Genomic DNA, 72,089 nt, shown 5'->3' with positions numbered 1-72,089 from the left:
TCTGTTCTTGGAGCCGAGCCAAAATGCAAAACAACGCACATGTTCGAAAGCACCTTGGAGACTTGAGTCCCAACGGGGATCCAGATTTCTCCCTCCATCATCGCTGAATATTGTTATAGTGGCTCCGGTGGCGGGCTATAAATAGTCTTTCCACGCTGCAGCAGACCACAGCTGTCGTTCTCAGCGTCTGAAAGATAGCAGGCCGTCTGAGCTGGGACAGGTGCGACTCGCTTGGGATTTCACTCGGATGGGGAGGATAGCAACGGATGCATACAAACCAAGATTTTTAGCTTGGCTATCCATCTTCGTCACTCTCAGTCGCTCCCTAAATCCCACATTGCAATCTTAAAATTATTGCATTGAAGCGTTTAACACAGTGGGACGTTTAAGGGCAAGTTTATTGAAAAATAAAAAAGATATATCATTCTATTTCCTTCTCGGGTTTAGGAGTGTTCGCACACAAAAGACTGCGAGCACGTGCCGGCTCTGAGAAGCAGACCAGGTTCAGGTTTCACAAGGCTGTTTAGGCCAGACCTGTCGCTGACAGACAAGCGGTGGAGTGGAATGAAAGACGGAGGGAACTCTTGGCACCGTGGTGGAAGGTTAACACAGGGCTGGTTTGGTCACATGGCTCGCCACTAAAAGTTTTTATTGGGCTGAGTCCCATCTTGTAAAAGTGTCGAGTTTCCTGCTTTCATCCCAGTTCACAAACACTGCTTTCTCTGTTAATCCCTGCTTTGATTGTAGAGATGCTTTTCACCAACACATATGTCCAGCAAGAATTGTTAAAGGGGTTGAAAATTATCCTATGATTTACTCACTCTCAAGCCATTCTAGGTGTATATCAGTAATATTAAAAAAAGTCCTGGCTTTTTCAAGTGTTATAATGGCAGTGAATGGGTGTTGAGATTTTTAAGTCCAATAAAGTGCATCCACCAATCATAAAAAGTAGTCTAAATGGCTTCAGGGGGTTAATAAAGGCATTCTGAAGTGAATCAATGTGTTTATGTAAGAAAAAGCACTTTTTATGATGAATGGATGCACTTTATTGGACTTAATCTCAACAGCCATTCACTGGCATTATAAAACATGGAAGAGCCAGGACATTTTTTAATGTAACTCCAAATGTATTCGCCTGAAAGAAGAAAGTCATATACAACTGGGATGGCTTAAGGTTGAGTAAATCATGGGGTCATTTTAATTTTGGGGTGAACTATCCCTTTAAGATGTTTTGTTTAAATTCATTTTACATTACATTTTAAGCATTAAAAGATTCAATTTTTTTTTTTCCAGAAAATAAATAAAAGCATATTTGACCCAGAATTCAGAACCTTTCATTTTGGTGCACCACAAATTCTTAAGATTTTTTAGCTTCAGAGGTATTCAGAAAAAAAAAAAAACACAAATTCAAAACAAGCAAATTCAATTAAAGTGGCATTCTTTTGTAAGCATTCGCTGTAAGAATTTTAAGAGTTCTCAAATCAAACCCCGTCAGCAAGCTGACCTTCAACAAAAGTTCAATTCAAATGACATTTTAAAGACTTCAATTCACAGCACTTGTTTATGAAGACTAATAAACTTTTGCACAATAAAAAAAGGTTTTTTTAGTGGACTTGACCATGAACTTGCATAACTGTATAGGTCTGTATTACAGAAATCTCTTAATTTCTTAAAAATAAAAAAAACTTAATTCTTGACTAGATTTTAAAACATTCCCAAGTTTCCAAATTCCATGGTTTTTAGGAAGATAGGATAGGATTCTGAGGCCTTCTGTTCACACTGAGACTAAGACGCTTTCCAACAAAGACTGTATGATTTTGAGATCCATCTTTTCACACTGTGGACAACTGAGGGACTCATATGCAACTATTACAGATCAATGATGCTTCAGAAGGAAACACGATGCATTAAGATCTGGGGGTGAATACTTTTGAACAGAATGAAGATGTGTACTTTTTCTTATTTTGCCTAAATATCATAATTCTTTCATTTAGTACTGCCCTTCAGAAGCTACATGTTTCCCAGAAGACAAAAGTTTACCCTGATCTTCAACTTAATGCATGGTTTTTCCTTCTGGAGCATCAGTGAGTGTTTGAGTTTTGTAACTTAGCCCCTGAAAAGCAACTTGCCAACTAGTACTTCAGACAACCAACCCAAAATATGAAAGTTTTTCATGTAACAAATACAGAAATATTAGATGATCACTAAAGAATCCATGCTGTGCTCTTCACATCTGGCTTGGTTTGTTTCTGAGTGTGTTTTCTCAAAAGACGGTGGATTTAATTTGGTCTGACTGTCCTGTGAAGTGTTATCACTACTGAGATGATCCAGCAGGTCTGCGCTCTCAGACGAAAACACCACTAAATGACCGCACACAATGGGCCGACTGGTGTGCCGAGTCAAAATCACTTTAGCAGAATATCTCCAGCCTTCTTGATTCTGCTAGACTTTTGCAACACATCAGTCTGGTTGGGTGATGGGTTTTAAAGGGCTTTTATTTAAAAAAAGGAAACATAGGTACTCCATCTGTCACCCAGGAACGGACTGTTGCACCTCAGTCATCGAAAACAAGGAAAAAGCTCTTAACAGATCCGGAATGGCATGTTGAGCTACAAACGACAGTCATTTGAGAAACGCTTTTCAGCCATTTCATTTTAACAAGGTCCAAATACAATTGTAACACTCTTTCCACATTTCCTGAAATGATTGTAGGGAAAAATCTGTAAAACCTACGACATTGTGTTGGTAGGCAAAAAGTCACCAGAAAATCCATAGATGAAGACGCAAAGATGGCGAACACGTCAAAGTTTCTACAGGTTCAGTGTGCCAAGTTACAGTTGAAGTCAAAAGTTTACATACACCTAGCAGAATCAGCAAAATGTTAAATTATTTTACCAAAATAAGTGGGACCATACAAGATGCATGTTATTGGTTATTTAGTACTGACCTGAAGAAGATATCTCACATAAAAGACACTTACATATAGTCCACAAGAGAAAATAATAGTCGAATTTATAAAAATGACCCCGTTCAAAAGTTTACATACACTTGATTATTAATACTGTGTTGTTGCTGTGTTTTTTTGTTCAGTGATAGTTGTTCATGAGTGGCTTGTTTGTCCTGAACAGTTAAACTGCCCGCTGTTCTTCAGAAAAAGCCTTCAGGTCCCACAAATTCTTTGGTTTGTCAGCATTTTTGTGTATGTAAACCTTTTCCAACAATGACTGTGTGATTTTAAGATCCATCTTTTCGCACTGAGGAAAAACGATTCACTAAGAACTGGGGGGTGAAAACTTTTTGAATTTGAAGATCAGGGTAAATGTAACTTATTTTGTCTTCTGGGAAACATGCAAGTATCTTCTGTAGCTTCTGAAAGACAGTACTAAATTTAAAATATGATCTTTATGAAAAATAAGAAAGCTACATTCTGTTCAAAAGTTTTCAACCCAGGCTTTTAATGCATCATCTTTCCTTCTGAAGCATCAGTGAGTGTTTGAACCTTCTGTAATAGTTGCATATGAGTCCCTCAGTTGTCCTCAGTGTGAAAAGATGGATCTCAAAATCATACAGTCATTGTTGGAAAGGGTTCAAATACACAAAAATGCTGAAAAACCAAAGCATTTGTGGGACCTGAAGGATTTTTCTGAAGAACAGCAGTCAGTTTAACTGTTCAGGACAAACAAGGGACTCATGAACAACTATCACTAAAAAAAACAAAACTTATTTTGGTAAAATAATTAACATTTCGCAGATTCTGCAAGTTGTATGTAAACTTTTGACTTCTATCCTTGCAACTACAGGCATGTTCCAATTCACATACACACTATTCTCAGTTTTCTTTGTAGAATAAAGAGTTTGAATAGTGTGTTCACACTGAAAAGTATTACCAAAAAGAAAAAGCAGACTTCAAATACCTAGATGACACAAAAAAAAGAAAAAAAAGAAGAAGAAGTGTGGAATGGAATGTACATTCAACTGTCGAAATATTACCTTACATAGGGGCATCAGACTCTGGTGTTGGATGACCAAAAAAAAAATCTTTTCACACAGTGCATAGTGAGTCACTTTTGACTAGGATTGCAAAGGGGCGGGAAATTTCCAAAAACTTCCAAAAAGTTGAACGCTTACAAAAATTCTAGAATGTTTCCAGAAATTCACCAGAAATTTTCCACCTCTTTGCAAAAATATTTTCAAAAACAACAACTTAATATTAGAACAACTGACAAATGCTTATATAACTGATGAATATTCAATACATACGCTAAATAACTGTGGACTTCTATGGCACAAAACTGTACGACTGAGTAAAGAAAGACATGATTGGATGACATGGGGGTGAGTACATTACCTGTACATTTTTTGTTCTGAAAGTGATCTACTCCTTTAAAGGCATAGTACACCCAAAAATTTAAATGTTGTCATTTATTACTCACCCTCATGTCGTTCCAGACCCGTAAGACCTTTGTTCGCCTTCAGAACACAAATTAAGATATTTCTGATGAAATCTGAAAGCTTTCTGAGCCTACATAGACAACAACACAACTACCACGTTCAAGATCCAGAAAGGTAGTAAGGAGGATATCATTAAAATAGTCCATGTGATATCACTGCTTCAACTGTAACGTTATGAAGCTACAAGAATACTTTGTGCGCAAAGAAAACAAAAATAACTTAATTCAACAATTTCTAAGATGAACGACGGTCTTACAAGTTTGGAATGTCATGAAGGTGAGTAACTATCAACAGAATTTTTAATTTTGGCTACTGCACAGGTGCTGAATTTTTGACGGAATACAAAAGGTAAAGGTAAAACTGACCAAATTTATTGACGAAATGTTAACTGCAAAGTACGATGATGAGTTTTCAAGAGTTAGTGTGTGGAAAAACGCTTGACTGTTCTACAAAACCATGATCACGTCACTAAGCGTCGAACCCGCACGGCTCACGTCCAAATGCAACTGGAACCGCTCAGCCCAATGGTGGAAAAACACTTCCTGAAACAAACTACACACTTCACCTGTCAAAATAATCATATCATGAAGGAATACGGCTTGATCGCATGCAGGCAAGATGGATGCTGAAGCGTGCGCTGGTCCAACAACCACTTCTTTGTGAATGAACAACACAGAAGCCAGAGGAACAGGTCTCTACAGGTGTAACAAGACTTCTCGACTATTAAACCGAGAGCTCAAGTTTACATACAAACACACGAGCTGCCTGCGGACACAGATAATCAGACACATTACATGCTGATTAGTAGAAACGAGGGGATGTTGAACTTTATGCAACCTCTATGTGTTGAGCTTTTAACACATTTGAGCACTAGTCATTGCGTGCACACTGCAATCGCCACTACAGCCATTTCTGTGGTTAATGACAGCTGAGCTGAGACTTCAAACAGGGCTAAAAGTAACAGGTTTGCAAGCTAATACAACAAAGTACTATTACAACTGAGCAATAGTGTGTTTTCAAATGTCATCAGTCAGCCATATTGGCCACACTAAACGTAAACGATGCATATCTTGCTGATTATTGCTGCTGAAAACGGTCAATTATTGACAATTATATGGGCTGTTCTAATTGGTCGGATCGGGAAAAACATTGAGTACTATACTGCCCTCCAAAGGCAAAGCGCAGTAACTACACATTTGGTCAAAATTGAGTTAAGGCTTAAAATGGACTTTGTGACAACTGTTTTGTCTTGTGGCAAAGTCTTCTGGTTCAATTTTGTCCCGTTTCAGAGAAACGTTCAGAGAAATGAGAGCCAACATGTTTGACTAGCTGTTGTAAAGACTTTAAAGGCTTTTTTCTCAGTTTCAGTGTTCGCGTAGATACCACACTTTGCCTTTGGAGGGCAGTATAGCCTCCAAATGTTCAAGAGAATCAAGGAGAAGAGTGCACAAAACTGTCTAAGAAACAAACAGCATTTGTGGTCACACTAAACCAGGATTTCCAGGGCAAGAATCTTGACAACATTCATGTTTGTTCTTATCATTTTTAGTCAAGTAGGTGAAATATTATGCTAATATCTTCATTAATGCTGCTCGTATGTATCTTTACCATCTATTAACTTTAGTTTCTCAAAATATTGTGCCCTTTCCTGATTACTAAGTCCTTCTCTATATGATTTAGCAGCTTCCACGCATTTTACCCGTAATTTAGACAGCATAAATTAGCAGAACAACGTATTCAGCTGAACATTAACCGTGCAATGCTGTTGTTTATGTCAGAGTATCGACAGTTAACTAGTTGAAGCACACAATTATCAACTATCTGGACTAGCAGGCTAACAAACATCTCGAGCGCATGTCTCCGAACTCGGTCTGCATTGTGTTTAGCTTCATAACTTGAGCAAAATTCATCTCACTGAAACGTATTCAAGTTTGAGACCAATTGAGACTTTCGCGCACTCACTAAGTGCTAGTTTTAATAGTTTAAAGCCTCCAAAGCACACGCAATATGCTTTTGTTTTATGATTAGACATACATTTACGCTTTGTAAAGCACAGTTGGTCATGTGACCTCAAAAGCAGCGCCCATGAGAGGCGACCTGCTCCATGTAAAACAAAACACTTTTGGCCATCTTGGCAGAAGTAAACGTAAATAATGCAAGTGAAGGATTTCCAGGGCAAGAATCTTGACAACATTCATCTTTGTTCTCATTTCCAGTCAGGTAGGTGAAATATTAGGCTAATATCTTAAAGGTCCCATATTGTACACATTTCTGGAGGTTTATTTTAGTTGTTGATGTCCTTAAGAATATATATTTGCGGTATAAGTGCCAAAATCCATCTCAATATATTTTTACAGCTCCTTTTTTAGGAGCTCTGTCAAAAACAGGTCGATTTTGGCCCATCTAATTAATATTCATGAGCCTCTCTTCTGATTGGCCTGTTGTTTTCTGAGTGACGCACAGCCAGGCCAATCACAGGTAACTACGGTCATGTATGCTTTAGCCGAGCCCAGAGCAATAGAGAGAGCCTAGCCTGCTGATACTCAACAAGATATTTCAGAATGATCATTAATGTTTTTTCTTTTTCAAACACCGAATGCAGTAAGCTACATAACTGTTGCTTTAGTAAAGCCCCTTTCACAATGCGCGCTGATTCTGGAAAATTACGGGAACGAGCGCTGTGTGAACAAAAGCCAGAACCATAAAGGCAGTGTTATAGTGATGATGCACGTTATCATGCAACTCTTCACGACGAAAAAATACGTGCAAAGTGGAATGAAGCGGCGATCGGGCAGAGCCAGCTCCTCACTATCAGCGCTGAAGCACAGTTTGTTCAGGTTAGTTTCAGTTTAGTGAAACGTACGCGTCGCATTACATCTCACATCCAAACGTCACATGTCTTTATGGGTTGTGTGTAAAGCACGCACAGATTCCGGAAAACAACTGTGAATGAACCAAATCAAACAACTCCCGAACAAATCATGGGACACATTATCCGTGTATTTACCGGAATCGCTGTGTGAAAGAGGCTGAAGTTGACGTGCCTCTGGTCTCTTATATTCACGTTGTTCTGAAGCCTGTGCAATGATGTAGTTTCGACATCTATAGACTGAACAGGGTTTTCTAGATTAGTTTCCGTGTTGTTGTTGCTTAGCAATGTTATGGACACGATGTTGTCTGGGTTTGACAAAAGGAGGGTGGGACGGTGGTTGGTGCTGGGGTGGTGACTGAGTAGATCGGACGTCACATCGTTACGGAAGTCACAGCGGCTCGTGAAAATGAACAGCTACTTTAAGCAGGCTGTGTGCAGTTTACTGTGGATTGACTGTTTTGAAACTCATATGGTAGTTACATAGCCCCTAGACCTCAGTTATCATGAAAAAAGCCAGGAAATTTCGATTTTGACAATATGGGACCTTTAATACTGCTTGTACATATCTTCACCACCTATTATCTTTAGTTTGTCAAAACACTGCAACCTTTCCTGCTCACTAAGTTCTTCTCTATATGACTTAGCATTTTTATCCATAGTTTAGACAGCATAAATTAGCAGAACAATGTATTCAATAGCACATTTACCGTGCAATCCATGCTGTTGTTTACATCTTCAAGTATCTTCAATATGGCCATACAAATCGTGATGTAAGTGCAAACCCTCTATAGAGGTTAACTAGTCGAAGCACACAATTGTTAACTATTTTAACAAACAAGCTAACAAACAGCACAATTACATGTCTCCGAACTGGGTCTGGATTGTGTTAAAGGGATGGTTCACCCAAAAAAGTTGATGTTTATCTGCTTACCCCCAGGGCATCCAAGATATAGGTGATTTTGTTTCTTCAGCAGAACACAAACGAAGATTTTTAACGAAAACCGGTGCAGTCTGCCAGCCAAATAATGTGAGTGGATGGGCACCAGACCTTTAAAAGTAAACAAAAACACGCACAGACAAATCCAAATTACACCCTGCGGCTCGTGACGATACATTGATGTCTTAAGACACGAAACGATCGGTTTTTGCGAGAAACTGAACAGTATTTATATCATTTTTTACTTTTGATACACAGCCACGTCCATCTGTCCTGAGCACGATTTTAGCATCAGGCTCGTTACATGTGCACATGCTCTGGCGTAGTATACGCAAACACCGGAAGGGGAAATCGGTGAAAAGTCCCGGATGAGTTTGCGCAAGCAAACGTAATCTTTTAGCTTTAAATCGGTTTGAACAATCAGGATAAGCGCAAGTAATTACTATTTTGAATAGCCTCTATACCCACAATCTCTGTGCACTGTGTAAACAATAAGTGTCGTATACATGCGACTGATCACTTCCGGTGTTTGCATATTCTACGGCAGAGTGCGTACACGTGTAACGAGCCGGATGCTAAACTCGTGCTCATGACAGATGGACGTGGCTGTGTATCAAAGGTAAAAATTATATAAATACTGTTCAGTTTCTCGCAAAAAACGATTGTTTCATGTCTTAGGACATCAGTGCATCATCACGAGTTGCAGGGTGTAATTTGGATTTGTCTGTGCATGTTTTTGTTTACTTTTAAAGGTCTGGTGCCCATCCACTTCCATTATATGACTGGCAGACTGCACCGCTTTGAGTTAAAAATCTTTGTTTGTGTTCTGCTGAGGAAACAAAGTCACCTACATCTTGGATGGCCTGGGGGTAAGCAGATGAACATCAAACATTTCATTTTTGGGTGAACTACCCCTTTAAGGTTCATAATTTGAGAAAAATTAATCTCAGCGAAACGCATCTGTGTTTAAGACAAACTAAGAGACTTTTCTAGAAAACTAATAGAGTGTTTTCACAACGCATCATCAATCGGCCATATTGGCGGCACTGAGCGTAAACAATGCAAGGGAGCCGAATCAAACTCACATATTTTGCTGATTATTGCTGCTGAAAATTATCAATTATTTTCACGTTTCGGGCTGTACTAGTTAGTCAGACCGGGAAAAACATTTGGAGTACTATATACTGCCATAAATGATAACAAACAGAGAAGAGTGTTTGGTGCATTTGTGTTAGGCCAAACTGAACTAGGACTTTCAGAGCAAGAATTTTGACAACATTTGTGTTTGTTCTTATCATTTCCAGTTAGGAAAGGTGACCAAATATTATGCTAATATCTTAACACTGCTTGTACGAATCTTTACCAACTATTAACTTTAGTTTGTCAACATATTGCACCCTTTCTTGTTAACTAGATCATTCTCTATGATTTAGCAGCTTCCACACGTTTTTATCCATAGTTTAGACATAAATTAGCAGAACAACGTATTCAGTAGTACATTAACTGCACACTCAATACTGTTGTTTACATCTGAGTATCGCCAGTATATGGCCACGCATCAGCGTAACTGACCAAATCGTTGCGTAACTAGTTAACTAGTTGAAGCACACTATTATTAACTATACAGACTAGCAAGTCTCTGGATTGTGCTTAGGTTCATAACTTGAGCAAAATTCATCTCACTGAACGCTTGAGACAAACTGAGAGACTTTTGCGCACTCACAAAGAGCTAGTTTGGTTTGTTCAAGTCGTTTTAATATGTTAAAGTCTCCAAAGCACACCAAGTTAGTTTGTCACGTTAAGTTTAAATATACATTTACGCTTTGTAAGGCGACAAGGTTGGTCATGTGACCTCAATAGCGGCGCCCATGAAAGGCGACCCGCTCTGTGTAAAACAAAATGCTTTTTCTAGAAAACTAACATGAATATTTGCTTTATTAGACATTGATAATTTTTGATTTTTTTTTGAAAAGCTATCCATGTCAAACGCACGGTTGCAAATAAAACATGTTATGTTTTGTCTTAATAAAAGCGTCTAAACATAAACAGTGAAGGTTTCTACACTAATGACTGCGTTTACAGTATCATAGCGACCATATAGTAAAACTTTCACTTTCAGAAACCGTCCCGGGACATTCGCATGGACCTGAACCTTTCGTTCACGCACGTCTCTCAGCTGGAGCTCTTTCCACGTGCTGATCTGAAACCATCCTCACGAATGAATGTTGACTGATGCAATACGTTATTAAAATGTCATCTGTGCCTATTAAGATGGACAGCACTTGGATTTCGATATGCACAACAGTTTACTAAACTTTATTTCACAATGCTAGTTTAATTTTTCGCCTAAGTAAACTCGAAACAGTCCAAGTGAAGACTTTTACAAGTAAAAACTCTAATACCTGATTTATTTCTGTATGTCAGTCACAACTTTCAGTATATGTAACGTAAAAGCACGCAACTAAAACTAGTTTCTCCTTTACTGTCATATGAGTTTTGCACAGCATGAGGGTGACTGCATTTCATTTTGAGGTGAGGTGAAGCTGACTAGACTGTTTCTGGACTCATTTGACAGCTTGTTCGTGAATACATGTGTTGTAGTGCTTGATAAGAGTATTTTGCAGGTTTGGGATCAGGCCTGCTGGACTTTTACCTGGAGCGTCTGGAGCAGGTGCTGTCAGCTTCGCTCGCTTCGCGCTTGGAGGGCCACCTTCGAGCACATTTTCAGCCATTGCGGTTCAAAGGAGCTTGTGGCCGAATGTTGTGGGGGAAAAAAATTGAAAGCTTAGGATCCTTTCGTCAGAAAAACAGATGTTACCTTACTTTTTGAAAGACGTGGGGAGTGTGGAGCGGCTCGGCGGAGGATTTTCTCAAAAAAGCAGCAACAGCGCCCCGCGTCGCCACCACCATTCACCCCATGATAATCCAACACCCAACACCCACATTATCATCGTTATATTGCCGAGAGAAAACGCCTCCTTTCCGCGAATTCAACGTTAAATCCCAAATAAAATATCCACAGGAGTCCTCGCGCCCGAGCGTCGTTAATTTTGCAACGGCACGCGATCCATTTTCTGGCGTCAATTTTTTTTCCTGCAAAAACCGTCTGGCTCCGTGTAAAAATGCACGGTTGCATAAAAATGGGCGATTTCTGCAAAAGAGTCTCCTCGGCGCTGTCTGTCCTCCAAAAGCGTCCGGTAAACAATAACCGCTCGGAGCGAAATACGGACGCAAGCGCCGCTCTGAAGGGGAAATCAGATATAGGAGCGTTTTGTGGCCGACGAACGCAGATTAAATCCAGGATTTTTCGCCAAAAATTCTTTCGCGGCGATATAAAGGTGTCATTTTCCGCTGAACGGTGTCGTCAAACCTCGATTCGGATGCTCCGCGTCCAAAAATAAAAAATAGTGCTCTATCGAAATCCTGATTCCGAGCCGAGACAAGATGGCGGCTGTTGATTCCTTCGATACAAAAAGTTTTTTTTTTCTTTTTCCAGATAGACGGAGCCGAGGGGGAGGGGGAGCGCGCAGCGCAATCACGCCCTACGTCAAACCTGTTGTGAACGCGCGAAGCGGCCGCTGGAGGCAGTCGACGATCACAAATACAGCACTCGACTGTCATTTACGCATCAATACTTGTTATTTACCTCAGTTTTCGTACTGGCACGAGGATTTGAAATCGTTTTCATAACCAATATCATAATGTGAGTAAAACGAGTTGTTGAGAAGCAGTGCAAATGATCATTTTAAACAAAAAATGCATTATTTTGATATTTTATGCCTATTATCCGTCATGAAACGCACATTTCTTCTAATATTAATACAAATATCAATTTAAAACATCCCTTACGATTGTTTTACTACAGTTACCATAGTTTAACCATGGTATTTGTGACCCTGGACCATAAAACCAGCCATAAGGGTAATTTTTTTTTTTAATTGAGATTTATACTGTAACATCGTTTGAAAGCTGCATAAATAAGGACAATATTTGAAAAGCTGTAATCTGAGGGTGCAAAAAAATCTAAATATCGAAGAAAATCCTCTTTAAAACTGTGACCCTGGAGCACAAAACCAGTCTTAAGTAGCACAGGTATATTTGTAGCAATAACCAAAGATACATCTATTTTTCTTTTATGCCAAAAATCATCAGGATATCAAGTGAAGATCATGTTCCATGAAGATATTTTGTACATTTTCTACTGTAAAAATGTCAAAACTAAATGTTTTATTAGTAATATAAATAGTGAAGAACTTCATTTGGACAAGTTTAAAGGCGATTTTTTCAATATTTAGATTTTTTTTGCACCCTCAGATTCCAGATTTTCAAAGTGGTTACAAACAATACATAAATGGAAAGCTTATATTCAGCTTTCAGATGTTCTCATTTAAAAAAAAAAAAAGACCCATATGACTGGTTTTGTGGTCCAGGGTCACAAATACCCATTTAAAACATGAGTATTCCCCTACAAAAATTAACCATGGTTTTACTACATTAACGTTGCTATTTGTGACCCTGGACCACAAAACCAGTCAAAAGGGTCAATTAAAAAAAAAAAAAAATAGATTTATACATCATCTGAAAGCTGAATAAATAAGCTTTCTATTGATGTATGGTTAGGACAGGACAATATTTGGCTGAAAAGTTTGAAAATCTGGAATCTGAGGGTGCATAAAAATCTAAATGTTGAGAAACTCGCCTTTAAAGTTGTCCAAATGAAGTTCTTAGCAATGCATATTACTAATCAAAAATTAAGTTTCAATATATTTACAGTAGGAACCTTACAAAATATTTTAATGGAACATGATCTTATATCCTAATGATTTTTGGCATAAAAGAAAAATAGATAATTTTGCTACTTATGACTGGTTTTGTGGTCCAAGATCATTTGTAGTAAAACTCTTGATTATACAAAGCTAATCAATATTCTAAAAAAAATCATGGTTACTACAGTTTCACTACAATAAAACCGTTAAGAACACATTTCTTTCACACATAAAACAGACACACGCCACTTCTGGTATCTTTTCATTGTTTCTCTACTCTCGAAATCTGGCACATGCACATGTATTATCCATTTTGAAACATAGAAATCAAATAAAACAATACATGATATGTACATACAAAGTGAGTGCACTGTGCAAATGTATACAGATTATGCTTTTTTTTTTTTGCCTGAATATATAACGGCTAATAAATCAATACCCGCTGTGTCTCATGTGCATAAGAACAAGTTATTGAAGAACATGTGCTGCTGGGAAAAAAAAAAAGAAAACAGAAACTTCTGCCCACACTTTTTAAAAATTCTTTGGTATACACATTCCCATATAAGGCACGAAAATAATTAATACACAGTTAATAAAAGCATGTGAAATCATATTCAAGGGCATGTTTTTTAACACTCTTGAGCACTGAAAACAGGTTTTAGATTTGCACTGAAATATGTCTGTTAACCGATTAAGATTTGTTCAGTTTTACATAAAACAAAACTGCGAAGCTAAAACGCGGAAAACCTACAAGGATGCAGGCAGTGGTGAGAAAGTGGGAACGATCACACATACTATTAAATTCACACTTTTTCATTTTAAAATATAAAACTTAGTAGAATTTAATCCGAGGCACTTTTTTTTCTCAAAGAGTTAGGCCTTAGGTGCTTGTTACGTGAGGTGAAAGTGGGTTTAAAACCCATTTTGTCCTTGCTTTAAGTGGCTCCCTTTCATAAATATGCCCTTTTGATATTAGGCTCCGTGGCTGTGCACCGATTCATGCACAGCCCCAATAAATACAAATGCATTTAATACAAAACCACATACATTATGCACAATTCATGATAATTCAATACTGTCAGCACTAGGCTTCTTTAGCCAATGGAGTGATACAATAACTCGACGGTGAATGTGTTGGCTGGAAAGCAGTGCACCATAAATCAATTAACAGCAAAATCAAATCCCTTTTCCATCCCGAAAAGTTCCATTTTAAAGATACACAGTGTACATTTTGATAAAAAAAGGCTGGAATTATAATTCACATCAAAGAGGAAATAATAATATGATACATAATATTGCAGGTGTTCTGAAAGCTATTTCGACTCCTGGTGTTACAACTGAGGGAGGAAAATAAAAATAAGTGAACCGAAAAGGCACTGGATGTTTTCCATTTTTTGAGAACAAACGAGTGATTGCTCTGTAAACAGAAATAAAGAAAGAAATCTGTCCTCGCACACCTCAGAGCCAAGCTTATTCATTAATAAAGGACTTGCTTTACGAAACTAAAATTGCTTTGCTCGACTGATGACTGAAATGTAAGACACATCGCGTAGATTATTCTCTAGTGTTCTGAACGCATTAGAGACAAAAAAAAATCAGGTAAAGAAAAGCAAAGAAAATCAGATCTCTGCACATATGTCAAAAAATAAATGAGAAGAGCTGTCAAAATCGGCACAAGAAAGCTATCAGATACAAATTAAAAAGTAGGCAGAAATAAATGTATTACACCAAAATTGCAAGTTGATCGGAAACTGTGGCAGCAGAAGAACCTTCTTCACTCAAGGTTCAAGGCCACGGGGTGAACGGGTATCACAAGTGCGCGGTGATCAGTTAAAAACGATAATCACAGTGAAAACCAACTGATTCGGATACGAAAAAGTTTGAGGCACTGAATGAAATTAATCAAGATGCACTGATAAACAATTCAGCAACGAAATCTGTCATTGAAGGCTTCGTTGGCTGGAGTTTACTCAAGATTTAAAGGAGTAGTTCACTTTCAAAACAAGAATGTACAGATAATGTGCTCACCCCCTTGTCATCCAAGATGTTCGTGTCTTTCTTTCTTCAGTCGTAAAGAAATGGTGTTTTTTGAGGAAAACATTTCAGGATTTCTCTCCATATAAAGGACTTCTATGGTGCCCCCGAGTTTGAACTTCCAAAATGCAGTTTAAATGCAGATTCAAAGTGCTCTAAATGATCCCAGCTGAGGAAAGAAGGGTCTTATCTAGCGAAACGATGGGTTATTTTCTAAAAACATTTAAACTTATATACTTCTTAATCTCAAACGCTTGTCTTGCCGAGCTAGACAAGACGAGAATGAGGTTAAAAAGTATATAAATTGTAATTTTTTTTTTTAGAAAATAACCCATCGTTTTAATAGATAAGACCCTTCTTTCCTCGGCTGGGATCGTTTAGAGCTCTTTGAATCTGCGTTTTCGAAGATCAAACTGGGGCACCATAGAAGTCCATTATATGGAAAGAAACCTTGAAATGTTTTCCTCAAAAAACATAATTTCCTTACGACTGAAGAAAGAAAGACATGAACATCTTGGATGACAAGGGGGTGAGTACATTCTGCTGTTTTAGGATTCGTTAAATGGATAGTTCACTCAAAAATGTTAATTCTGTCATTAATTGCTCACCCTCATGTTGTTCCAAACCCATAAGACCTTCGTTCATCTTTGAAACCCAAATTAAAGTATTTTAGATGAGATCCAAAAGCTTTCTGACCCTACACTGTAAAAAGATTTCACCAGTTTCAACTTAAAAACCTAAGTTCAGCAGCTGCCTTAATTTTAGTTAAATCAACTTAAAACTACAAGTTATTTCAACTCACAACAATAAAATGAGTTAAAACGACTTGTACTTTTAAGTTGATTTAACTTAAAAACTTACAAGGCAGCTGATGAACTTAAGTTTTTAAGTTGAAACAGTGTAGACAAAATTGCGTCAAAAATTGCGGTTGAACCACTGATGCCACGTGGACTATTTATCGTTTTTACTATGCTTGAACGTGTCAGTTGTGTTGCTGTCTATGCAGGGTCAGAAAGCTCTCGGATTATCAAAAATCTCTTTATTTGTGTTCTGAAGATGAACTAAGGTCTAACGGGTTTGGAACGACATGATGGTGAGTAATTAATGACAGAAAGTGAGTAAGGACTTCGTTAAGTTAGTCCATGTGACATCAGTGGTTCAACCGTAACTTTGAGACGCTATGAGACGCTATACTTTTTGTGTGCAAAGACAATGTGTTGCAGACTGACACAGAAGAGAAGAAATTGTTGAATAAAATCGTTATTTTTGTCGTCTTTGTGCGCAAAATTGCGTCATAAAATTAGGGTTGAACCACTGATGTCACATGGACTATTTATCAATGTTCTTACTATGTTTCTTGGCCTTGAACGTGTCACAAAGCTCTCGGATTTCATCAGAAATATCTTAATTTGTCTTATGAAGATGAACTAAGGTCTTACAGATTTAGAAAGACATGAGTGTGAGTAATTAATGACAGAATGTTCATTTTTGGTTGAACTATCCCTTTAAATACGTTAAGTGCCATGGTGAAAAATTTTATTTATTAATAAAAAAAAAAACTCTAAACACAGCATGTTTACAACAAATATTATATTCTGAATTCCCGAATGCATTACAATCACCCGGCCCTTGTGTCCTCTAATGAAGGGGAGAGCACCCCACAGCGTGGTTTCTGCCATCTTGATTGCGATTCCAACAAATAAGGCTGATTGTGCTGTTTTTCCTCATTTTGTGAATTTAGGGTGCAATTGTGCATGTGCCGCTTTTACCTCCCATTGATAAAAGCTACATTGTTTGCTGCCAAAAATAGTGGATATTGATATGGGCATTGTGGACAGAAGAGCCAAAAGCCCATCTACATCTATCCTCCCTTGTCTTCCTTGGTTTTATGTTATGTTAATGTGATTTAGGTGACCGTCCATGTAGTAGAGCAGCGAAACTAATACACTGACTGTATATTCATTATAAGAATTTAAGGGATAGTTCACCCAAAAATGAAAATTCTGTCATTAAGTACGCACCCTTGTTCTGTTCCAAACCCGTAAGACCTTCGTTCATCTTCAGAATAGAAATTAAGATATTTTTGATGTAATCCGAGAGCAACACAACTACTATGTTCAAGGCACAGAAAGATAGCAAAATAGTTAATCGTTAAAATCGTCCAATGGTTCAACCACAAACAATGCGTTGTGGTACTGTCGTGAACATGTCAAAGACACACATAAGACAAGAAATTGTTGAATAAAGACGCTGTTTTTGTTTCGTGTGCAGAAAAAGTATTCTCATGTTTTCAAAACATTACGGTTGCACCATTGGACATTGCACCCAACAATAAGATATTTCTGATGATATCCTTGAACTTTCTGACTTTGCACAGACAGCAACGGTACTATCACGTTCAAGGCCCAGAAAGGTAGTAAGGACATCGATAAAATAGTCCATGTGACATCAGTGGTTGCACCGTTATGTTATGAAGTTACGAGAATACTTTTTGTGCACAAAGAAAACTAAAATAATGACTTCAACAATGCTTGTTACAGTTGTGAACACGCATTGAGTACAGACAGAAGACAAGAAATTGTTGAATTGTTTGGTTTGCGCACAAAAAGTATTCTCATACCTTCATAACATTACAGTTGCACCATTAGACTACTTTAACGATATTTTACTACCTTTCTGTGCCTTGAACGTACTAGTTGCGTAGCTGTCTATACAGAGTCAGAAAGCTTGGATTTCATCAAAAATATCTTAAATTGTGCTCTGAAGATGTACGAAGGTCTTACAGGTTTGGAACAACATGAGGGTGAGTAATTCATTTTTAGGAAAACTCTCTTTAAAGCATTAGCCTGTAATCCCGTTTCAAATTAGCAACTGGCTCGCTTTTGAGAGAAAAAGAAATACTGAAATAAATGAAAAAAATTGATATGGCATTAGAGGTGTAATACATTACCAAAAACAGCTTTTCACTGTCCACATCTTTTCATAAAGCCATGCGGATATATTTGTTCAAACATCTCTTTCATTTGTTCATCTGACTGATCTTACACAACGTGAAGGCACTTTATAAACAAACCCAAAAAAATTAGAGAACATCAGAAATATAAACTCCAACTAAATCCATTTCCCCCTCCCGTGCTACACTGTGATCCACACAGCAGATCTATTTTTTTTCTATTTAGGTCACGTTATCAACACATACGCCCTTATACAGGCTAATGCTACTCATTGGAACTCCAACAGTTGTGGTCGGAAAAGCCCCGTGAAGGAAGTAGACTGCTGATTGGCTCCTGAAGAAGGTCAGCCGAGGTGAGGAGGAAATCTGACATCGGAATCACTCCACTGCCCTGAGCTTAGTACGCTCATCTACGTCTTCATCTTCCTCTGCTTGCAAAGGCGTCTCTGGTCTGGCTAACGGCGCGTACAGTTGTGCTATCGAGGGAGGTTGTGTACCACTTAGCAATGGTGCTTGATAAGGACTCTCGTAATCCTTTCCTTTGAGCTCGGGGACAGGAGAATTGTCCTTAGTGTCTTGGCGCAACTCCTCTGTAATCGGAGACGGGCCTAATACAAAGCCCTGAGGCACACCGTGACCACTGATAGAGGTGGATTGAGGGTTTAGTGGTGCAGCAGATGTTGTAGTTGTTGCATTGGCAAGTGCGTTGGGCTCTAAATGCCCGGCGGCACCGTCCACCTGGCCTTGTTCCAGGCCTTCGTTCATTTGGGGAAACAGGTAAGTCCTCATCTGCCCTTTCCCTTTTACGTTAACGGTGCCACGATAATCGAAGGCATAGTTCATTCTGCTAAGCACGCAGTAGCTCTCTTCGCTAACCTGTATGCGGCACTCCACTCCCGTGCTGTCCATGCGGCTAGCGATGTTGACCGTGTCGCCCCAGATATCGTAAAGCAGCTTGGTTGTGCCGATGACGCCGGCAGTCAGGGGCCCGTGGTTGAAGCCAATTCTCAGCTTGAATTTAAAACCCAACATGTTTTTGTTAAAATCGTCCACCACGCGCATCATTTCAAGAGCGAAGTCAAAGAGGGCACGTAGGTGGGCATGGGGATGTGGCTGTTCTTGGCACTGCTGCCCGTTTAATCCGGACGCCGCCATATAGGTGGCGCCAATGGTTTTAATCTTCTCTACATTGGAGAACGCAGGCTTGCGCAAGAGTTCGTCAAAGTCTCCGATGAGCTCGTTGAGCACTCGGTAGCACTCTTTCCCGCCCTCGTAGCTCTCCTCGTAGAACTCGCTGAAGTTGACGATGCTCGCGAAGATGACCCCGACGTTGTCGTGGTTTTTGGAGTAGCTCTGGTTCACCTTCAGCTGCTCGGCAACGTGGATGGGGATGATGTTACGCAGCAGCCAGTCCGCTTGATCTCGCATGGTCTGGATCTTGATGCGATGCTTGTCCGCTTCCACGTTCCCGTGGTAATGGAGGCGGTAGCTGACCTCGAATTCCCGGTTGAGGAACCAGACCAGCATCAGCAGGAGGAAGAAGGAGAGCACGGTCTCTAGGACGAGGAGGTCGAGCGCTGTGGGTGAGGAGACCAACTCACCTGACAGATCTACTGTGGCACTCTGGTTACTCATGTTCCTGGGGGCAAGAGAAGAGATTTTACAGAATTCTGTTCTACAGAATAATAACAGAATTTTGTCTCAATTTGCAGTCTGGATGAGATAGCACTAGTTACTGAAATTGACATTTTGAGCCTTTGAGAAATTGAAGGTTTTTGAGGAAAACATTCCAGGATTTTTCTCCATATAATTGACCTGACATTGAATTGACCAATGAGTTGAAGGTCCAAAAGGTAGTTTCAATGCAGCTTCAAAGGGCTCTACACCACTGGTCTCAAACTCAATTCCTGGAGGGCCGCAGCACTGCTAAGTTTAGCTCCAACCCTAATCAAACACACCTGATCCAGCTAATCAAGTTCTTCAGGATTACTAGAAACTTCCAAGCAGGTGTGAATTGGAGCTAAACTCTGCAGAGCTGCGGCCCTCCAGGAATTGAGCGTACAGTTGTGCTATCGAGGGAGGTTGTGTACCACTTAGCAATGGTGCTTGATAAGGACTCTCGTAATCCTTTCATTTGAGCTCGGGGACAGGAGAATTGTCCTTGGTGTCTTGGCGCAACTCCTCTGTAATCGGAGACGGGCCTAATTCAAAGCCCTAAGGCACACCGTGGCCACTGATAAAGGTGGATGGAGGGTTTAGTGGTGCAGCGGATGTTGTAGTTGTTGCATTGGCAAGTGCGTTGGGCTCTAAATGCCCGGCGGCACCGTCCACCTGGCCTTGTTCCAGGCCTTCGTCTTCAGGATTACTAGAAACTTCCAAGTAGGTGTGAGTTGGAGCAGGTTGAAGCTAAACTCTACAGAGCTACGGCCCTCCAGGAATTGAGATTGAGACCTCTGCTCTACACGATCCCAGCTGTGGAATAAGGGGCTTATCTAGTGAAACGATTGGTCATTTTCATGAAAAAAAACATTTATATACTTTTTAACCTCAAATGCTCGTCTTGCATTAGCTTGACTTCACACATTACATAATCAGGTTGGAAAGTTGACCCGAGTGTTTACAAAGCGAAAGTGCAAAGAAAGTCAAACGCCCTTTACAATAAAAGGTAAAACAACAATGTCAGATGATTTTATAGTTGGAGGAGAAAATCAGATGGAGTTTTTCCACCCTAGACTACCTTTTTGAACTAGAGTACACAGACAAAGAACTAACCATGCGTGACTTTTCCAAAGTGATTACGTAATGTGTGCAGTCGAGCTAGTGCAAAACGAGCATTTGTGGTTAAAAAGTATATAAATTGTCCTTTATAAAAAAAAAAAAAAAATTGCCTGATCGTTTCGCTAGATCAGACCCTTATTGCTCAGCTGGGATCGTGTAAAACCCTTTGAAGCTGTGTTGAAACTGCAATTTGGACCTTTAACTCGGTGATCCCCATTGAAGTCCACTATATGGAGAAATATCCTGGAATGTTTTCTTTAAAAACCTTAATTTCTTTTCGACTGAAGAAATAAAGACATGAGCACCTTGTATGACATGGGGGTGAGTAAATTATCGGGACATTCATTCTAGAACTACTCCTTTATTGGGCCCCTTTTAGTTTTAGTTTGAACAATATGAATAATGTCATGATTCATTAAGTGCATTTTATTTTAATAATATATAATATATTCTTGACATAAGTATAAAAAAAAAAACACTCACCCAGATGCTGGAAAAATGTCAGTAGCACTGGAAAAAAAAGAAAATAGTTATCATCATAAATAAAGAGTCTCTACAGCAACCATACGTGTCCAACACAGATGAGTAGGCATTTTCAATTTACTCTACAGAAAATGAGTGGTTAAAAAAGGAGAGTTCACCCAAAAAGAAAAATGACCCCATGATTTACTCACCATCAAGCCATCCTAGGTGTATATGACGTTCTTCTTTCAGACGAATACAATCAGAGTTATTTTTAAAAATGTCCTGGCTCTTCCAATATTCTAAATATAGATATTTTTTCTTACACAAATGCATCGCTTGACTTTAGAAGGCCTTTGTTAACCCCTAGGCGCCGTGTGGAGTACTTTTTATAATGGATGGATGCACTATAATGGACTTCAAAATCTCAACAGCCATTCACTGCCATTATAAAAGCCAGGGCATTTTTTTTTTACTATAACTCTGATTGTATTCGTCTGAAATAAAGAAGAAAGATTTATACACCTAGGATGCCTTGAGGGTGAGTAAATCATAGAGTAATTTTCATTTTTGTGATGAACTATCCATTTAAATTATTTTTACAGACACAATTCTGTTGTTTTGGGTGATATTGGATGGATTTCTTCAGCACCAGTGGACATGTACAGTCATGAATAATCATGAAAGTCAACAAATCACAAACACTGCAAAAAAAAAAAAAAAAAAAAAGGCTCGTCTTAGTATTTTTGTCTTGTTTCTAGTCAAAATATTGAAAAATTCTTAAATTAAATGACATAAGATATTAAGTCTTGTTTCCAGAGGTGAAAATTTACATTTTGAACTAAGTAAATTACTTTTACTTACCCCACAGGCAGATAATTTTACTTGCTTAAAGAAAAACGCACTTGATTTAGTTTATTTCCCCCTGGAAACAAGACTAAATATCTAACATTATTTTGCTTATCTAGTAAATGCATCTCAATTTAAGAAATTCTAGATATTTAGACTAGAAACAAGGCAAAAATACTAAGAAATGCAAGCCTTTTTTTGCAGTGAACCTATACAATGGTCTAAAACTATAATGCATACAGTTTTTATCTTAAGGAATAGTTCACACAAAAATTGCTAAAAATGTACTTACTCTCAGGTCATACAAGATGCAGATGAGTTTGTTTCCATTTACAATCACTCTAACCAGCAGATCCTCTGCAGTGAATGGGTGCCATCAGAATGAGTTCAAACGGCTGATAAAAACGTCTGTTTTCGATTATAAATGGTGCTTGATCTATGCATATTTCTCTCCTGATTCAGACAAGACTACTTTTTTACTGGAGAAGAAATATTACGGATGCACATTTTAGCCGAAAACACAGATTTAATTGATGGACTGGAGTGGTGTAGATTACTTGTGGATTATTGCGACGTTTTTATCAGCTGTTTGGGACTCTCATTCTGACAACACCCATTCACTCTAGAGGATCCATTGGTGAGCAAGTGATGTAATGCTACATTTCTTCAAATCTGTACAAACTCATCTACATGTTGGCCTGAGGATAAGTGAATTTTCAGCAATAATGGTAAATTTGGTCAATACTTATGCTAGCTTAAAGGAGTAGTTCACTTTCAGAACAAAAATGTACAGATAATGTACTCACCCCCTTGTCATCCAAGATGTTCATGTCTTTCTTTCTTCAGTCGTGAAGAAATTGTTTTTTGAAGAAAACATTTCAGGATTTCTCTCCATATAATGGACTTCTATGGTGCCCATAGAAGCACCATAGAAGGGCTCTTCATTTAGAGCCTTTTGAAGCTGTTCAAAGGGCTCTAAATGATCCCGGCCGAGGAAGAAGGGTCTTATCTAGCGAAACGATTGGTTATTCTCTAAAAACACTTACAATCTATATACAGGGTTTCTGCAGATATGAACAAGTGAAATTTAAGACTTTTTAAGACCTTTTTAATACCATCTTATATGAAATTTAAGACCGAAACCTGTAATGGAAATAAATATTATATTACATGCATACATGTAATATTTAATGTGTTTAATGTAAAAAGTAAACACAATTTCATGGCTGTCATAAATTAAATTTATTACTACGATATACTGTGAACTTTTCATATCAGCAGATACTATTCCACACAAAATATCCCCATAAAAGTACCACTAGAAATATCTGACGTAAAAAAAAAAAAAATTCTGAAGCAATATTTTCATCAGTGCTCTATTAGCTTTTACATCTTAAATCTGCATATTTGATTTACCTTTATAAAGGCCTTTTTTTTACTTTTGAAATGTATGCATTACCTTTGAAATTTATTTTATGAATTTATCAATAAATTCTAAATGGCTGTTAGCAGTGAGATTACATAATTTACACTGCAAAATTAAAAGTGAGATTAATGTTTTAAATACATTTATTGATTTATAATTATGTACATTAGAAATGTTGGGTGTGGAGGCATACTTTTAAACACACTAAATTACCAGCAGGTGGCGGTAAGTCACTTCATGAGCGAGTTATTTCAACTGATTCAATCAAAACGCTGAATTATAGCAAAACGTTGCTAGGAGAATGCTTCTGCTAATGTTGCATATTGTCTAATATGTAAGTAACTACTTGACTAACTAATTTTTAATTGAGCTAAAATTAATGTAACATTTGTAATTGTGAGAATTTTCAGCAAAAAGCTCACTTGGTATATTACTGAACTATATCATGTTATAAATAAACTATACATTTGAAATTTTTACCTCAGTGTGTTTCTTTAGAGTGCTGTTACATTCATTTGTTTTAAAGTATGTCACAAATAGACCAGAAATACACTATCCATTATCAATTTCTGTTTACGTTGAATGTATTAAAATAGGAATCTTTCTTGCCTTTCGATGCTTCGCTAGTTGTTTTTGTCACTTCAGTTTTAATCAGGCGGTTTGTTCGGTCGGGCAAGTAAAAAAAAAACATTTTAAAAGTATCTCGAATGCTGGCAGTCAGCTAGCTCGACCTATATTTCTAATTATTATTGATAACATTATATACAGAAAAAGGTCGTTTGACCTGTATTCTGCTACTGCGATTCTGAAGACACAGTAACTTCCACAGAGGGAGAAAAAAATCTAGTTGTTAGCAACTGGCCTTAGCCAAGCCCCTATATTCAGTTTTTTCAAGCTAAGTATCGCTAAACTTGCACTTCCCCATAGCTAAAAAGTTAAATCCATTATACTTCTGCGGTACAATCCGAGAGAGACTCACGCAGATAACAGAAAGCTGATTGGCTATTGCATGCTGGTCTCATTTGTAGTTTAAATACAGCAAATTATATTTGGAATAGTGAAATAAAGAACTACAACACCACGGAAACAACAAAAAGAGAATTTAAATGAGCATTAGAGGTAGTGTTACATGGACATCGGAAAAATAAGACCTGTGTAAAATTATTTAAGACCTAGAACAGCGAATTTAAGACTTTTTAAGGCCTAAAATTTTGATTTTTAAATTTTAGACTTAAGACTTTTTAAGACCACGCGGAAACCCTGTATATACTTTTTAATCTCAACACAGAGTACACACAGAGCTAGACAAGACGAGCATTTGAGGTTAAAAAGTATATAAATTGTAATTTTTTTTTTTTTTTAGAAAATAACCCATCGTTTTGCTAGATAAGACCCTTCTTTCCTCGGCTGTGATCGCTTTCTAGCCACTTGAAGCTGCATTTTGAAAGTTCAAACTCGGGGGCACCATAGAAGTCCATTATATGGAGAGAAATCCTGAAATGTTTTCCTCAAAAAACATAATTTCTTCACGACTGAAGAAAGAAAGACATGTTCTGAAAGTGAACTACTCCTTTAAGAGGTAACAAAAGTTGAGGATGTCTGACCTGGGCCCAGTGGTGGCGCTGTAGAGCAGGATGAGTAAAGACAAGCCAGCCACAGTAGCCAGAGCAGAGCGCATCCAGAAACTAAGCTGGCAGAAGTTACAGTACTGGATAATAGCAATAATGAGAGCACAGCACAGGAACATGGTCACCTACAGAACCAGAAGAAGAAAGAGCACACAATTGAACAGTCAACCAATCACAGATACACATAGTTACAAACTAGGGCTGCAGGAGTGTGTGGACATAGACCTGATTTGAGAATTGAGATTGAGAATTGTTGTATGGTTTGTTAGGATAGGACAATATCCGGCTGAGATACAACTTTTTGAAAATTTGGAATCTCAGGGTGCAAAAACATCTAAATATTGAGAAAATCGCCTTTAAAAGTTCCTAGCCATGCATATTACAAATCAAAAATGAAGTTTTGATATATTTATGGTAGGCAATTCACAAAAAATGTTCACGCAACATGATCTTTACTTGATATCCTAATGATTTTTGGCAAAAAAGAAAAATCGTTAATTTTGACCCATGCAATGTATTTTTGACTACTGCTACAAATATACTCATGCTACTTAAGACTACTTAAGGTTTTGTGGTCCAAGGTTACATATAAAAGCCTCAAAGCATACTAAACACAGTTCTGCTTGTCATATCAAGACTTGATCAAGGAGAGTAACATCTTCGAAGCATTAAACTCTTCCTCCAATTACAAAGCCTTCAAAAGATACACTTTGATCTAACAGCCTTCAAGAAACTGATGAAGATCTCTTGTCCTCCACTTTTGATGTAAGACAGTGTGCATTTGGGTTCAGAAGACTGTTTACTTTGATTGACATACAGCTTTTTGAAGGCTGTGATCCATTTTTTTGATGAGTAACGTTATAAATGTCTGTACAGTGACTTTTGAGCAGCAGTGTAAGGAGGATGAAGGAAGCTGCTCACCTGGATGGGCAGCTGCAGACTGTAAGCCAGGTGGGAGAAGACGGACACAGCAGGAAGTGAAACGAGCACGGCCCCGATCACATGACGTGGGATCCAGCCAGACACCAGCTTTAACAGAGACCGGGTGCAATTCTGTACATCATCCAAACAAAACACCATACTGCAGGAGAAAGATGGAGAGATTATTAAAGTTAAGCATGTACTGATAAATGAGTAAGTTATACTCCACTATAAAATTACTTACTACATACTTAAGATTACTGCTTTTCAGGACTACTAATTGCTTTACTTTTAGATTACTTTCAAGTTTACCTTTATTTTAAAGTTATCAAAAAAAACAAACACTCAAAGTCAGTAATTTAATACTAACAGCAACTTGAACGATCACTTGCATTTTTTCTTGATAACAGAGAAGGACTTAAAATGTTCTGTCATTTTTGATCTTACAGATAAGATTAATACATCATTTGAAACTGTGAAAGGTCTAATTTTATTTGTACACACTCGAAATATCAAGAAAACATTGTGCTTTTGTAAAATAAAGAAAACCAATATGGTATACCCAACTCTGGCACTGATATGAAAAACCCAACTGATAAACTGAAAAACAAAAATTGATTTTATGGCTAATAACAGACCAACCACCAATATTACAGTGCAACATTATTTTGTTCAAAAGTTTGGGATGATTTTAAGATTGTTAATGTGTTTGAAAGATGTCTCTTATGCTCATCAAGGCTGATTAAAAATACAGAAAAAACTGTAATATTGTAAAATATTATTGCAATTTAAAATAGTGCTGTTCTATTTTAATATACTTTAAAATATAATTTATTCCTGAGATGCAAAGCTGAATTTTCAGCATCATTACTCCAGTCTTCAGTGTCACATGATTTTAATATACTGATTTATTCTCAGTGTTGGAAATCGTTTCTTTGGAACCTGAGATACTTTTTAGAATTCTTTGATGAATAAAAAGTTAAATTCAAAATGCACATCTTTTCTAACAATGTACGTCTCTACCATACCTTATAATCAATTTAACACATCCTTGCTGAATAAAAGTATTGATTTCTTTCAAAGACAAATCAACTGCTGACTCTAAACTTTGAACGGTAGTGTATATTGTTACAAAAGATATCTATTTTAAATAAATGCCGTTCTTTATTATTGTTTTATTCATCAAAGAATCTTGTAAAAAGTATCACAGGTTGCAAAAAATATTAAGCAGCACAACTGTTTCCAACATTGAAAATAAACCAGGATATTAGAATGATTTCTGAAGGATCATGTGACACTGAAGACTGGGGTAATGATGCTGAAAATTCAGCTTTGGATCAAAAGAATAAATTCTATTTAAAAGGAAATTAAAACAGATAACCACTATTTTAAATTGCATTAGTATTTCACAATATTACAGTTTTTTTTCTGTATTTTTTATCAAATAAACAGCCTTGATGAGCAGAAAAGACTTTTTAAAAAAAAACATTAAAAGCTTACTAATCCCAAACTTTTGAACAGTAGTATAAATTATCAGTGTTTTTGAAGAATCAAGTTAATTTAGCGCAAGATGACTGCAAAAATAAATGTTAAATTACTGCATATGGTACTAACAACATATTATAATAATAATATAATACAGACAGACATGCTGTCATTTGTTACAAATTATATCTCTTTTAATGTTTCCTTCAACTAACAATAATATCTGTTTATTGTTTTACGACCTTAGCTGTTTCTACAGTATATTACAGTTCTACACTATTTGTCCTACATAAATTAAAAATAAAACACTAAAAAAAAAAAAATGTATTAAATGCTGTAAGTGGATTTAGGTATTTTTCAGTTTGAGATTTGCTAAATATTACTTTTCCCTGTTAAATTACTATAAATAATTACAATTATTATAAATATATACATATACACAATGATCATAAATTACACTATTATAATACGTATTGTAACAAAATTATTATAAATGTATAACAAATTATTATAAATAAATTATTATATACAAACTTATTTATATAATTTAAATATTTAAAATATTTATTTAATTTAAAATTAATTTAGCACAGAATGACTGCAAAAGTAATTCGAAAAGTAAAATTAGGCAAGTAAAACTAGGGAGAATGAGTATGAATAACTAAAAATCAACCATTAATGAATACGCTACATACTAAAATGAACATGTTATAATATAATAAACACTTGCTGTCATTTAAAAATTTGTATTTCGTTAATGTTTCTTTCAACTAACGAAAATGTTTATTGTTTTTACGTTTAGTTAAATAACCAATACATCACCAGTATTTTACAGTTTTACACTATTTTTCTACATAGATTAAAAAGAATTCATTTGAATAATGTAAATAGTATTTAAATTATTAGTTTAAATAACTCATGATCAAAATTACATATACATTTTTTTTTTTAACATGAGTGTTTTTAAAGATTAACTTTAAATGAATGCTAGATGACCACAAAAGTAATTACTTACATGTTTGTTTATGGTTTATTTATAGTTAATGGCTGATAAACAGTATCCCACCAATATTACACTATTTTGTCTTCCAAAAAAAAAAAAAGAAAAAAAAAAAACTAAAAAGAAAAAGGTTTTTAAATGTTATAAGTAAATTTAGGGATTTTGAGATTTGCTAAAAATCACATTTAACTGTTAAATGATTATATATAAATTATATATAAATTACTTAAATTATTAATTACAAATAATATGATCATAATTATATTTACATTATCAGAGTTGAATATTAACTGGTAACACTTTACAATAAGATTTATGTGTTAACATTAGTTAACAAGAACTAAAAATGAACAATACTTCTGCAGCATTTATTAATCTTAGTTCATGTTCATTTCAGCATTTACTAATGCATTATTAAAATGAAAGATTCTGAAAAAAATTCAATTGTGCTTGTTAACATTAGTTAACGCACTGTGAACTAACATCAATAAACAATGAACAACTGTATTTTTATTAACTAAAAATAACAAAGATGAATAAATGTGACCCTGGACAACAAAACCAATCATAAGGGTCAATTTTAAAATCTACGTATCTAAATAAGCTTTCTATTGATGTATGGTTTGTTAGGATAGGACAATATTTGACTGAGATGCAACTATTTGAAAATCTGCAACCTGAGGGTGCAAAAAATCTAAATATTGAGAAAATCTAACCTAAAGATTTTTGGCATAAAAGAAAAATGTATCATTTTGACCCATACAGCGTATTTTTGGCTATTGCTACAAATATACCACTACTTAAGACTGGTTTTGTGGTCCAGGGTCACAAATAGTGTAATAAATGTATTGTTCATCGTTCGTTCATGTTAGTTAATACATTAACTAATGGAACCTCACTGTTAATTACCGATTAACTCTAATTGAGCTCTAGATGATGGCAAAACTAATCTAGATATAAGAAAACAGAAGAAATGCCAACGTTTCAACTCACCGAATGGACAAAACGAGAGAAACCAGTTCCAAGAGAGCGGCTGTGATCGCCAGACCGAGTGTGGTTGCCAGGGCCGTCCCCATGGTAACAGGGGGATACAGGAAGCAGGCAACGGTCAAGGCGACAAAAACAACACAAGACAGAAAAACATCGAGCAGCGAGCTGAAGACTGGACTCGCAAACGTCTGCATCGCCACCTGATTCACCACCTGTGGAAACACAAAGATGATGATGCTCAGATTTACACACTGATGTGGTGAGGCTGCAGTTCAGTGAATAACCAGAAGAGGTCCATACATGATTGTTTTAGAGAGTTACATACAGAGCTTTCTTTGGCAGGAGTGTGTTTGTGTGTACCAGTGTTTTTTTATTTATTGTAGTATCATTGAGATACTATTATAGTTATATAATATTGCTATACATTATAGTTCATTCATATTTAGAATGTTTTATTTTTATATTTTGGTTAACCTTGTAGTATTTTTGTTGCGAGTTTTGCAGTTTTTAATTTTTTAATTTTTTTTTTTATTTTAGTACATCAAGAAATGAGAAATGTTGAAAAGAGTTTTCTTTATTTTCTGTTTTTTTATTTTATTTTAGTTAACATTTTAGTATTGTTCTCTTATTGTCTCTTTTGTCTTTTTTAATACATCTATATCATTTTTGTAGTTTTTTTGTCTATATAGTTTTTATTCATTTTTATTTTATTTTACGTTAAAAAAAATTAATAATATTTTGAAGCAATAATTTCTATATTTTAATTTTTAAACTTTAAAATTTTTAGTTAATGTTTTAGTAATTTTGTTGCATTTTGTAATTTAAAAAAAATGTCTATCTATATAGTTTATTGGTTTTTATTTTATTTTATTTTTATTTTATGTTAAACCAAATAAATGAGAAAATTAAAAGGAAAAATAACTATATTTTGTTTTATTTCAAGTAGTTTTTATTCATGTTTTGAATTACCATTTACTTTTATATTTTCACTTTTAGCCAAATGTGTTTGTGTCATTTCATAGTTTTTATTCATTTATTTATTTTTAATATGTCTATATAGTTTTTAATCATTTTTATTTCAGTTTTGGTTTTAGTACACCAAACACCAAACAAAAATGAGAAATCTTCAAATCTAATCTTTTAATAATATGTTGAAGCAGCCATTTCTATAATTTCAATTAATGATTTAGTCATTTTTTTGTGTTTTGTCATTTTTTTGTCTATAGAGTTTATTCATTTTTATTTTATTTTAATTTTAATGTTAAACAAAATAAAAACAAGGGGAAATATATTTAGTTGTATTTCATAGTTTTTATTTTTATTTTTTAAATTGTCTATATAGTTTTTATTAATTTGCATTTTCCCCCCCGTATAGTACATCAAACGAAAATGAGAAATTTTTACTTAATGTTTTAGTAATTTATTTGTGTTTCTAGTCAATTTTTGTATTTTTTTTTTAAATATACGTACATAGTTTTTATTCTCACATGTACATACATACACATATATGTATATATACACACTTTATTTGAATTAACATTTTTTATTCTTATTTTAGATTGTTTTTTATCTTTATATTTTCAGTTTCATAGTTTTCATAGTTTTTTTAATTAGTCTATATAGTTTTTAATTATTTTTATTTCAGTTTTTTACTTCGTACATCATGTTAACCCAAACAAAAATAAGAAATGTTGAAATAATTTTATATTTTGAAGCTTTAATTTTTTAGTTAAAATTTTTGTAATTTTGTTTCACATTTCATCATTTTTTGTAGGCTTTTTTATACGTCTATTTAGTTTTTATTTAGTTTTAGTTTTATTTTATGTTAAACCAAATAAATGAGAAAAGTCAAATTATATTTAGTTTTATTTCAAGTAGTTTTTATTCATGTTTTGAATTACCATTTATTTTTATATTTTCACTTTTAGCTAAATGTTTTTGTTATTGTAGTACATTACATTAAACCAAATAAAAAGGAGAAACGTGGCCCTGTCAATCAGCCAAAATCTTCCTGTCTTTTTATGTTTCATTTTATTTAAGTAACTTTTTTTTGTATTCATTTCAATTAACTATAATAACTCAGGTGTGTACCTGCTCATGGTAGCTGGTACGGTAAGCTGACTCCAGAGATTTTTCCAGGAAGTTCAGACTCAGCTTGTTAATGGGCGGCTTGAAGAAGTAATCCTTCATCAGACTAAAACAAAGACAACATGAAGAAGTCAAAATGAATCACTACATTACAAAACTACTATTCAAACCAATCTTCTCCAACTCACCTATCTTCCTTTATCACCTCCACAAAGTGCACGTCGCTTTTCTCCCGAAAGTTCTTGGAGCGCAGCGGGAGGATGGCGGAGTGGTCCATGCCGCTGGCGCTGCCTCCTTCGGCGGCCAGGCTTCCAACCCAGCTTCTGTCCTTCTCCTGGAGTTTGTCACACAGAGACGACTGACTGACTCTCACCCGCTCCTCACACAGAGGACTCAACAGACCATTCAGGGTTTTAGGGCTTCGGCCTGCAGGAAACTGCACCAAAGAAACAGAATTAGGCCCTGATCATACCAAACGCGTTTTTGCAGTGAGAGGCGCCTTTTTTGAATGGTTTTCTGTTGGCAGTGAGCGTTCTGCGCGCTGCTTATGCGCCCCGGGCGCCTCGCGTTTTTGCAGAAGCGCTCTGAGCGCCTGAAGTTGAAAAAAAAAAAAGCAACTCTGAGCGGAAAAACGCCCGACGTCATTCGCGTTTTTTCCATTGTCCAATCGAATGAATGGAGAGGCGGGCCTTCTGTTGTGGTGACGAAAGTTTACCGTTGCTTGAAAAGTCCGGAGACTGCAAGAAATGGAGGAGAAACCTATGGTGTCTGTCGCGGGTAACCCAGAGCTGTATTTTTTAGGGTTTCTGCTAATATGACAGTTTAATTAACAGCAAAAACCAAAGATTTTAGAGCGCTCGCGCTATAATCCTTTGATTTGACTGACAGGACAGCTGTTTTGGTCGTTGCCTAGCAACATAAAAAAACGCAGCACACTGCTCTTTTTTAAGAGTCACCAAAAAAGGCAGTGCCGTGTGCCTCGCGTTTTTAGAACTAAAAGACGCATTTGGTGTGATCGGGGCCTTATCTCAAAAGAGTCATTTGTTTGGGATTCAGACTGCACTGGATCAGTTTAAAAGAATAATTTGTTCTAGATGTTCTATATGGACTATATTGGTTGTGCTGTAAAGGCTTTCGTCCAAGATTCGGTTCTAATGCAAATCACAAAAAGAGAACTGGCTCAAAAGAGTCATTTGTTTGGGAATCAGATCTGTTTAAAGAACCCGTTTAAAAGACTCATTTATCCAGGAATCTGTTTTAATACAGATTACAAAAAGAAAAGTAGCTATGCTTTGTTTTTGATTCTCAAAAAAGTAATGGTTCAAAAGATGAATCGCTTCAAGAATCTGATTAAACTGGCTCCGCTGTCTATGCTGTCTGTTTTTGATTCACTAAAAAGAACCTGTTTAAAATGACTCATTCTTCCAGGAATCGGCTCTAATGCAGATCACCAATAAGAACTGGCTCAAAAAAGTCATTTGTTTGGGAATCTGACTCTATTGTCCACACTGTATGTTTTTGATTCATTAAAAAGAATTGTTCAAAAGATTCCATTTGTTCAGGACTGGTTGGGAATAGTGGCTATGCTTAATGTTTTTGGTTCTCAAAAATGTAATGGTTCAAAAGGTGAATTTCTTCAGGAATTATATTAAACAGGCGCTGTCTGTTTTTGATTTAAGACTCAATCGTCTAGGAATCAGTTTCAGTGCAGATCATTAAAAAGAACTAGGCCAAACGAGTCATTCGTTTGGGAATCAGACTACACCGTCTGCACTGTACTTTTTTGATTCACTAAAAAGATTCAGTTCAAAAGACTCATTCATCCAGGAATCAGTTCTAATGCAGATCACTTAAAAGAACTAGCTTATTCTCTGTTTTCCATTTACTAAACCAAAAAAAATGGTTCAAAAGATTCACTACATTGGACTAGATTGGTTGTTGTATGTTTTTGATTCATCAAAAAGAACCATTCGTCCAGTAATCACTTCTAAGGTTAACTAATTAATTGAACTTTAGTATTTAGTAGTATTAAGGCAAAGACCGCTTAGTCATAGTTATATCAAATCTGCTATCTTTTCAAGTTTATTTAAGACTAAAGGTATATGTAAACTCTTATCTGAAGTGCTACAACTCCCACTAATTATATAAACATTGCATAATATTTTATATAAACAGCCACTAATAACCGGCATTTCATTATCTGCTGATAAACACCTGCTGAAATAGTACATCGGGTTCTTGCGCTAAGGTGTGTGCTTCCATTGTGCAATTACTGAGGCTGTTTCACTGGTGTTCACCATTGTTAGCTTTCGTACCCTGCTGCTGTTGGCTCTGTGTTCATCCTGGCAGCCATTTCGAGTGGCCTCATCTGCAATCGGACTGTCAACGACATCTACGGAGATGCTACAGGATGTACACACAGGCTGTGGAGAGAAAGATGAAAAATTTAAATGTTTCAATGGCATAAGGGCGAGTCACTAATGGCATTATCACTTATGTAATTGAAACACAGCATTTCTATGCGTGTCGAGGGCCGTACCTTGCCGTGTGAGAGAGGTTCATCGACGGTGCGGTGTGCGAGATCTGGAGTGTGCATGTTTGAGGACGGACTCAACATCTCGCCAACGTCTCGGCCCAAACTGAGCTGGGAACAGCCACATTGCGAGCCCATCTTCCGTCCTGAGATTAGATACGTCTTTAAACCTACAAACGAAAGACACACATACAAATGTATTGAAATCCTCATGTAGGGCCATTTGATTTCTGCGATGCTGAACACACTCATGGAATCCAGTCATATAAACGGAATTTAGGGGGAATGTCAAAATTTGCCCAATTTTAGACTAATAAATCAAAAGCAGGTCAGTACAGGTACATTAAAATGCGATATGGGCTAATGTCTGTGAATATTAATACCATTCAAATATGAATCCTTCATGTTCTCCATGTCTGTTTGTGAATGAATGGTGCAGATGCACGGTTTCGTTTCGCACACACATATTGAAGCGTGTGACGCTCGTGGTGTTTTCAGTCTCTGCTGCCTCAACATACGAGTAAGTAAACACAAACATGATATCTAGAATTGCTCTGAAAGTCACTTCATGAGCATTTTACCGTTTCATATCATATACAAACTTAAAGGTCTTCACAGCAACCCATCAAAATAAAAGTTTGGTAAATTTAATGAAACCATTAAATTAAATCCAGACAATTAATGAAAAACAGAATTTGGTAAAAATAAAACTGAATTTGAGGGGGAAAAAAAAATATTTCATAAGGCCCTAAAAATTAAATTTTTGTTAAAATAAAGGGAAGTTTTGCTGCTTTTTATTGTTTAAATTTAATGAAGCCATTAAAGGGAAACGAAGATTTTTAACGAAAACCGGTGCAGTCTGCCAGCCTTATCATGGACATGGATGGGCACCAAACCTTTAAAAGTAAACAAAAACATGCACAGACAAATCCAAATTACACCCTGCGGCTCATGATGATACATTGATGTCTTAAGACACGAAACGATCGATTTTTGTGAGAAACTGAACAGTATTTATATCATTTTTTACCTTTGATACACAGCCACGTCCATCTGTCATGTGCACGAGTTTGGCTGTGTATGTATGTATTGTCATGTGGCTGTGTATCAAAGGTAAAAAATGATATAAATACTGTTCAGTTTCTCACAAAAACCGATCGTTTCGTGTCTTAAGACATCAGTGTATCATCACGAGCCGCAGGGTGTAATTTGGATTTGTCTGTGCATGTTTTTGTTTACTTTTAAAGGTTTGGTGCCCATCCACGTCCATGATAAGGATGGCAGACTGCACCGGTTTTCGTTAAAAATCTTCGTTTGTGTTTTTCTGAGGAAACAAAGTAACCTACATCTTGGATGCATTGAGGGTAAGCAGATAAACATCAAATTTTCATTTTTAGGTGAACTATCCCTTTAAAATGTAATCCAAAAAATTAATATAAAGCACAGAATTAGGTAAAAACAAAACAGAAAAAAAAAAAAAAAAAAAAAATTCATTTCATAGGGCCTGTTGTACTTTGTGAAACAAACAAACAAACAAAAAAAACATTTATAGAGATGCTTTTGATTATTTAAAATGTAATAAAACTAATCAAATGAAATCCAGAAAATTAATGGAAAACAGAATTTGGTAAAAAATAAAACTGAATTTGAGAAAAAATAAAACATTTCATAGGGCCTTAAAAATGTAATTTTTGTTAAACTTCAAAAAAAGGATTAATTAGAGATGCTTTTAAATTATTTAAATTGAAAACATTAAAATTGAATCCAGAGAATTAAATCAGAATTTAGTAAAAATTCTGAAACATTAAAACAGAAAAAAAAAAAACAGAATGCAAACAAATTTAAACAAAAAAAGAAAAAACAATGCAGAAACATTAAAAAAGGAAAAAACAGAATGCAGAAGAATGAAAACAGAAAAAAAAATTGGATTGTAGAAAAAAAAAAAAAAAACTGAATGCACAGAAATTAAAACAAAAGCCAGAAAAAAAAATCATATTTTTTTATTCATTTTATTGTTTTATTTTTGTCATTTTATATAATTTGTTATTTAATTTAATACATTTTTTTGTGGTAAAAGTAGACATCACTTTTCTGCAGGGCCCAACTACAAAAAAAGGGAACCTTTTTTGAATTAGAAATAATTTATTTTCAATATTATAAATATCTTTACAGTCACTTTTGAACAATTTAATGATTCTTGGTCAAATAAAAGTGATGTTTTTAGAAAAAAGATCTCCCATTGACTTGCATGGTTTGAAAAATTCTGAAAACATGACGTCATTATAATACACAACTAGTGAATTGCAATTGGTCGGCATAAAGCTTGAGCTTTAGGCTACACGATTACTGATTTATAACTGTAAAATGAACCGTAATTGGATAACCTCGTTTCCGCAAATCTGCTTTCCCCGTGAGAGCAAACAAGCTCTGATCCAGCCCTGATACTACACAGACACACAACAAGTGCTTGAAAGCACCTGAGCAGGTTTGTTTCAGCACTGATGTTTACATTAAACAAAGCTAAGCACGAGGATGAGCGCTTCTGTTGTACCAACACACGCACACTGTTGGAGTATCCGCTGGAGAGGCTCTGTTGTACCAATACAGGCAAAAACAAACAGAAAGCGATTACAGCAGACCGCTATCAGTCTGTTCAAACATACGGCTCGCAAGCTAACTGCGTTACGCTCATATATAATCTTCTAAAACACACACGGACTAAGTGTCAGCGCTAACAGTGCCGTGGGGTAATGCTTGTGCATATTTGTACATAAACTACATTGTATAGCCTGCGGGAAGACTTTCTCAAGGGCTCGGGCGAGTTCCTCCAGCAGCTTCTGGGAGACATGAAATACACGTCTGAGAATAAACAGGTCCGTATTCTCGGCCGTAACTCACCAGTTGTGAGCGTGCAGCATAACAAACCCTCATAAAGATCAGCTCTGCTGTTTCTCACACTCATACACACAGTAGCACGGCCATGCAATACTCTACACAACTATTCCAAATGTTCATATAAGTGTGATAACTATTATTGTGCAATTTAATTGCTAGTCACATTCTGATTAAAAAAGGAAATTAAGAAAATACATTTTAAATATCGAAAATAATGTAATATATTAGAATATAATAAAATATAATTGTAATAAGATATTATTATTATTATTATTATTATTATTATTATTATTATTATTATCATCATCATCAGTATTATTACTAGTAATAATCATATTAACAATAAATGCAAAATACATAATAAATATTTTATTAAATGTTAATTAACAACAACAACAACAACAACAACAACAATAATAATATATATATATATAAAATACAAATGGCATTAAATGTCAAATTTACAAATGTCAAATGTACAATTACAATTAAAAAAAGAAAAACATGTAATAAAAAATGTATATAATTGTTTATCACTATTATTATTAAATTAAATTTTATTATATAATACAATTTAGTTTATTATTAATTACTACAACTAATAATAATAATTATAATGAAATATAAATATTTAATACAATTATTTAATTTTTTATTCCATTATATTACTATTTTTTATCACCACTGATTATTATTACATTTATTTAATTAAATGAAGTTATTATTAATTACTACAATTAATAACAATAATAATGAAATAAAAATATTTAATACAATTATTTATTTTTTTATATTCCATTATATTACTATTGTTTCATCACCATTGATTATTATTAAATTTAATTAAATGTTAAATTATTAATTACTACAACTAACAATAACAATGAAATATTTAATACAATTATTTAATTTTTTTATATTCCATTATATTGCTATTGCTTTATCACCATTTATTATTATTATTAAGTTTAATTTAATTAAATGTTAAGTTATTATTAATTACTACAATTAATAACAATAAGAATGAAATATAAATATTTATACAATTATTATTTTTTTTATTCCATTATATTACTATTGTTTTATCACCATTTATTATTATTGAATTTAATTAAATTTAAGTTATTATAAATTACTACAATTAATAACAATAATAATGAAATATAAATATTTAATACATTTTTTTTTTAATTTTTTTGTATTCCATAATATTACTAATGTTTTATCACCATTTATCATTATTAAATTTAATTTAATTAAATGTTAAGTTATTATTAATTACTACAAATAACAATAATAATGAAATATAAATATTTAATACAATAACTTAATTCTTTTTATTCCATAATATTACTATTGTTATATCACCATTTATTATTATTACGTTTAATTTAATTATTAAATGTTAAATGATTATGAATTATTATTACTACTACTACTATTATTATTATTATTATTATTAATAATAATAATAATAATAATAATAATAAAGAGAAACATTTGTTTATTTTTCAGTTTTATAATAATATTACTATTGTTTTCAGTTCCAATATTTATTATTATTATTATTATTATTATTATTATTATTATTATTATTATTAATATATTATAAAAATATTTAATACAATTCAACTTTTTTTTCATTATTCATCAACTAACGTTCTCAGAATTACTCAAATGTGTATTAATAAACTTTCTTTAATAGTTTACCGATGCCTTTGTTGAATTGTTTTCACAAAATGTTCTCTGCAGCAAAATGTCTTGCAGGTCAAGGGGGTTGAATAATTTTGATTGCAACTGTATATAAATGTTATTTAATATTAGTACTAATATTATTTCTGTAATGACAATGACAACTATTATTAATAAATATTACATATTTTTTAATTATATTAATGTCATTCTACCCATGTGTATTTAGTTAGGTTTAATGCTACAATTAAATTGCAAATGCAATTATTTGTTTGACAATTAATCAATCATGAAATAAAGTTTAAAGATGACAGCTCAAGTAAAAATGGCATATCAGACTGCTAAAGCAAGAATACCAGTTTTCAGATGTTTAATGCTCTTAACAAGTCAACAAAAAGGCTTACTACACTGTAAATAAAAAAAAAAGTCAACTCAAAAGAAAAAACATCCTAATGCAATTGTTTTTAACTAGATGTGCAAATTCTAACAAAGGAGTCTGTGGTATTAAGATGCAACTTGAGGATGTGGCAATTCTTTTCCTTTCAAAACGATGTACTTTCCCATCAGCGGTGCATACTTTCAGTGCAAAGCATATGCAAGTATGCAAATTGATATTCAGCCACTGTTTTATGCTCAGCCACAATGAGCCACAAACACAGGGCCACTTCCAAACAAGCTCGGAGCCAAAGTACATACAGATCCGTACACATAAATTTGACAGGCGTCCAAACACAATGGGGCCACGGAGGCCACATCAATGAGCCATTCACAAACATCAAGTCCCTTTTAGCCTCGTTGTTCCTAGAAGCGCAGATTCATAAAGACCTGAGCCGCAATCCAGGACAGAGCTAATGAGCTTCTGGGTCAGAACCTGTCTGAGCTGGACGGCCATGTGGACCCGCTCCTCCCAAGAGATCTGGATTCAAGGAAGTCATAAATAGTCCTTTGACCTCTCAAACATGGGAACTGAAAGCAAGCTGGGATCAGGGGATATTCTCGCAGTACACACAACCCCGGAGGCACTGCTGTCTTCCAGGGAACTGCTATAAAATGATCCAACATAGCTGGGAATCCCAGCCTGGGATTTAACCGTGAGGTTCCCCAGACTAGAATTTCCATTGAAGCGCATTAGCATAAGTAACCACAAAGAAACTGACTCGTGCAAAGGCAGGTGCTTTGCCTCTGATGCCATTTCCTCTCTGGCAGTATCTATTGATTTTCCATTGACAATAGAAACCGTTCAAGTTTATTGTTGGCTCAACTAGGAATCTTGTGAAGTAGCTTCACAACTGACGTAAGCATCATAAGACCACATACAAAGCAAGCATGAGTGTTATGCCAAGCAAAACTGGCGGCTTGATTCCTCTCATAACTCTGTAAGATAAATAAAAGCATTTGATCATTAGCAGTTGTATGCTGCAGCACACAATGAACGGCCGACAACTGGCGAAGAAAAGACTTTAAATATTAATACAGAAGATCTGATAAAGAGCAGGTCAGTGTTCATGTACAGCTCATTTATCTGTTGGTGGTCATTGATCAGAGGAGGACGGACCATCTGCGTGTAAGATATAGATAGACTTTATTGATCGCCATTAATAAGGTGAAGCATCCAATTGGCATGCCTCAGCACAAAGTTCAGCTTGGGATTTTGTATCTTTAACTGACAGATATAAAAATGATCAAGCATTAATTGAGGTTTACCGATCATGACAGAGGTCATTTATATAAAGTCGTCTTACAGGTACAGTAGCCAAAACGAGGAGATTTATAATACCTGGCTTCCTAACTGTTGCGATTCTTATTCATCTCAATGGCAGTTGCTTGGCTGGACCATGCCTGGTCCTCTAATCATGGACTGGCTGATGGCAAAACAAGGACATCCAGTCCCAAACCCTTCTCTAGCAACTACCCTGCTGTTGAACCCAAGAGATTGTTTCTGGTGTTCTCTAAAAGCAGACTTTTCTTTCACCAAACCAACTTGGCTGGTTCAACTGATTTGCATACAAATGGTGCTGATAAACTCATTGCAGACATGTTCAGATTGACCGAGTAACCACAAAGCTGAAATCTGAACCACAATTGAAGCAGAAGCGAGTTGCTTGCAGGCAGATGTCACCTCTATAAAAGGAGCTGATATCAATGGTTGCAACCCGGCAATAATCTTTAAAAACGGCTAGAGGCCGTCAAGGACTTGTTGAGGCAGCAAAGTCTTGACTAGTGAAGACTTGACCCTACTGGAAGCCCATGTGGGTATTCTTAAAACTAGTATAGATAGGCAATAAAAGAGCAAAGATCTAGACCAGGGGTGGCGAACTCCAGTACTGGAGAGTTCAGCTCCAACCTTAATAAAAACTCCCCTGCCTGTAGCTTCCTAGTAACCCTTCAGAAATTGATTAGCACGTTGAGGCGTTTAATTGGGTTTGAAGCAAAAACTCTGCAGGGCTGCGGCTCTCCAGGACGTTCGCCACCCCTGGCCTAGACAAAAGGTCAAGAAGGCACAACAGGAGGCTTGTGGGAATAAACATGAAGGCAAGCAATGGTTCGTCATCACATCTGTCAGAGCTAAGTTAGGCCTACACAAGGTGCTTCTTGTGAATCAAACTAATTAGATATCACAACCCAAACCTGGTCAACCACCGGAGGCAAAGGTGTCAAGATCTGCTCCTGGAAGGCCACCATGTTGCAGAGTTTAGCATGAACCCCAATTAAACACACCTAAACCAAGTAATCTTGAGGATTACAGGCAGGTGGTCAGGGGCAAGGTGAAATGGAAATCTGTAGGATGGTGACCCTCCGGGAGCTGGGTTCACCACAGTGGTCACCAACCCTACTTCTAGGGGGTTAAGCTCCAACCTAAACCAAACACACCTGAACCAGCTAATCAAGGTGTTCAGGGTTACTCAGTAGCATGGTTGGAATAGAAATCTGTAGGATGGTGACCCTCTAAAAGCAGGGTTCACCTTAGGGGTCACCAACCCTGCTACTGGAGGGTTAAGCTCCAACCTAAACCAAACACACCTGAACCTGCTAATCAGGATTAATCAGTAGCACAGTTGTAACTGAAATCTGTAGGATGGTGACACTCCAGAAGCAGGGTTCTCCTCAGGGGTTACCAACCCTGCTTCTGGACGGCTACTATCCTGCAGAGTTGAGCTCCAACCTAAACTAAAGCACACCTGAACCAGCTTATCAAGGTGTTCAGGATTATTCAGTAGCACATTTGAAACTGAAATCTGTAGGATGGTGACCCTCCAAGGGCAGGATTCACCACAGGAGTCACCAATCATGCTCCTAGATGGCTACCATCCTGCAGAGTTGAGCTCCAACCCAAACCAAACACACCTGAACCAGATAATCAAGGTGTTCTGGATTACTCAGTAGCACAGTTGGAACTGAAATCTGCAGTGCATTGACCTTCAAGGAGCAGGGTTCACCACAGGGGTCACCAACCCTGCTCTTGGAGAGATACCATCCTGCAGAGTTGAGCTTCAACCTGAACCAAACACACTCACAATGTTCAGGATTACTCAGTAGCACAGCTGGAACTGAAATCTGTAGGATGGTGGACTCTCTAGGAGCAAGGTTCACCAGAGAGGACCCTGCCAACCCTGGTACTGGGGGGCTACCTCATGCAGAGTTGAGCTCTAAACTAAACAAAACATACCTGAACCAGTTAATCAAGGTGTTTGGGGTTACTTGGTAGCACAGCTGGAACTGAAGTCTGCAGGATGGTAAATACTCTAGGAGCATAACTTGCTACCCTTGGGTTACTATGTTTGGCAGCAAATCCCAAACATAGTAAAAGTCAGCGAGTGTGGACTACTTACCTCATTGCCCCCCAAACCTCCTGTTTTTGGAGACCTCTCCTTAATCTGGTGTGTCTTGGAACCTCTACTAATGAGCAAATGGTTTGAGTCAGACGTGTGTGTTAAAGAGGCATCCAAAATGCGTACTGTTTTCGAGGTCCAATGGTACGAGTTGCAAACCACTGACTTGCCTAAAAACAGTCCAAAAGGGTCAAAAAGTAAATCTAAATGATGTTTTCAGTGGAACAAATCCTGACTAACAAAAATCTTCAGGGACTTTTGAGGGGAAAAAAATGCTACACTTGACAATATCTTAATACGTCAGTTTAATGTTTGACTCCAAGTGCACTTATCTCCTTTTCAAGCTGCTATCAATCACCGTTACACTGTCACGCTCTCTTCGATTTTAGTGTGCTTTTCCACGGAAGACCAAAGATAAGCCTCGTCTTGTCAGGGCAGGATGCCCACGGCAGGTCAGGTAAAAGAGATTGAGAGACTGCCTGTTCACATGGACTGACTGTGACATTCCTCATGAGCATCCAAAGTCTCCGGAGTCAATCCCTTCGTTTTACTCAATTCATTGCAGAAGTGAAAGGAGGAAGAACAGGGACTCTCCAGAAAATGAGACTTACCAGGTCAAAGTTATATAAATAGTCCAGTCTCTGTGATATTCTGGTCCTTAGATATGGCTCAGGTTCTTCCTACACTGCAAATCTACGGTATTTTTTGGCAAGTCCGATTGTTCGAAAGTTTAATGCTTAAGAGTTTTAAAAACCCCATTTTAAATATGAGCAATAGTTTACCCTAGGAAGCACAATCTGAAATCTAAGAGTATCATACAGTTTTCCTGCAATACTTTTACGAGCGTTTTAATAGTGAGGTCTGACTGCAGCAAGCTTGCCCTGCATTCACTTCCTGTCACATGACCTTTGACCCAAACAACTGTGGCCTTTGCCCTGCTGGGTCACGTGCCCCGACTGAACTCCAAAAGAGACAACTTTACGCATCTAGAGTGCCTGGGTTTCTCCCAAAACATATCTTTTGGCTGACGAAAACACCCAGTGGAAATTTAACAAGCTAATTAGCGCAATGCAAGGACGACCTGTCCCTTACTCTCAATGTGTCTCTTCCTCTGAAAGACGGTAGTAACTTACTCCCACTCTCTCTCTTCCTCTCCTGGCTAACCACAATGTTTCCACTCGTTCTGCCAACCTCCGTAGTGCAGACAAAAACAGAGGGAAGGGAAGCCGAGAGGAGCAAAAGATGCAAAGAGTTGATAAAGTGATAAAATCGAACAGACTAGATCAGTGTGTGAAGCATTAAAATGACTTTCTGTCGGTTATTTTTTTGGGGGTTCACCTCGCAAAACCTGATCACGTCATGTTCTGAGCTGAATGGAAAGATGCTCGTCGGCTCTAGGCCAGATGTTTTCACGCTGCTTCCTGTTTGCTCATCTTTGGTTTTCTCTTTATGAATGTGTCTCAGACTTTTCCACTCGTCCATTAGCCCCGTTCTTTTCTTCTTTCTGACTTCCTGTCTCCAAGCTCTCTTTCCGCATGTGTCTTCTGTGAACTGTGTCCTTGCTGTTCTGCTGATAATTCTGTTTCCATTTGTCTCGCTTTCTCAGAGATGGGCGTGGAATGGAGAGACGAGCAGAAGAGGACGGAGAGAAATAGAGAGTGTGTCTACAGTGTGGTTTCTGATGACACCATATTAGGACACAGTGATGAGCCCAAGGATACTGTTCAAATCCCACCCTTCCCACTCTCTAACTCGCTTATTCTCTCTCTCCCCCGTCCAATTCAATTTAAAGCTTTATTGGAATGACAAATTTGTTTTGTACAGCCCACACTAATAAATGTGCCCAAAAAATGGCAATAATTGTCAACTCATGTCGTTACAAACCCGTGAGACCTTCATTCATCTTTGGAACACAAATTAAGATATTTTTGATGAAATTCGAGAGTTTTGTGACCCTGTATAGACAACAACGCAACTACAATGTTCCAAGGCCAAGAAAGGTAGTAAGGACATCGATAAAATAGTCCATGTGACCTCAGTGGTTCAACCGTAATGTTATGAAGCTAAGAAAACAAAAATAACCATTTCTTCGATGCACATTTGTGGGAGAACCTGATGTAGAACCTGAATGTGCTGAGCCTTGTTTAGCAGAAGATGATGCATGCTGTACATAAACATCATAAACATGTCTAAAGATTTCGACAGAGTGGAGGACTTGCAATTTTTTTTCCAAGCCTCACTTATTTGAACCAGAATATAAAGACGATAAGCTAAGAGAGATGGATGTTCTTCATCAGAACACTGGCTCCGGTGTCGTAGCTTCATAACATTACGGTTGAACCACTAGTGTCACATGGACTATTTTATCGATGTCCTCAGTACCTTTCTAGGTCTTGAACGTGGTTGTTGCGCTGCCGTCTATGCAGGGTCAGAAAGCTCCGAAAATGAACGAAGCTCTTACGGGTTTGGAACGACACGAGGGTGAGTAATTAATGACAGAATTTTCATTTTTGTGTCAACTACACTGCCAAAGACTTGATTTATTTTTGTTTATCGTATAGAAGCTGTTGTGATTAAATGTTTGCAGGTACCTCTTGCTCTTTCTCTCTCCACTGAAACTCTGTTGTTTTGGTTACAACGCTGAAATGAGGCCAGGGAGTGCAAAGGGGGTCCCTCTCTCTTTTCCATCTCACTCAATCACGCTCTTTCGTTCTCTCTGGTGTCAAGCACACAGCATGACGCACAGGGTGAGCGAGCTGCGTCATACTGACACACACGGACCCACAGCAATGTCCCTCAGACGAACAGTGACCAGAATGAATGAGACACATAATTTTCTCTTCGCTTCTCTTCCTTGGACAAGCACACAATGGCACGAAGGTTTGCTGAATCATTGATACATTAAACCATATCCTGTTCTGAAAGCACATTATCATTCAATTGTATGATTGGGCATTCTGCCTTACTGTCTCATTTCTCTCTAATACACACACACACAGAGAGTACCGGATAAACACCCCAAGAAGCCAGTCTGAAAGCGAGAGTTAGAACTGCACAAGTGTAACACCAAATTTACATTTATGCATCTGACAGATGCTTTTATCCAAAGTGACTTATATTGAATTCAAATCTCAGTACTCTCAGCTCTGTTTAACTTTTTTACAAGTGTGTATCTATTTTAGAGAATACCAAAAATGTTCCCAAAATCTGGACTTAAAACAAACATTTCATTTATATTTAATACTGAATCAAATGGAGGACAAACTGTAGACTTATACTGTTTTTATATAAAGCTAAAGCTAACACCGTATTATAAAATTTAAAAAATACATTTAAAATCTTTATAAAGAGCATTACATAACTACAAAAAATTAAACAATTAAGCCAAAAATGCCAATAAATTTAAACTCAAATTCAAACTCAACCCTAAACTTCAGCTCAAATTTAAACTTAAACTCATTCAAACTTAAATTCAAACTTAAACTCATTCAAACTCAAACTTAAATTCAAACTCAAATGCAAATTAAAACCTAAACTTAACCCTAACTTAAACTCAAATTCAAATTTAAACCTAAACTTACTCAAATTCAAAATCAACCTTAAATTCAAACTCAAATCTGTTTTATATAAAGCTAAAGTGAACACCCTACTATAAAAGAACACATTTAAAATCATTAAATTTAAAAATAAACATAAGCCAAAAAAGCCAATAAACTCACTCAAATTTAAACTGAAATTCAAACTCAAACTCAACCCTAAACTTCAGCTCAAATTTAAACTTAAACTCATTCAAACTTAAATTCATTCAAACTTAAACTCACTTAAACTTAAAATCAAACTCAAAAGCAAATTAAAGCTTAAACTTACCCCTAAACTTAAACTCAAATTCAAACTTAAACCTAAACTTAAACTCATTCAAACTTAAACTCAAATTCAAAATCAACCTTAAATTCAAACTCAAATCTGTTTTATATAAAGCTAAAGCGAACACCCTACTATAAAATAAAACATTTAAAATCATTAAATTTAAAAATAAACATAAGCCAAAAAAGCCAATAAACTCACTCAAATTTAAACTCAAATTCAAACTCAAACTCAACCCTAAACTTCAGCTCAAATTTAAACTTAAACTCATTCAAACTTAAATTCAAACTTAAACTCACTCAAACTTAAAATCAAACTCAAATGCAAATTAAAACCTAAACTTAACCCTAACTTAAACTCAAATTCAAACTTAAACCTAAACTTATTCAAACTTAAACTCAAATTCAAAATCAACCTTAAATTCAAACTCAAATCTGTTTTACATAAAGCTAAAGCGAACACCCTACTATAAAATAAAACACATTTAAAATCATTAAATTTAAAAATAAACATAAGCCAAAAAAGCCAATAAACTCACTCAAATTTAAACTCGAATTCAAACTCAAATTTCAGTTTTTATATAAAGCTAAAGTTAACATAAAATAAAGCTTTAATTAAAACTTTAAATTAAAACTTAACCCTAAACTTAAACTCAAATTCAAACTTAAACCTAAACTTACTCATTCAAACTTACTTAAATTCAAATTTCAGTTTTTATATAAAGCTAAAGCTAACACACTACTATAAAAAATATGAACAAACTTAAAAATAAAATAAAAACATATGCCAATACATTCAAATTCAAACTCATTCAAAAGTCAAATTTAAACTCAAACTCAACCTTAAATTTAAACTCAAATTCAAACTCAAATTCAAAATTAAACTCAAACTTATTCAAATTCAAACTCAACCCTAAATTTAAACTCAAATTCAAACTTATTCAAATTCAAATTCAAATTTCAGTTTTTATATAAAGCTAAAGCTAACACCCTACTATAAAATAAAAAAATATATATTTAAAAAAAAAAACATTATAAAAAAGTAACAAACTTAAAAATAAACAAAATAAAAACGTATGCCAATACATTCAAATTCAAACTCAAAGTAAATTTAAACTCAAACTCAAACCCAACCTTAAATTTAAACTCAAATTCAAACTTGCACTCACTCATTCAAATTCAAACTCAAATTTCTGTTTTTATGTAAAGCTAAAGCTAAAACCCTATATAATTTTTTTTAATTTTATTATTATAAAAAAAAAAAAAATCATTTAAAATCATTATAAAAGCATTATTACTTAACTAAAAAAAGTAACATTTTGATAAGCCAAAAAATAAAAACATATGCCAATAAATTCAAATTCAAACTCAAACTTAAACTCCAACTTAAACTCAAATTCAAAATCAAATGTCTGTTTTTATATAAAGCTAACACCTTACTATAAAATAAATATTTTAAATCATTATAAAAAGCATTTACTTAACTAAAAAAGTAAAAAAAAATCTTAAAAATAAACAAGATATATATATATATATATATATATATAAATAAACTTAAACTCAAATTCAAACTTAAACTTAAATTCAAACTTAAACTTAAACTCAAACTCAAATTCAAACTTAAACTCAAACTCATTAAAATTCAAACTCAAATATAAAACAGTCCATCAAGTTGCAGATTTCAGCATCTAATTATGCTCTCCAAGTTGCAATACAAAAGCTCATTTGTGGGAAAGCAGTGTCACCCTCCCACAATGCACTGCAGTTAACCATCTCTATCCCATGTGCTGGGTTTGCACTGAGCCGGTATGCATGCACATGTATGTGCGTGTGATCCCACGGCACTCGCTCACGTCCTTGCTTTCAAAAACATGCTCGCACACACAGCTTTGTGTCACCGCTGGGAATCTGCCATAGCAGATCTGATGCTACAGCCCTGCGTATGTGGGCAGGTGTGTCGAAGTGCAAACGTGCAACTGTGGTCAAACTAGCACTGAAGGTCACAGTGTGTGTATGTGTGGAGATTAATGATCCTAAAGTCTGAGTCAACGTCCTGTAGTAGCAAATGTGTAATGCATGAATTACAAAAATAAAAACTGAGACAGCACACACAGAGAGACATGTTTATCTAGCCATCTATATGAGGATACACCATAGACTTGTACTGTTTTTAATATGAAGCTAATTATAAATACTATGTACTAAGCAAAACCCTGCTCAAAATTAAATAAAACGAAACTTTAACTACACAAATTATTTAGAAAATAAAATTTAATTCTAAAAGCTTAAATAAAAAATAAACAAAATGTTACTGCAAAAAGGTATAAGTACAGTTTAAGTAAAATTTATTAATATATAAATAACACAATTTTATTCTAAAAGGCAAAATAAAAATGAAATGAATTACACAAAAAGTAGTTCTGAAAACATTTAAATAAAAAAAACAAAAAACAAAAGAATGTTATTTTAAAATGGTTTAGGTAAAATATATACAAATAAAATAGAATAACACATTACACAAATAAAACAATTAAATAATTAAAAGCAAATGAAAATGTAATAAGTAAAATATATACAAAAAAATAAAAAATATATAAAAATATGAATTAAACAGTGCAAATCTAAAAAAGTTTAAGCAAAATATATACAAATGAAATAAAAAATAAAATAAATAAACAATTATAAAAAATTGAAAGTAAAATGTACAAATTAAAAAAAAAATTACACAAATTCTAACAAGACTTACGTAAAATATATAAAATATAAATATATGTTATAAAATATACAAATACAATTAAATAATACTAAATATAAAAATATGAATTACACAATTTAATTCTGAAAAAGCTTAAGTAAAATTTGTACAAATAAACTAAACAATAAAATAGTAAAAATATATTAAAATTAGATATACACAATTTAATTCTAAAAAGATTTACATAAAATATGTACAAATTAAATAAAATAAAAAATAAGACATTAAAATTACACAAATTAATTATATTTTTCTATATAAATTATATACTATTAAAAAAAAATATATATATATATATATATACACACATAATTTTTTATAGTATATATTTTTATTAAAAAATATTACATATATTATATTATATTTTTAATATAAAAAATATAAAAAATATAAATTATATATATATATATATATATATATATATATATATATATATATATATATATATATATATATATATATATATATATATATATTAGAGGTCGACCGATATTGATTTTTACCGATACCGATAGCTAGGTTGGACCACACTGGCCGATACCGATTAATTAACCGATAGTTTTTGAAAATGGATACTGAACAGCATTAAAAATAGTGATCTACTATTTTTTTTAAATACTAAACCATACTTTGTAAATGAATAAAAATATTATTTATTATATATTGATAATTAAAGTTATTTCATAGTTCATTAATGTTAAAAAAATCAGTAAATGTTGAAATTAACACACTCTAACAAGGAACAACACTTCTATTCTACAGCTTTCATTAATCTTAGTTGATGTTACAAATGGACTCATTGTCATCTTTACATTTTAACAATATGTAAAATTGCAGGTTCTACGCTTTTTGTTTATATTTGCCATCTTAAAATTACGATTTTCAATATTAACTAAATATAACCATGCCTCACATTCTCAGTTTTCAATGCACATTGCACCATTTTCATATATATAAAATTTATTTTGAGCAAAATTTACTTTTTTTTTATTATATAAGCAGGCTACTTTTTTTTTTAAACATTTACTTATTTAAAATAAGCGTTCTTTAAGTGTCGGCAAGTTTACAGAAAATAGTTATTGTTTTTTCTTTTTCGTTTGATTATTACCGATGAGATCACAGACAGTCGCTGCTTTAACCGGCTGCATTCAAACGAATGCACAGATTTATTTCGATGTATCAGATGTTTTGTCCTGCTCTGAAAACAGAACTGACTGTGTGTACATCGAAAGTATTCGAAAATCCATGTGCATTTAACCTCTTCTGCAAACAAGCTTTTTAAGACGAACAGACACAAAGAGAAAGTGAAAGTCCGTCAGTGCGCGAGTTTAGTGCATCTTATAGTACTGCATTACAAACAGCAGAAATGAAGGCATATCTAAAGTAAAACACTGCGATTGAAAGCTCACACTGTCAAACAATGCACACGTAGCTTACAGTGCAAATTCTGTGCAACGAAGCCTGCCGCGTTTCTGGCGCGCACACGTGCCATGTGCGGGAAAAACACAAGCTCAACCGGACAAAAGTGCAGCGCTGCGTTGCGCGGACAACTGGCAGGTATCTCTCTCTCTCACACACACACACACAAGACACGTCGCGTGTAGTTCAAGCAGAAATCTAAAACAGTTTATTTAATCACCAAACGGGCAAATGTTTACCTCCAGAAAGATCAAAAAACCAGCAAAGTTTAGTCTAGACAGATTAAACGGAAAGAGAAAGTGCGATCTATATCGTTAATTGCAGCCATTTCAGAAACAATTTATTTTCTGTTTTACATTTATGTTTAAATATTATTTGTTTGTGATTGTTTCAGTTTAATATATTAATTACGAAAGAAGTTTGTGTTATTTGTAAATGTCGGACGTGGTATGAATTGGACGAAAATACGCCGGGAGAATTGGAGAAGGTCAGACACAATTTGACCACTTCGTACGTTTTTATTTGTGGAAAATCCCTCCTTAAACGAATTTCGTTTTGTATAATTTTTATCTTAATTTTTAATATACATTTCTGTTAATCAGTTATTTAAATCAAATAAGAACAGGAAAATGGCATTGTGAAATAAAGTGCGTAACAAGATGCAAGCCTATGCGTTAAGGGCCTGAAGAAAAGGCTAAAACATAAATTATAGTTCTATATGAAGCATACAGACATTATTAGCGCTTCAGAAATACAAATATTTTGCTGAAATGCACAATACTCAATCTTCCAGCCCAGGGTCAAGTCTTTATGAACATTAACAATGATTTTGGACAGATATGATGTAATGTAAAACTATGGCGCGCTGTGACTTGGCAGGATTCTGTCGGCTGAATGAACACAGTTTGCTTTCTCATGTCAGGTCTTTAAATCTACAACTTTGCTGGCTAAAAATATGACTATAAATCAATACAAATATATGGTAACAATCCTGACATTAAACATTGGTCTGTGGCTTAACCTCTACTCTAAGACAGCGGAGCATGAGCGCTTCAGCAAAGAACGCAACTCGGAAAAACTATCGGCAAGGGTTTTTGCCGATAACCGATAGCTCGGCCAATCAACTATCGGTGCCGATTAATCGGCAAAACCGATAGATCGGTCGACCTCTAATATATATACACACACACACAATTTTTTATTATATATATATATAATAAAAAATTGTGTGTGTGTGTGTGTGTGTGTATATATATATATATATATATATATATATATATATATACACACACACACACACACACACATCAATAAATAATAATGTCAATAAAAGACATTAAAATTACAATTACACAATTACACACACGCATATAACATTTTAAGTAAACAACAAAACAATAATAATAACAACAACAACAACAACAACAATAATAATAGCAATTAGAACTGTACAATTTAATCCTAAAAAGATCCATGCAAAATATATAATATGCTTTTCTAAATAAAATGTAACAAAATTCAAATAAAATGTTTATGTTTTTGGAGTTGCGGTATAAAATCTCTCTCTCTCTTTTTTTTTTGGTATTGACTAGCTATCCAAGCACCCACTTACAATTATACAATTTAATTATAAAAAGATCTATGTAAATTATATCATATAAAATATACATTTCCAAATAAAATCTAATCAAAATCTAAATTACAAAAAAAAAAAACTTAGCTATCCAAGAAACCACTATAAGTTTTGTTTTATTTGCCAGTATTGTACGAGCTTTTGTTTTAAGTAAAATATATACAAGTAAAATAACAAAAAACAGTAAATGATTATGATAAATGACTAAGATTTTTTAAAAAGTAATTATAACAAACTATATATCCTTTAACACAGACATGAATGTGGCTGTTGAGCACTATGTACTGCAGCAGACCCCATTCTGCCCTGAATCTATCATGTTTAGGATCATTTAGTGTAGGACTCCCTCACAGCGCATGCTCCGTAACACACACTTTCACACGCACACACACAACATGACTCTGACCTCTGGCTACAGGAAGGTGTCTTATCAAAGTAATTCCCTGACCTGTTCACAAGCAATGCAAGGCCAAAGCCTGGCAAACACAAAACCAACCAGCTGTGTCAACACACACACACACACACACACACACACAAACACACACACACAGAGTCACTCACAGTGCTGTGGTGAAGTAAAAGCTGAGCGTTAGAGAAACAGAGAAAAAGAAAGAAAAAACGAAAAACGTCTGGGGCTGAAATATGCCATCAGTTTCAGAGCATGAGTTCGCAGACATGCCGGGGCATGATCCTCCAGAAAAAGAGGAAGATTTTTTTAGATTAGTCAAGAACAGGTCATGACATCACCTGACAAGACTTACTCGAAATCAGTCGAGAGCTTTAGCTCAAGGCAGACTGCTACCGTAAAACATGAGGAGTGTGTGTGTGTGTGTGTGTGTGTGTGTGTGTGTGTGTCTCTTAAAGTTGACCGGCTGACAGAAGTTGACACAGGAGTTTACAAAGCTGACTCTGAATTACAGCGATGGTGAAACATCTCCGAGCCAAGAGTTTTCTACAGAAGAGCTATTTCCATAGTCTATTGTCAATAGTGTATTGATATTTACAGCACAGTTCACACAGAAGTCACTTTCAAATGAAGCAGCTCTTGGTCAAACCCTTTGGTCAAATTGATTCCTATCGAAATAACTAGACCCACAAATATTCAAACAAACAACTCTAAATGGAACCCCAGCTTTACCAGCGCATAATAAAACCTAAAGGGCTTCATTCATAAATCACAAGCACGATACGCAATTTCTGTAGTTCGTAAAACAATTATTGCGTAAACCAATTTAATGCGAGTTTATCTAAGATCGTTTTAAACAATCAACTCGCAGTCCCACTTATGACTGGCTTTTTTTATTGATTTGTTGAAACAAAGTGGCAAATGAACGCTACAATAAAAAAAACTAACACTTTTTAGTATGTTTTTTTAGTATGTAGCAATTTTCGCAGAATCGATCCACAAAACATCGCACCCCTACTCATAAGTGTTACCAGAAGTATTGTAAGTTTGATTTTTAGAATTGTTGCACTGTTTATGATTCAAATGCATCAACGGCCTCGCAACTTTATGTTTGGCAAAGCTGTCATAGGTAAGACATGCGCAATTCTCTCTTGAATCGATTCTGAGCTTAGTTATTACCAGCAGATGGCACTGCGTGCTTTCAAAACAGACGTACTCTGCTTCCGTCCAGTTTACACACACACACACACACACACACACACACACACAACTTGAATTTAAAATAATCATTCATAAAGTTTGAAGCGAATTACAAGAGTGTTCACAGTGGGCCGTGTTTACATTAATCTTGCGTCATAAAAGCTGAGGCGCAAGTACAATTAACCACTCATATGACTCAAAAGTGCTCTTTTTCGTGAGTAATTATGCGTGCGGTTAAAAACTAGCCTAGAGCGCCATCTGCGAGAATCCAGACAGAATCACGATGCATTCGGAAAGTCTAATCGAATCGATTAATCATCGCACTCCTACTTATAAGTGACTTTTCTTTATCGATTTGCTGAAACAAAGTGCCAAATAAACAGATTTGGTTACAATAAACAACACTACACAACACTAATTTTTTTGTAGCATGTAGCATGTATACTGAGCGACTAAAGTAAGTTTTTTAGTATGCATGGAAAACCCTGAGTACCCGAGTACATTAGCAGAGATGCGCGGTTGTTTACAGCAGAGAATACTATGCGGAATTCTGTATCCCATAATGCAATGGGCTTTTTGACCTTCCTCGTCCAGATGACGTAACTGGATTGTCATTATTTAATCAGAAGAAGCCGAAACATTATCTTTGTAAAATTACCAGAACGGCTTAAATACCAAATACAAAAATGCACTGTTCACACAGGCAACATTTAGTCTTTTTACCGGTAAAGCACCATTCACACATCAGTTTCAAAACACCGGCAAATTATGTGATATCATTAACCGGAAATGACCTCTAAATGGCTGTGCCTCTCTGGTTGTGTTTGTAAACATGAAGAGGTAAACGCAGTCAGTGTTTTTGTTGATGATTTCAGTGCCAAACTTTCACATTTACATTCAAAACACCGGTAAATTCTGTTACATCATTAACCGGAAGTGACCTCTAAACGGCTGCGCCTCTTGGGGTTGTCTTTGTAAACATGAAAGGGTTAAAGTGGTCAGTGTTTTTGTTAATGTTTTCATTTTTGTGCCAAAAGTTCACATTCAAAATGAATTTAACAGTATTTTTGACAATACCGTAATAAATAGACAAAAAAAATAGTTTAAATAAAATAAACTTATACTAAAATTAAAATAAAAACTGAATGTCAACCATCCAATCAAAATAATAAATATTATAACAGTACAGTTAGCTGATTTTGGTTTTGTGCTTCGCTTTACATTACATTTATTAGGGCTGTGCAAAAATATCGATACATCTAACTATCGCGATAATTTCTTTTACGATAGTGTATCGATAGTCCAACCTCAAGTATCGATCCAAGTTGTGCCAAACGACCTCCTCCTCCGCTCCAGTAGATGTCGCTAACTCGCTATGAACAAAACGCTCAGCAGTACGGTATCAGAAGTAAGCAAGAGTGAGCATGGCAGAAAATATAAAAGTGCCTCCAGCTTTTAGAGCTGACGTGTGGCTGCACTTTGGTTTTAACACTGTACCAGGGAGTACTGAATTAGACATAAAAAAATGCCATTTGTAAGCTTTGCAAATCCAGTGTTTTACCCTACCATTATCTTAGGGGGCGGACCGCCCCCTTTTATTTTCGATATAACGCCAGATCACAATAGAAGTCATTTAAGGTTATCTTTCCTATAGAACAGGTCTATACGTTGTTCTTTTATTAAACAAATGTTATTTATCTTATTTACACGAAGCCATGTCATATTTCTGTCTCTACATGGTCGCGCATTTACAATGTCTCCTCCGCGAAAACACAGACGGGATCGCGGACTCCATTCATAAACTAATTTACAATAGCGCGGAATGTCACCAAATCGTCGATTTTTGGATTAATAAATCAAGAGTTGGTCTGTCACTTAATTCATATGGACTAGTGTCTGTCAAAACTGAAATGCAAAAAGACCGTTTCAATATGAATCCTGCATGTTGCGTTTGCCTCTGTATGTATGAATGGCGGAGACGCGTTTGTTTTTTTTTTTTTACTACACGCATACTGAAGCACACGTGAAGCTTCCGCTAATTTTTGGCCTTTGCATCTCACTGATAGATTGATAAACTCAATCTCCAAAGCTGCTGTGAGTGTCACTTTTACCATTTCATTTGAGAAAGCACATCATACTATACACACAAACTTCACGGCCACCTGTCAAAATAAAAGTACGGTTTAACATGTAACAACAATATTAGTCTTGTATTACTTTTGTACAGTATAATGTAAGTGTTTACATATTCCTATTTAAATAATTTACATAAAACAATATATATGATAAAAATAAATACTACAACAAGATTAACCACTTAATTGTAGAAAAAAACAACTACAATTATTATTTAAACGTTCTAAACTGAATATAATTTTTCTTCCATGTATTGATTTTAACAGTAAACCTCTGTTTGTTTGCCAAAAATTAAAAAGGGTTTATTTTTCATTTGATTAAAAATAAATGTTTATGCTTTCATTTGATTTTCAGAAAAATTAAAAGAAGAATTTCTAAAAAAAAAAAAAGAAAAAAAAGAAAAAGATTGTTGAGCGCTATTGTTCAAAATGTTAAAATAGAGAGTTTTGGACTTATTTTTTCCACTGAAATAAATGTTTTTGTCATTACACAAAGTAGGCTAAAGTGTTGGGAAAAAGTAACGTTGGCTACTCACACTGTGCAGTTCTAATGAATTGGAATGGATGGAAAATAAATTGGAATTGGAATTTTAATTCGTCTGCCGACTTTAACAAGTTGCCAATGTGCCATGCATACTAATACAAACTATTGCAATATATCACAGTATTTATTGTATCGCAATATATTGTGATATATTGTATCGTGACCCATGTATCGTGATGTAGGATTACAAATTTAAGAAATGTTGATCATATGTTCTGAAATAGCTTCACAGGAAAATCTAAAGTGAAGTATATTCTATTTAGCTTCTAAAGGTACAGATGATGACATTCTAAGAAGATCAAATCAGGCAGCCCAGGTGTCTGAGACATTAACCTTTTGTTCTCAAGCTACAGCGATGCCTTTGTCTCTATGATAATGTGAAGGTATGGGCAATACTGTCAGACTGATTGGATCAGCACCTATGCCTTTGAATGACACTGTTATGATAATGAGATCAGGGCTGGGGAACTCTGGTAACGGGCTGATTCCTGTACTGCATTTGCATGCTTTGTTTAGATTGACTCCACCTCTATGTAATCCTCCCCCTGGAAATATATTTAAACTGTATTGTATCTGACATTAGTCAGACGACTTTTGATGACTGCAGCAAACGAACAGCTAGGATCTCAATAAAGAGAAACTTCTGCTTCAAGATATCCAAAACGTCTCCTGGTCTCTGAGAAAAGTTCACAACAGTTTTGGTGCCGTGACCCGGATAGAGTTCCAGCTTCTTCACCTGAATCCAGATTGAAACAGCAAGCTCAACAGAAGATCTGCTTTCAAGACTGCATCTTTTGGAATCCAGAGCGAAACTTCCAGCTGAACAAAGATTTCCACGAATCTTCCTTTACAACCAAGGGTTGGTGAGTGCTACTCTATTCAAAAGAACCGCTAAAGACCAGTACATATAGTTATCCTCTGCGCCGTCAGAGAAGAGTTAACAGACAGCTGTAGGGTTTAGTTAACTAAGTTATCCTCTAAAGGTGTTCTTTTAGAGATGAAAAGTTACCCTCTGTTAATTCAGGGAAGTTTAGCATTACGTGCTAAAGTTGTTTATCCTCTGTTCACTCAGGGAAGATTAACATTACGTGTTAATATTTGTTATCCTCTGTTTATTCAGGGAAGGTTAACTACAGCTATTACAGTTTAGTTAACTAAGTTACCCTCTAAAGTTGTTCTTTTAGAGAAGAGTTGTTTATCCTCTGTTCACCCAGGGAAGTTTAGCATTACGTGCTAATATCTGTTATCCTCTGTTTTAAGCAGGGAAGTTTAGCCATAAAATGCTAAAATTTGTTATCCTTTGTTTTGGCAGAGAAGTTTAGCATTAAGTGCTAGTAGTTTGTGTTGTCCTCTGTTAATTCAGGGAAGGTTAACAATAGTTGATCTGTGTTAACAAGCGTACCCTCTGTTGATCAGAGAAGTTTTAGTGTTGTGATTGCGTGGTAGCAAGGAAACTCGCAAAATGGTTAGAAAGAATGCTAGGCTAATTCCAACCACAGAGAAAGGTGGACTAGCTACGCCATTATGGACAGACGATGAGTTTAAATCATTGTTAGGAGAGCATATGGACTCAATAGTGACTGAGTCAGTAAAATTTGATTTGACAAAGAAATTTGGTATTGATCCAGATAAAGTTTGGTCAATTGAAGAATGCAAAAAGGTACTCGGAACATGTATCCGAAAGAAAAACCTAAAAGGCATTATCTGCTGCCACAGAGAATTTACACTATCGTTAGCACAAGAACAGGCTCAGTGTATCACTAAGTTGAAAGAACAAAACCAACAGCTGCACACTAGATTGTCCCGTTTCACTAAAAAGGTGGGCCATAACCAGGCTTCAACCAAAAGTGATTCAAAAGACCAACAGTCAGATGAAAGCTATCCTGACTTACAGTCTTCATGTAGACCAGAAGACAGTGGCAATACTGTAACAATGGAGAAAGATGCAGTGAATTCAGTGAAGGTATGTGGTGCTAGGAGAAGATATCAGGGAATTGAGAAAATTGAAGGTGTTTCTCCAAACTCTTCTGTTGTTCCAGTACAAATGGTTGCCAAAGCGCTAAGACCTAAAGACATAGAGAGATTGTCCCAGAGCTTACCTTCAGCACGCACACATTTTTCAGAATTTAGAAGAACATTGAACAGCAAAATGCGTCTTTATGACATGTCGTTAGCAGAAGTCACACAGCTGATGTCACAAATTCTAACTGAATCTGAATTCAACAGTTTTGAGTCTGCTGTTACTTCTGAACTACAACATGCCAGTAAAGGCGATTTGAGAGAAGGTGTTTTAAAAATTCTAAAGAATATCATAGGACCCAAAACAGACTGGTCCAGAATCACTAACTGTGTGCAAAAGAAGGATGAAACTGTAAGTGAGTACACTGAAAGGTTTTGTCAGTCAGCTGCAGCATACAGTGGAATAGCTGACACTCCAGAGAAGGTGCTAGATGATAAAGGACCACTAGCTCGTACATGGTTTGATGGCCTTTTAATTGAATATAGAAATGCACTGCCTTTCTTAGATCTCACATGGTCCAATAGAACCCTGCAAAGTAACTTGGACAGGTTAGCTACTTGGGAAAGAAACTCTGATGTTAAAGCCAGAGTAAAGATTGCAGCAGCTTCCTTTAAGTTGAAAACAGAGAACCGACAGGAAAGTAAATGTCCTAAGAGAGAAGGTAGTTGTCATTACTGCGGTAAACCTGGACACTTGATGAAAGAATGCAGAAAAAACAAAAAATACGTAAAAGAAATGAACAATGTAAATCAGCTTTTACACAGTCTGCTAGCAATGCTAAAACAGCACCTCCCCACTACACCAAACTCACTGGGCAGCTTGCTGAGGTGCTAACTGCTAAGGCTGTGAATTCTTAGTTACCCCAGTAATCTACGACAAAGATGAAAGACTCTTTGTTAACACAACAAAGGGAAGTTGAATATCACTCCCCCCAAACTTGGGGACACTTGGTTAAGAACACTCAGCCATACCAGAATATTTTATTCAGTCACCCATCCTCTGTTATGATGTCTACCAGGACTGATGTTTAATTAGAGGACTGAAATGTAGTGATTGCTTTGTTTTGGAAATACATGTATTTTTTGTTCTGCTTTAGGAACTTATGTCTCACACTATACAGTGTGCACAACACTTAAAGGGACAGATTAGGACACACAAACCAGTGAGGAGCCCAGGAAAGAACCGAAGTGCAATAAGCCTCGGGGGCAAAATCCTGCGGTGAACATTTCCTGATAGGTTTTTCCCCTTTAGTACTTTCAATCCCCACCTCACTGGTCTATTAGGTGTCAAATTAAGATTAGGTTAAGAAAAAAAAAAAAAAAACACTATACGATCACTAGAATTTTAATGTAATAAATAAAACCACTATACGATCAACAGAAGTCTAAAAATGTCTATGCATGAATACTGCTGGTCTGCTGTTTCTTTGTTTTCTTTTGTTTCAGGTGTGTATGCCAAGTCATCTTCATACGCGAAACCCTGGTGTGAAGCATCACTTTAGACATGAACAAGCTTCATGAGGACAAAGAGTCATCTGAGTGAATCTACGTGGGAAACAGACTACAGAAAACAGACTTCACAGCTATTCAGGCGCCATAGACTTCAAGACTTCCACTCTTATGCTACATGATTTTCTGTGACATCATGTAGTTTGTACGACATTTTACCATCCCATTGTCGCACGTGTCAACAATTATGGTTCTGAAAAGAACTATTACACCTAAGTAAATCTAGGACAAGACACAGGATAATGTTATATGTGCCTGTAACTTTTACAAGTTACATGACTGCAAGATGGGGCTTATGTTAACCAACATAGGCTACAGAATGGACTTATGGAGGTTTAAATTTGTTTTATGTGAGAGTTATTAGAACTCTCAAAGAGGGGATTGTAGGATTACAAATTTAAGAAATGTTGATCATATGTTCTGAAATAGCTTCACAGGAAAATCTAAAGTGAAGTATATTCTATTTAGCTTCTAAAGGTACAGATGATGACATTCTAAGAAGATCAAATCAGGCAGCCCAGGTGTCTGAGACATTAACCTTTTGTTCTCAAGCTACAGCGATGCCTTTGTCTCTATGATAATGTGAAGGTATGGGCAATACTGTCAGACTGATTGGATCAGCACCTATGCCTTTGAATGACACTGTTATGATAATGAGATCAGGGCTGGGGAACTCTGGTAACGGGCTGATTCCTGTACTGCATTTGCATGCTTTGTTTAGATTGACTCCACCTCTATGTAATCCTCCCCCTGGAAATATATTTAAACTGTATTGTATCTGACATTAGTCAGACGACTTTTGATGACTGCAGCAAACGAACAGCTAGGATCTCAATAAAGAGAAACTTCTGCTTCAAGATATCCAAAACGTCTCCTGGTCTCTGAGAAAAGTTCACAACAGTGATATGTATCGTATCGTGAGGCCCTTGCCAATACACAGCCCTAACATTTATACATTTGGATAACGCTTTTATCCAAAGTGACTTACAGTAGATTGCATTAAAGGTACACATTTTTATCGTTTTTTGCTTTCCCCGTGAATCGAACCTATGACTTTGGTGTTGCTAGAATCATGCTCTACTGTTTGAGTTATAGGATAGCCTGAACTTGCAAAGATCACATCGGTAAGCCACTCACTGAATTAAACAATGTAATAAGGTCACATAGTCAAAAAAAGAAAAGTGCAATTTTAGGCCCAGCTCTAACATCTGGTCCCAGTCCAGCAGCCTTCTCTCCTCTCTCATGGTTTTCTTGTCTGCCCTCCTACTTTCCTGTCTAAATAAAGGCAAAAAAGCCTAAAAATATATTTTCAAAAACAGCCGGCAGTATATAGCAAGCTAGTTTTCCATTCCAAACGTCTTCTATACACAGAACAAACTTCTTTTGGCAAAGGCAAACCAGCGGTGTTTACTTGTGCGCCTCTTTAGCGATTTCAAATTTACGTCAAAAATGTCTTTCACACCTCTTCAATCACAACCCAGACATAATGGATGTTGAAAGATATGTCTAAAGCCTCAAGGCTGTGTGTATCTGTACCCGCATAGATGTGTTTTGTGGCTGAAGTTTCTCAACCGACTGGACAAACCCGTCCATCTCAAGCAGACTCATGACCTCAGAGTTACAGCGCGGCATGAGAAAGAGAGGAATGAGGACAGACGACATAAGCGTTCAACGCACTCCGGCTTAAACTCTGTGCCCTCAATGTATATATACTGAGAGTATATGTACATGACACAAAAACGTTGCAAGAATTATGACTGTTTACACATGTCGACATGACTAAATGGAGGAAGGGAATTTCTTTCCCAAATAAAGAGCTTGTCTATATCTTCTGGCACGAGTGTGTCCATGTGTGTGAGCAGGGTTGGGCTCCTTATCTGCAAGAACACACTCCCATCTGCTCCACCAACACAACTTGCACTGGTAGTATATGGCTGGCTCATATAGCTTTACAAAAATATATATGTTGCCATTCAATATAACTGACTTTAAAATGTACATCTTTTTCAGTCTATTTTATTAGAGAGGAACCACGATTTTGATCAAACAGCCTAGTAGGATACTGTAAACAATCTGGTCACACTACACATGACGTAACATAAACAGCTATATTTAGTAACTATTCACACACGCAAACGCATATATGGGATAACACATACATCCGATTCATGTCAAATTAAATTCAAAGTGACTTTGTAATGCAAAAATGTTAATTATTTTACCAAAATAAGAGGGATCATACAAAATGCATGTTTTTTTTTTTTATTTAGTACTGACCTGAACAAGATATTTCACATAAAATGTTTACATATAGTCCACAAGAGAAAATAGTTGAATTTATAAAAATTACCTCGTTCAAAAGTTTACATACACTTGATTTTTAATACTGTGTTGTTACCTGAATCATCCACAGCTGTGTTTTTTGTTTAGTGATAGTTGTTCATTAATCCCTTGTTTGTCCTGAACAGTTAAACTGCCTGCTGTTCTTCAGAAAAGCCCTTCAGGTCCCACAAATTCTTTGGTTTTTCAGCATTTTTGTGAATTTGAACCCTATCCAACAATGACTGTATGATTTTGAGAATTTTCTTTTCACACTGAGGACAACTGAGAGACTCATATACAACTATTACAGAAGGTTCAAACGCTCACTGATGCTCCAGAAGGGGAAACAATGCATTAAGAGCCAGGGGGTGAAAACCTTTGAACAGAATGTGCGCGTTTTTCTTATTTTGCCTATATATCATATTTTCATTGAGTACTGCCCTTCGGAAGCTACAAAAGAAACATACATGTTTCCCAGAAGGCAAAGTAAGTTAAATTTACACTGATCTTCAAATTCCAAAAGTTTTCACCCCCTGGCTCTTAAAGGAACACTCCACTTTTTTTGGAAATAGGCTCATTCTCCAACTCCCCCCGAGTTAATAAGTTGATTTTTACCGTTTTGAAATCCATTCAGCCGTTCTCCTGTTCTGGCGATATCACTTTTAGCATAGCTTAGCATAGATCATTGAATCCTATTAGATCAATAGCATCACGTTCAAAAATGACCAACGAGTTTCGATATTTGTCCTATTTAAAACTTGACTCTTCTGCAGTTATATCGTGTACTAAGACCGGTGGAAATGCAAAGCAACAAATTTTCTAGGCTGATAAGATTAGGAACTACACTCCCATTCCGGCGTAACAGTCAAGGAAGTTTGCTGCCGTAATATGGCCGAAGCTAATCTTATCAGCCTAGAAAATTGAAGCTTTGCATTTCCACCGGTCTTAGTACACGATATAACTACAGAAGAGTCAAGTTTTAAATACAACAAATATCGAAACTCGTTGGTCATTTTTGAACGTGACGTTAAAAAAAGGTAGTAAGGACATTGTTAAAACAGTCCATGTGACTGTGGTTCAACCTTGATTTTGAATAACAGAGGCTTTCTAGAACTGATTCACAGAAAATATTCAAACCTGACTCTGAGACCATTTTCGCGGCTTAATTTCTTAACCCCATCAAGTATCATATTTGATTTGCACATTTCAAAAGCCTTTAAATTATTAACACGATCAAAACTTTGCCGAAAAACCTGTTGTCCACAATCTACTACATGCCTTCTGTCATCTGATTGATGATTTATACTGTTTTACCACGTAACTGTACGACTTTGTCGTACGCCAAACTTTACGGAGTTAAAAGTTATGCTTTTCTATCCGTCCTAATGCTTTCAGACTTGCAAGAAAGCTAAGAGTAAATGTAGAAGATCTATAGTTTCTTAACTTAACGGCCAAGTAAAAAGCACAATAAAATCACTGTAAACGTAAAAAGCAAACAATAAATGTGAAAATAAAATACATCTTGGGCTTTCTTACTACATTTGTATTGACAAGAGCCAGATCACAGTCCCACAATGCACATTTTGGAGCCCCCCCTGCCATCGCCACCACTAACAGAGGGAAATTTGGTAGACTAACATTAGACAACTGGGGTTGGGTGCTACGGTTAACTGCAAGATACTCGCATTAAAAAGTGAAACAGGCAGGAGGAAATAAACACTAATATAATTGGTTTGTAATTAAACTCAATGTTCCGCAGTGATAATTACCAGCTCTGTTTGTTTCACAGTGTGGCAACACAACAGTCGAAAACGGATTATAGCTGAATTATGCACATCATGCAAATATGAAAGCACACCTGCACACAAATGCAAAGCCAAGCATAGGCTAGAATTCAAAAAGCTTGGGGTCAGTCATTTTCTTTAAGAAATTAATACTTTTATTCAGTAAGGATGCATTAAATTGATCAAAAGTGAGAATAAAGGAGTTTATAATTATACAAATGATTTCTATTTCTGTTTTTTTTTTCCTATTTAGCAAAGAAAAATGATCAATGTTGAAAACAGTTGTGCGTAATGAATAATAAATGTTAATTTAAGATGCAAATCAGCAAATTAGAACATTTCTGAAGGATCATGTAACGCTGAAGACTAAAGTAATGATGCTGAAAAATCATTTTTAAATATATTTAAACACAAAAAATAATTAATCACTAATCATATTTTCACAATATTATTTTTTTTATTGTTTTTGATCAGATAAACACAGCCTTGAGCATAAAAGACAATTATAATAAAATTATTTTTTTAAATGTTACCAACTGCAAAATTACACGCTGCAGTTCATATTAATAATACGCAACATAAACATAAATAATATTCTATGAAATACACTAACAGTCAAAAGTTTCTGAACAAGATGTATGATGTTTTTTTTATCTTTTTAAAGTATTTGATCCAAAGTACAACAAAAACAGTACAAATTTGATATATTTTTACTATTTAAAATAACTATTTTCTATTTAAATATATTTTAAAAGGTAATTTATTCCTGTGATTTCAAAGCTGAATTTTTAGTATCATTACTCCAGTCACACGATCCTTCAGAAATCATTGTAATATTCTGATTTGCTGCTCAAAAAACATTTTTTATTGTTATTATGTTGAAAACAGCTGAGTATAATATTTTCAGGTTTCTTTGATGATTAGAAAGTTCAGAAGAACAGCATAAATCTTTTACAACATTATAAATGTCTTAATCATCAATTTGGTCAATTTAAAAGCATCCTTGCTTAAAAAAAATAAAATAAAATAAAAAAGTATTAATTTCTAAAATTATTTCAGATAAATGCTGATCTGTGGATCTTTATATTCATCAAAGAATCCTGAAAAAAAAAATACTGAACTGTTATAAATATTGAAAATAAATCTGCATATTAGTATGATTTCTGAAGAATCATGTGACACTGAAGACTGGAGTAATGATGCTGAAAATGTAGCTTTAAATAACTGGAATAAATTACATTTTAAAATATATTCAAATAAAAAAAAGAGTTACTTTAAATAGTAAAAATATTAAAACATTTTTTACTGTTTTTGCCGTACTTTGAAATCAAACAAATGCAAAATCGTACTGTTCAAAAACTTTTGACTGGTAGTGTATAATATTTGGGCAGACTCACACAGATGCCGATTTGCAGTAAAAATGGGCTAGAAGTTATTCATTCGTTCTCTAAGACAGTTGGCAATTTCACAAACATAAGTGATTGTGAAAGTTTGTTTTATTGTTGGTATCATGAGCTTCTAACCCTAGAACATACTAAAAATACTTTTATAGCTCGTGTCTAGTCTGAAAACCGAAAACACACATTAAGAGTGTACAGACGGGTGAGACCACAGCCAGGTACTGACCAGGGAAAACGCTCGAAATAGAAACGCTTGTGGTGAGACAGACAGTGACGCATCTCTCACGCATCTGGGCTACTAGCGAGTCTCATTGTTCGCACCCGTCCACCGATCGGAATCAGACAGTCACTTGGGGTGACAAGACTGGCACTGGGGCAAAGGGCCATTTGCGAAACCGTCCGGTCCATCACATGGACACAAACATCAGCTTTACTTCATTTCAACTTTGAGAAACACCTAAACTGGAATGGACTTCAACAAGTGCACCAGACTTGTTTAGAATAGAATCTAAACATGCTGCAACAAATACAAGACCGGTTTTGTAGACCATAAAGTTTATAAACACCATTATGATTTACCCATCTCTGACTGACAAGAGGATGAAGTAATATAGTCGATAAAGAGGGAGGAGATCCCGAGAGGTTCAGTTCAGGAACGAAATCAGAGTTCAGATTAAGGACACGGGCTGGAGAGAGGCTTAGAGTAGGATGAGGAGAAAGAAAAAATAGAGACCTCAGCTTGCGTCTGTCACTACGACTTTAAATCAACAGCTCTGCTGGATGCGGCCATTTATATAGGCACTGATGCTATTGAGAAAGCAGAAGCGTGAATGCGTGGCGACTGTGTCAAAGGGAGGCCACAATAAAAGAGCTACAACAGCAATACAATAGAGCTACAGACGAACAACAACGAGGCTTCAATGACACAGAGAGTCTACAGTTGAGATACAAACGAGATTATATGAGAGAGCGGTCAAAAATTGATGGGATATTTATTACCAATTATATTTTTTGGTTGCAATATGTGACCCTGGACCACAAAAACTCTTAAGTAGCACAGGTATATTTGTAGCAATAGCTAATGGTGAAAATTATCGATTTTTCTTTTATGCCAAAAATCATTAGGATATTAAGATCATGTTTCATGAACACATGAAACTTCATTTTTGATTAGTGATATGCATTGCTAAGAACTTCATTTGGACAACTTTAAAGGCGATTTTCTCAATATTTTGATTTATGTGCACCCTCAGATTGCACATTTTCAAATAGTTGTATCTCAGCCAAATATTGTCCTATTCTAACAAACCATACATCAATGGAAACCTTACTTGTATACATTTTAAATTTAAAAAAAAATTGACCCTTATGACTGGTTTTGTCATTCAGGGTCACATATGTTCATTTTCATTCTTACAATTTCGTATTATTGCACTGCAGTTTCTAATAAAACCAAACTGGTTTTAATGATGCAACAAAGCTCCTTTTTTTAGCATTTGGCACTTGGTGAGTGTTAATTTTGGACTGCGTTTAAAGCCCTTTATACAGAGTCCTGAAAGGACATGTCTCCAGACTGCAGAAAATGTCGAAAACAATCAGCATTTTCCAGTTCTTCTACAGTTACACTACCAGTCAAAAGTTTTTGAACAGTAAGATTGTCGCTTCTGCTCACCAAGCCTGCATTCATTTGATCCAAAACACAGCAAAAGCAGGAATATTGTGAAATATTTTTACTTTACTTTAAGTATTTAAATGTTTTAAAACGTAATTCATTCCTGTGATTTCAAATTTTCAGCATCATTACTTATCATTACTCAGTTTTCAGTGACATATGATCCTTCAGAAATCATTCTAACATTGCTGTTCAAGAAACATTTATTATAATCAATACTTAAAACAGTTAAGTATTTTATCAGGATTCTTTGATGAATAGAAAGATCCAAAGATCAGCATTTATCTGAAATAAAGCTTTTGCAATATTATACACCGACCATACCATTCAAAAGCTTCAGTCAGTAGAAAATAAATGATAGAAATTAATACTTTTATTAAGCAAGAATGCTTTAAATTGATTAAAAGTGATGATAAAGAAGACATTTATAATGTTACAAAAGATTTCTGTTTCAGATAAATTTCAAGGGTTCAAATACACAAAAATGCTAAAAAACTAAAGAAATTCTGGGACCTGAAGGACGTTTTTGGGGACTCAAGAACAAGGGACTTATGAACAACAACAAAAAACACAGCTGTGGATCATTCAAGTAACAACACCGTTTTAAAAATAAAGTGCATGTAAACTTTAAAGGGGTTTATGTGAAATATCTTATTCAGGTTAGTACTAAATAAAAATCAACATGCATTTTGTATAATCCCTCTTATTTACATTTATATTAACATTCCGCAGATTCTGCAAGGTATGTAAAACAAAAAAAGGATATTGTTCTTGTGTCTTACCTTTCAGCTGATCAGTAACACTTTGCCCGACACGCTCCATCACTCGTCCATCCTCCCTCTCATAACGGTCGTCCAAAAAACTTGCTGTGACTTCCGACAAGTGCACCTTTCCCGCCACACCCAGCTGCTCCATAAGATTGGCCAAGTTGACATCATTAGACCAAACATCAAACTTAAAGCGCTTCATTCCCAGAATGCCGCAGAGCACGGTGCCGGTGTGCACGCCGACGCGCATGTCCACAGTCTCCGACATCTCCTGGCAGAACTGCTCGATGGCCTGGATCATCCCGAGCCCCATTTCCACACAGCAGTACGCGTGATCGGGAAGCGGATTAGGGCAGCCCGCCACACAATAATAGCAATCTCCTAGAGTGCTGATCTTCTCGCAGCGGGTCAACTCACATAGACGGTCGAAGCGACCAAAGAGGTCGTTTAGCAGTCCCACCAGTGCAGGGGCGGACTTGTTGGCACTCATTTTGGTGAACCCCACGATGTCAGCGAAGAGGATGCTCACCCGCTCCATGCGCTTCATGTTGAAGGGCCTGAAGATGATTTGTCCACGAGGAATAGAGTTCTTCTTACGTTTGTTGCTTTTGGGGCTGGACGAGGTCGCAGCGGATGTGGTGGCGACGGAGCAGGTACCTGCGCTGTATCGTTTCCCAGAGCTCTCGCTTTCCTCGTCTCCTTGCTTCATGAGCTCATCCGCCACCAGCCGCGGCATCACGGAATGGATCATTCGCTCCTTCAGCGCTTTTTCAACCTCTAGATCCTTCCCGTGCATGATTGCCTGGCCTACCTTGAGAAAGGTACTCCGAGAGCGCACTTCGGACATGATGAATATTTGGATGCCGATGATATGCGCACACAGGTGCAGCAGGACTTTACCGGGCACAAGCCAACTCAAGTCCGACCTTTCTGACCCTACGTAGCTATCGTCCATTTGGGCAAGGTGCAACCAGCCTAAAGCCTCATAGAGGACAGAATACAGCAGGCCGAGAAGCACCGACATGTACAGAGGCAAATGCAACACACTGTACAACAAAAGCAGCACCTCCATACAGAGGGAGAATGTCCCGACGGGTGATATACACGGAGCATTTTGAGACATAGGTAGTAGTGACTGATTGCCTGGTTTTTGGACATCAAAATGGGCAAAGTGAGCAGTTTGGGTTTGAGGCGCCAAGGTGATCCCAAACATGATCACTGTAAGTAAAAAGGACGTGTGGTTGTAGAAACGCGCATACGGCCTTGAGAACGTAAACCAGAGGAGGAGTAGGCACAGTATGAAAAATCCTGCCGTGGGAACCAAGAAGTTTGCAGGGTCACACCTGGTGCTATTGATCCCGAAGTATATCCCCCACAGGAGCGCAGCGGTGGCCAGGTAAAACAGGATGTAGCGGAATCTTCTCTGCATCTGTGGAAAGCAGCGTTCCCTGCACGCCTCCTCCAGAATGGACGAGTCAAACTTGGGGTCCCAGCACTGCGCAGCGGACCTCTCAAACAGCGGCGGCACTCTTCTCGGACTGCTTAGATGAGTCATCATAGCCCTGGGAACACCCAAATCCCCTGAGCTGCAGCTTGATGAAATACTGTATTTGCAAGGCTTGGAGGAGCCCATGTTGACCGGGTCACCCACCTGTTGATTACAGCTGTCGGTTATCCGCACCGTAACAGCTCCCCCTTCGCTGTCGCACCTCACCTCTGTCTTGTGGAGCGGCTGGTGCTGCTCTGGCAATGCCATGGCGATAAGACAACAATCAACTTTAATGATCACATATCATCTACTGCTGACAAGCACAGAGGAAGTGACACTTGATTCTTACCAGTAGAAAAAGCACAGTTAGTATCTGATGAAAAAAAAAAAAAAAAGAAGTCCAGCCAGAAGTGGTGCATTCACTATGAAGATAGACCGTCTTGGACTCTTGAGCAGTTCCTTATCCGTGCTGGGATTACGTCAGCACTCAGATTCCATTATATTCTATGGCTCAGTGGCGCGTGAACGCGCATGTGTGTACTCTTGCTCTGTACGCGCGACCGAGACTGACGCGCTGTCATCCGCTCGATCCTGGTTTTCAGAGCACATCGTTTTAAAAATGAACTGAGGACCACAGGAACAAGCACGTATCGTTAAAACAGGTTGGTTAGTTTAGATAGGGTGTTCTGAAAGGCTTTCAAATGAGTTTTTTTATCCAGTCAACACCGTCCCTCAAACACCCTCTCCAATGCTCGACTATGTTTGAATTTTCTTTCCCTTTCCGAATGACATGCAAAGGTAATACAAGTTTATATTTCATATTTCCAAACGCCAGATGTCACACATTTATTGTATTCATGTCAGTTTGAAGTCAGTGAACACCAACCGTAACGGTTGCTGTTCGTTAAAGCGTATTAGCTGTTTTAAAAGGCGCCAGTTTTTCTGAGAGAAAACTTTTTAAATGCGCCACTCTTCCCTTTTAACGGTCAAAAAACACGGAGAATGGACTCAAAAACATCTAACGATGTATTCCCTTAGATTCTGGCATCAGGAACAACAATACTGGTACTTGTATTCCGTAAAGTGAGCAAAAATAAACGCCTGAAGGTAAGACCCAAAAGCTACCCGTGTGTTTTTCCGTCAAAACTCAAGGCAGCTCCCGTTACTGCCCCACTTCTGCCCCGTCGAGGGTCAGAAGACGGCCTATTCCCATGGAGGAGCCCCGTCCTTTCCTGCACACCCACTCCGGATGTCAACCGTGAATACTCCAGCTTTCAAAGCGCATTAAAACACTTCCAAGCTCAAGTTGACGTCGTGACAACTTCGCGGGAGCGTGCATATCTGCCAACTCCAGAAGACGAATAATACTTATGATTCAACTTCCAAGAAGAAAATACTGATGACATCGAGGCAAAGTGTGCTTTGGATAAGTATGTCCTTGTTTGTGTTTAATCCCTTTTAACCAGTTCCTTGGAGGCGAGCTCAAATCATTTCAACGCAAAGTGTTCAAAATGAACACGAAAGTTTTCTTCTTTTCTCCCCCAGGCCTCAAGTCGTTTGATCGGGCTGCCAGTTGAACACTCGTGGAGTTGAGGGAAAGAATGAGCGCTCACACTCCACTGCTTGAAATCCCACGCCGACGCTCCTCCAGCATTATCCGCCTCTTTAATCCCCACTTTGTCCGTTTAGCATTCCTCCGAAACTCCGTTCAAGTCCGCTTTTTTTCACGGGCAAGCTCATGCCAGGCGAGCGCACCGCAGCTGTGTCGCGTTGCGTCCTCTTCCGTTCGCTCTCGGTTCTCCTCCCCGTCTGCACGAGCCTGTTGAAGGCAACGGCGGTGTCGTGAGAGCCGGACGGCTTCAGGTAGGAGTTGAACACCGCTGGCTGGCGCTTACCCTGGCGCTGCGTTCGCCAGCAGCACCACCATGTTCTGAGCACACTCGGAAAAGATGGTTGTGGGCGTGCGGTGGGGTGGACAACTTGACTACAATGTTGAAATACAGGGGAGGGGGCAAGTCGCTGGGGAGCGCGCACGCAGGGCTCTTTGGCGGCGGCGCGCACGCATGTGAACGGCTTCTTACTCAAGTTTGACTGATGCCGTCTTGGCGTGGAGTGTGATGTGATGTCATCGAACGAACAGGTACGTTTAGTGTAATTATGCCACTGTTTATTCTCTGAGTAATTCGAAAGGGTTATATAAGTCAGCATAGAATTAGAAAGGGAAGAAACTGGATATTTTGAGTTCTAAAAGTTTATTATGTAAGCTATGTAATTTAGTGTTTGTTTGTTTGTTTGTTTGTTTTTAGTTTTTTTGGAATTCATTCTGTTCTTTTTAGAACGTGGGGTCTATGGGAGCATCTTTGAAGGTGCACATAATCTGGAAATATATGGACGTTGTAAATAAATAAATAAAATGTAGATTTTGTGATTAACAGGCTTGTGTATTAATCTAAAAAGTAATGGAAATTCTAAAAACGAATATAGATACATTTTTATTATTTTTATTAATTATTGTTTGATTTTTATTATTTGTGTGTTTTGGGCAGGTATTCTGTTCTTATTTGTTTGTTTATTTATTTAT

The 72,089-nt window shown here is 36.1% G+C and overlaps 2 protein-coding genes across 3 annotated transcripts in view; both read right to left on the bottom strand.

The window, feature by feature from the left end:
- Positions 1 to 11,712, bottom strand: part of crebbpa (CREB binding protein a) — an 85,883-nt gene extending 74,171 nt beyond the window's left edge. For both annotated transcript variants that reach the window (XM_073844841.1, XM_073844842.1), the window contains exon 1: positions 10,915 to 11,712. In XM_073844841.1, the coding sequence (XP_073700942.1) occupies positions 10,915 to 10,993 (79 nt within the window). In that variant the 5' untranslated portion in view covers positions 10,994 to 11,712. The remainder of the gene's footprint in view (positions 1 to 10,914) is intronic.
- Positions 11,713 to 13,276: 1,564 nt separating this feature from the next.
- On the bottom strand, positions 13,277 to 69,775 carry adcy9 (adenylate cyclase 9). The gene is made up of 10 exons (XM_073843810.1): positions 68,035 to 69,775; positions 34,181 to 34,344; positions 33,957 to 34,064; positions 31,830 to 32,077; positions 31,645 to 31,747; positions 29,557 to 29,765; positions 26,079 to 26,238; positions 25,134 to 25,282; positions 21,276 to 21,302; positions 13,277 to 19,653 (listed from the first exon to the last, which is right to left on the bottom strand). Exons 1-10 carry the CDS (start codon positions 69,773 to 69,775, stop codon positions 18,393 to 18,395), a joined length of 4,170 nt encoding a protein of 1,389 aa, XP_073699911.1. The 3' UTR covers positions 13,277 to 18,392.
- Positions 69,776 to 72,089: the final 2,314 nt, after the last annotated feature.

The sequence above is a fragment of the Garra rufa genome, chromosome 7 (genome assembly GCF_049309525.1).
Source record: "Garra rufa chromosome 7, GarRuf1.0, whole genome shotgun sequence".
NCBI classification, from domain to species: Eukaryota; Metazoa; Chordata; class Actinopteri; order Cypriniformes; family Cyprinidae; genus Garra; species Garra rufa.
Note: the sequence above shows the minus strand (reverse complement) of the source record. Positions and strands in the feature narration are given on the sequence as shown.

Coding starts and splice junctions, on each gene's coding strand:
- adcy9 (XM_073843810.1), bottom strand. CDS start 69,775: ATGGCATTGCCAGAGCAGCACCAGCCGCTCCACAAGACAGAGGTGAGG. Junction 34,065..34,180: donor AACCTCTCTCACACGGCAAG/GTACGGCCCTCG, acceptor TTCTCTCCACAG/CCTGTGTGTACATCCTGTAG. Junction 25,283..26,078: donor GTCTGCAGCTGCCCATCCAG/GTGAGCAGCTTC, acceptor CTGGTTCTGTAG/GTGACCATGTTCCTGTGCTG.